General features: G+C 41.8%; 4 protein-coding genes and 1 long non-coding RNA gene across 5 annotated transcripts; 1 reads left to right on the top strand and 4 right to left on the bottom strand.

Moving 5' to 3' along the window:
- Nucleotides 1-288: 288 nt before the first annotated feature.
- LOC118936485 (ferritin, middle subunit-like) lies at nt 289-4,314 on the bottom strand. Its single transcript, XM_036938021.1, has 4 exons — nt 3,976-4,314; nt 3,456-3,602; nt 3,100-3,225; nt 289-2,629 (listed from the first exon to the last, which is right to left on the bottom strand). The coding sequence occupies exons 1-4, from the start codon at nt 4,075-4,077 to the stop codon at nt 2,474-2,476; spliced, it is 531 nt and encodes a 176-aa protein (XP_036793916.1). The 5' UTR covers nt 4,078-4,314; the 3' UTR covers nt 289-2,473.
- Nucleotides 4,315-27,274: 22,960 nt separating this feature from the next.
- Nucleotides 27,275-29,129, bottom strand: LOC100136293 (ferritin H-1). Its single transcript, NM_001124547.1, is given in 4 exon segments — nt 27,275-27,640; nt 27,971-28,096; nt 28,334-28,480; nt 28,862-29,129. Coding segments are annotated over 4 exon segments (531 nt in total). The 5' UTR covers nt 28,964-29,129; the 3' UTR covers nt 27,275-27,484.
- Nucleotides 29,130-29,315: 186 nt separating this feature from the next.
- LOC118937704 lies at nt 29,316-34,840 on the top strand. Its single transcript, XR_005035069.1, has 2 exons — nt 29,316-29,427; nt 33,701-34,840. It is a non-coding gene; the product is annotated as an uncharacterized LOC118937704 (long non-coding RNA).
- A 1,458-nt stretch (nt 34,841-36,298) lies between these two features.
- Nucleotides 36,299-38,380, bottom strand: LOC110537947 (ferritin, middle subunit-like). Its single transcript, XM_021624426.2, has 4 exons — nt 38,044-38,380; nt 37,523-37,669; nt 37,167-37,292; nt 36,299-36,658 (listed from the first exon to the last, which is right to left on the bottom strand). The coding sequence occupies exons 1-4, from the start codon at nt 38,143-38,145 to the stop codon at nt 36,503-36,505; spliced, it is 531 nt and encodes a 176-aa protein (XP_021480101.2). The 5' UTR covers nt 38,146-38,380; the 3' UTR covers nt 36,299-36,502.
- An 8,347-nt stretch (nt 38,381-46,727) lies between these two features.
- LOC118936428 (ferritin, middle subunit-like) lies at nt 46,728-48,813 on the bottom strand. Its single transcript, XM_021624432.2, has 4 exons — nt 48,473-48,813; nt 47,952-48,098; nt 47,596-47,721; nt 46,728-47,087 (listed from the first exon to the last, which is right to left on the bottom strand). The coding sequence occupies exons 1-4, from the start codon at nt 48,572-48,574 to the stop codon at nt 46,932-46,934; spliced, it is 531 nt and encodes a 176-aa protein (XP_021480107.2). The 5' UTR covers nt 48,575-48,813; the 3' UTR covers nt 46,728-46,931.
- Nucleotides 48,814-60,948: the final 12,135 nt, after the last annotated feature.

Here is a 60,948-nt window from a genome sequence, read left to right as displayed (position 1 = left end):
TGTTCCCTTCACCATGTTTGGGTAGTACATGGTCTGGAGATTACTAATTTCTTTATATATATTAGTATTTTCTCTCTCTTTATTGAGATATCAAGTTATGAATGAGAGGGGGGGACAGAAAGTTAGAGTAATACAGATATGAAGCGTAGGCAGGGTTTGAATCCATGCCACCAAGGGTCATGTGTGGTCCAGAGTCAGGAGCATTACCACTAGACCAGAATATGTCACAAAATGTCTGATACTCAATTAACTTAATAGGAGTCGAGGCACTCAATGTCAAGAAGCTGCTGACTTGATGACACTTTAATTGCACTATCAATTAATATAACAAGTATACATGTATACGTACATACATACATGGTTGTAAAGGAAATCATGTTCTAATAAGGTGAAGATTCTATAATGAATCAAATTAAACAAGTATTGTGTTAGTCTAACTGAAAACAGAGAGGCTGATTACTTTGTTGTAGTGAAAGTGAACTGGGATAGAAATACCTTATCAATCCAATTAAAGTGATGATGATGCCAACTTTGGACAACTAAATTATGTGTAAAAGCTTGGATAGGCCTATGGCTCAAAATATGGAATTGAATGTGAATGCTGGGCTACTCAATTATTAATTGAAAAATGCAATACATTTCGTGTTGTAGAAGAGTAGTGGCCTGAGGGCAAACCCTTAATGTGTTGTGAAATCTAATGTAATGTTAGTGTTATTGTATAGAACTGCCTTTATTTTGCTAGACCCCATAAAGAGTAACTGCTACCTTTCTTAAAATTTGATTTTACCCCTTTTTCTCCCCAATTTCATGGTATCCAATTGTTGTAGTAGCTACTATCTTGTCTCATTGCTACAACTCCCGTATGGGCTCGGGAGAAACGAAGGCTGAATGTCATGCGTCCTCCGATACACAACCCAACCAGCCGTACTGCTTCTTAACACAGCGCGCATCCAACCCGGAGCCAGCCGCACCAATGTGTCGGAGGCTACACCGTGCACCTGGCAACCTTGGCTAGCGCGCACTGCGCCCGGCCCGCCACAGGAGTCGCTGGTGCGCGATGAGACAAGGAGATCCCTACCGACCAATCCCTCCCTAACCCGGACGACGCTAGGCCAATTGTGCGTCGCCCCACGGACCTCCCGGTCGCGTCCGGTTACGACAGAGCCTGGGTGCGAACCCAGTACAGCGCCCTTAACCACTGCGCCACCCGGGAGGCCCCAGTAACTGATACCTTGACAGCAGCTAATAGGGATCCATAAATTCAAATGTTGGAAAATGCAAATGAACCAGATGCCATCTAGTAGCCTTCTTGGGTACGTCTGATTATCACAAATATCTGGCGTGTGTGGATTTCACATGTAAAATATATTTTCAAATAGAATGACAAAGCTGCAAAACATTACCCTAAATATAAATCAACTCTGTGAACACCATTATCTTTTAATTAAATGTACTCCATTTTACCATGTCAATACTTCTAGGTTGTTAATGTTGGCGGCAGTTGTGAAAAGGAAATAGTTTAGTTATTGAAAATGCCATTGCTGATTAGACACTTCTCATTAGGCCATTTTCCCCTTTAACGAAATGGTCTACCCGCTAGAAACTCATTTACTATATGGACACCTTAAAATTGTCTAGCAATATTTTCAGTTAAAAGTATTAAGGTGAAGCTTGGCTGTCAATTACCAAAATGAACGACTTCAGTAAATTACCAGTAGCTTTGCAACCATATGACAGCTCCGATAAGCCCCTTATGGTGAACAAGAGGCTTGTAGATTTACTATTTTGAGTACTCAGTTCATAGTTTGCTGTAGGGGAACTTTTGGGTATTACCTGAAGTAGACATATTTTGTGTCAGTAAGAGATGAAATTCATCACTAGAGAAATATACCATAACTTGCTAACTGAATTACCGAGCAGGACGCAAGGGTTTGATTGACCTCTAGGCTGTATAATAATAAACTTGTGATGCTCAGATTAAAAGGTCTATATCAACTGTAGTTACCCATTTCACTCCTATGGACCTAGAGTTGACAGCTGGGCCCTTAATTGATATGGCACTATTACAAGATACGGTAAAGGACACCCTCTGTGGTGAGAGGTAACATCCTTTATAAAACCTCATGTTAAACTTCTATTGTTATGACCCTCAGTCAGTCAATTGTCAGTATTCACCACTGGTATGAAGATGCTCAGTAAAAGAGCAAAGAACCTCAATAGACTGATACAACATCCATTACTACAGGTCAACACTTAGAAAACAGCAACAAACTTAACTGATATTTTTAATTGTTTTATAAGAAGCCTTGCCTCCAATACAGTAGTGTTGTCAACAGAAACACTAATGTTACAGCTGTGTTGCACTGCACCAGTTTAACACTCTCCCCTATAAATGTAAAGCCAGTAGGATCCATCAGAGAAGCCAGGAGTCCTGGTCTGAGGCTGGAGGCCGTAGCCTGGGGATGGAAGTGGTTTAGCTCTGGCCTCCCAGGGTGTGCTTGTCAAACAGGTACTCTGCCATCTTGTTTTTGACAGCATCCATCTTGGTGAGGTTGGTGATGTGGTCTCCCAGCTTCTTAATGGCCTCCACCTGCTCATTCAGGTAATGGGTCTCCAGGAAGTCACACAGCTAAAGAGGGAAAACACAGGTCAGAAAAGATAATGACTACAGACTATTGTAGATAGAGTAACACACAAGAGCCTGGTGGTAATGGCATAAGGGCAGATAATGAGGTGTCTGCAGTTTATTTTTTAACTAGACAAGGCAGATAACAAATTCCTATTTACAATGACATCCTAACGTGGCACAGTGGGTTAATCAGGGGCAGAAGAGATTTTTACCTTGGCAGCTCAGGGATTCGAGCCAGCAACCTTCTGGTTACTGGCCCAAAGCTCTAACCACTAGATGACCTGCCACCCCTTATGCATTAGCTGCATTGTGTGTGTAGTGTGCATCTGGACTATTGTGTGCGTGTTAAGAAACAGGTCACCCAATCCTGTCATTAGTTATCAGAGCTACAACAACCTGATCATCTCTTGAGACAGTACCTGTATTCTATGTGATACATACATGTGATGTGTGGTTTCACCATAACTTACATGGGGGTCAACCTTTCCAGAGGCAATCTTGTGCAGGTCCAGAAGGGCCTGGTTCACATTCTTCTCCAGCTGCAGAGCACACTGCATGGCCTCCAGCCCATTGCCCCACTCATCACGTTCTGGCTTCTACACAGGCCAGAGTGAACACAGGAGGGTTAGGGACTACTAGCAGACGTTAAGGTCAGGATAAAGTGAACAGAGTTACATCCCTCACATCATTTCAGTTCAGTGGTTAAAGGCAGTATGTTTAGGACTACAGGTTCTCTATATCAACTTAACGCTGGACACTCCATGGAGTAAAGACATTTTCTATCAGTCTACAATCTAAATGTGTTCCTCGATGCTCAGGCGCTCACCTTGATGTCCTGGAGTAAAATGCGTCCACCTCTCTTGTTCTGGAAGGAGAGTAGCTTGTCGGCGTGCTCCCGCTCCTCGTCGCTGTTCTCCTTGAAGAAATGCGCGAAGCCAGACAGAGCCACATCGTCACGGGAGAAATAGAAAGCCTGGGTGGACAAACAAAAGTGTGGTTAGAAGAAAAAAAAGTGCCGAACGTGACTGGGCATTATGTTCTTGTTGTGGCAACTAAGCTTGATGATATAGGCATGAATCAGTCTAGTCTGTAGTCTACTTGGTAACCTGACAATTAACCTGTCAAGGAGTTGTTACGCGCTCTGACCAAGGTAGGATAGATTCCCGGCTTCACTTGAATGCTATACCAACCTGGAGGATCTTAATAGCCTTGCCAAGTAAAACTCAAATATGTACGTAACGGAGTCGAGGTGATTGGCTACAGAAAAGTCAGGTGAAAAGTGGAATTTAGGCCCAGGCATAACAACAGGTAGCTCAACAAAACGGTCATCTTGGTAGACTCCTTACCATTGAAGTGTAGGTGTAGGAGGCAAACATCTCCAAGTTGATCATCCGGTTGATGGCAGCTTCGCAATCGTGGTGATAGTTCTGGCGGATCTGAGACTCCATTTTGGCAGATTTTCTTTAATATCTAAAGTAACGGTACAAAAATAGGGTTTATTCGACTATTTTGCTATTATAGTTCAGGTAAGTGTTATGTTATCAATCCAAAATGCGGGACGAAGGCAGAGGAGTTCCGTTCAATCACTGTTGAAGCAAGAACTTCTTCATGCGTCTTCTCAGACTTGTGAACTGGAAGGAGCCTTGTTCGCTCTATTTATTGTTCCAAACGGAATGCGTCAGTGAAATCCACCCTCACAAAGCGTAGCCAATCACCTTTAGAAATTCAACAGGAACTATGCGGATCATTTGATGACGATCCCATTCCTCAGGAGTGAATGTAACATTGGGTGTTCTCATGAATTCTTGATAATTGTTCAATAATTGTTTAATCCAAATAATGTTGTTGTCAAACAAGTTTTGGAAAAATAAATACTTGTTTTTGTGTTTTAAGTCTTTCTTATTCCATATTGTATACTTATGTTCTTTTGTCAGAAGATTTTGGAGTGAGTTAGAAGATTTTATCTTAAAGAGAAAACTGTTAATGTTAATCTGAGAGACTATGATATTATGTTTTTTGACATGGACCCTGATTTAACTTTCATTGTTCATTTGTTTATCTTTAATGGAAGATTCTTTATCCATGAAATGAAGTGGGCAGAGAACAAACCCCTCTTCACATTATTTAAGATGTAATGCGATGTAATGACTTTTCAAATAAGTTCCGTTACACGTTATGTCTGATGTTGGCTGACAATGTTTTAGCTACGCTATCCTTACATAGCATAGCATATCATTACAGCAGTATGTACCAGTATGTTAGCTAGCTACCTAACGTAAAGTTAGTTGGCTATTAATACATCAGGATTAGCTAAGTGGTATAGTCATTGTGCGTTCTCAATGGACACTGGAAGTAGCTAGCCAAAGTTAGCCAGTTAGCTTGGGTGCTTGACAGCCGTTGTGAGGTCAAAATGCTCGGATCAACCCTACTCCTCGGCCAGAGCGGCCAGTGTGGGATCTGAGCGCTCCGAGGGCGAAACGCTTTACATTTACGAACGGACAATCTGACAACGCTCTGAATTTACGAACGCCGAGAGCATACTCTGGCATTCCAGATTTAATTTACAAACACACCCGAAATCGTATGATGTCTAGCTAGTAATTAGTTATGCTATAACGTGTAACGTTGCATAGCAACACCATCAGCTTCCGGTAGACTGGCGAAGCGAAAGTAAGCTCAACTAGAAGTTTAACGTTCTTTTACAGTATACTCAAATGTAACCTTTATTTAACTAGGCAAGTCAGTTAAGAACAAATTCGGCCTACTCCAGCCAAACCTGGACGACGCTGGGCCAATCACATACAGATGTGATACAGCCTGGATTCAAAACGGGTACTAAAGTGATGCCGCTTGCACTGGGATGCGGTGCCTCAGACCGCTGCGCCACTCGGGAGCCCTATGAACTAATAGTATGCAGCATGTATGTAGTATACAGTATGTTAGAATGGGTAATCGAACACTACTTAGGTCTTTTGGGGCAGTATGCATCAAGCCTCTCAAAGTAAGAGTGCCGATTTAGGCTCAGTTTAGCCTTTTAGATCACATTGAATAACATTACTTGATGGGGAAGCTCCGCCCCCCAGCTGCCACTGATTTTACAGCCCCTGATCTTTACTGGCCTAGTATGTAAGGTAGTGCCTCTACTCCAATTGTTTGAGGACAGGACCCCTTTCACCTAAAATGTAAGCCAAAACAGGCTCTATCTATCAGTTTGTTTAATCTGGTGTTACAAAAAGGGCTGTGACATACTTGGCATTCTTCACCTGTTGACTAAATGATGTGTCATGCTTAAAGGATAATTTAGGGTGAGCATATAACGCGAACGTCTAGCATCACAAAGGTTGCCCTTTAATCTAACTCCTAACCTTAACCTTAGACCTAACCTTAACCCCTAGCCTAGCTAATTTCAGCCACCTAGCTAACGCTAGCACCTAGCCACCGAGCTAACGTTAGCCACAACAAATTGGAATTCGTAAGATATCATATGTTTAGCAAATCGTAAGATATTGTACAAATTGCAATTAGTAAAATATAATACGATATTGATGATGGACATCCACAAATTAATACATACCATACAAAACATATCATACTAATGGGAGTATCCTGAATTTACTTTTACTATGTTACGTCTACCCCTGAGTCCAGATCGTTCTAAGTGACCATATTTTAGCAGAAGGGCAAACGTAGCATTAAAAATGAAATTGACATAGAATTGTCTTCATTTTTTAATGCAATTCTTTTCTGTAATGTTCAAAACCGAGAACGTGTGTTAAGTTGTTAAAGTCATGACAGGGTCCATCATGTGACCAGCTGCACAAAGTTATAAACACTAAGTAATACAGTAAATGATTAACCATTACATAACTCTTTCTATTTAAGTTCTGAAGGGTGACACAGTGTTTTTAGTCTGTACTCTTTCCCCCTTCCCCTCTCTCCCAATTGCTCCCTCCCACTATTTTTACCAGGGGAGCAACATTGGTTTTAGATGTGGAGGGGACATATATATTTATATATTTTTGGGGTCGAATAAACACAGCAAACAGCCTACCCGACTGCTCGGAGGCATCTGCATGGTTCAAAAGCACACCGTTGCCTCGTTTTGTATCACATTCCAATGATAAAACTGGGGAGAGGACAAAAATGCATGTCACCAGTGAAATTAGCACCCCTGCTTATTCCTGTCATAACCTCCTGTTGGTTCTACTATAGTATGGAATGACTCAGGCTCTGCCCTGGCTGTATTTCTGCCTTATCATTGTGACTCAGCATTCTGGAGTCTCAAGCAGAGATGGAAGAGGAAGCGAGACAGCCCACTCCTACATTCCTCTCCCCCCTAATAGGAAGTCATCGCACTATCACATTGATGTCTGCTTAAGGAGCCACCTCCTAAAGCAGACAGTGGTAAACATCCTGAGTTAACTATCTTCATTTATCAACCATCGTTGGTCTCGAGGTAGTTCTGTTCTGTTATCACAGTGACAATGTGGAAGGAGGCAGAGTTTTGTGACTGCAGAAACAGACATGAGGGGTGATGAATGGGCGAAGACCGGCTGATACCAGATTTGAAGGAGAGAACAGCAGGAACATATACTATACTATGCAATTTACATATACTGTGTAACTTACTAAGGCATTTTAAAACAAATAGCCGTGAATGGTTGTTTCTGGTGAATTGACGGGAAAATACAACAAATTTCCAGAAAATGTTGTCAATTTAGTCAATCAGAACTCAAATACCAATATTTTTCTGTATTACTTTAAACTGTTGGTCTAACTATAACAGTTCAGAAAGTCACCACCAATGTCAAAACCCATTATTCTATATACACTGCTCAAAAAAATTAAGGGAACACTTAAACAACACAATGTAACTCCAAGTCAATCACACTTCTGTGAAATCAAACTATCCAATTAGGAAGCAACACTGATTGACAATACATTTCACATGCTGTTGTGCAAATTGAATATAGGCAATTAGCAAGACACCCCCAATGAAGGAGTGGTTCTGCATGTGGTGACCACAGACCACTTCTCAGTTCCTATGCTTCCTGGCTGATGTTTTGGTCACTTTTGAATGCTGGCGGTGCTTTCACTCTAGTGGTAGCATGAGACGGAGTCTACAACCCACACAAGTGGCTCAGGTAGTGCAGCTCATCCAGGATGGCACATCAATGCGAACTGTGGCAAGAAGGTTTACTGTGTCTGTCAGCGTAGTGTCCAGAGCATGGAGGCGCTACCAGGAGACAGGCCAGTATATCAGGAGACGTGGAGGAGGCCGTAGGAGGGAAACAACCCAGCAGCAGGACTGCTACCTCCGCCTTTGTGCAAGGAGGAGCAGGAGGAGCACTCCCAGAGCCCTGCAAAATGACCTCCAACAGGCCACAAATGTGCATGTGTCTGCTCAAACGGTCAGAAACAGACTCCACGAGGGTGGTATGAGGGCCCGATATCCACAGGTGGGGGTTGTGCTTACAGCCCAACACCGTGCAGGACGTTTGGCAGAGAATTTGCCATAGAACACCAAGATTGGCAAATTCGCCACTGGCGCCCTGTGCCCTTCACAGATGAAAGCAGGTTCACACTGAGCACATGTGACAGTCTGGAGACGCTGTGGAGAATGTTCTGCTGCCTGCAACATCCTCCAGCATGACCGGTTTGGTGGTGGGTCAGTCATGGTGTGGGGTGGCATTTCTTTGGGGGGCCGCACAGCCCTCCATGTGCTCACCAGAGGTAGCCTGACTGCAATTAGGTACCGAGATGAGATCCTCAGACCCCTTGTGAGACCATATGCTGGTGCGGTTGGCCCTGGGTTCCTTCTAATGCAAGACAATGCTAGACGTCATGTGGCTGGAGTGTGTCAGCAGTTCCTGCAAGAGGAAGGCATTGATGCTATGGACTGGCCCGCCCGTTCCCCAGACCTGAATCCAATTGAGCACATCTGGGACATCATGTCTCGCTCCATCCACCAACGCCACGTTGCACCACAGACTGTCCAGGAGTTGGCGGATGCTTTAGTCCAGGTCTGGGAAGAGATCCCTCAGGAGACCATCCACCACCTCATCAGGAGCATGCCCAGGCATTGTAGGGAGGTCATACAGGTACGTGGAGGCCACACACACTACTGAGCCTCATTTTGACTTGTTTTAAGGACATTGCATAAAAGTTGGATCAGCCTGTAGTGTGGTTTTCCACTTCTGGGTGTGACTCCAAATCCAGACTTCCATGGGTTGATAAATTTGATTTCCATTGATCATTTTTGTGTGATTTTGTTGTCGTCACATTCAACTATGTAAAGAAAAAAGTATTTAATAAGAATATTTCCTTCATTCAGATCTAGGATGTGTTCCCTTCACCATGTTTGGTTAGTACATGGTCTGGAGATTACTAATTTCTTTATATATATTAGTATTTTCTCTCTCTTTATTGAGATCAGGATGAATACAGATCTGAAGGCGTAGGCAGGGTTTGAATCCATGCCGCAAAGGGTCATGTGTGGTCCAGAGTCAGCAGCATTACCACTAGACCAGAATATGGCACAAAACATCAAATGTCTAATACTCAATTAACTTAATAGGAGTCGAGGCACTCAATGTCAGGAAGCTTCTGACTCGATTACACACTTTAATTGCACTATCAATTAATTTAAAAGTATACAAACATACGTACATACATACATGGTTGTAAAGGAAATCATGTTCTAATAAGGTGAAGATTCTATATTTAATAAAATTAAACAAGTATTGTGTTAGTCTAACTTAAAACAGAGAGGCTGATTACTTTGTTGTAGTGAAAGTGAACTGGGATAGAAATACATTATCAATCCAATTAAAGTGAGTGTCGAGATGCCACCTTTGGACCAACTACATTAAGTGTAAAGGCCTGGATAGGCCTATGGCTCAGAATATGGAATAGAATGTGAATGGTGGGCTACTCTCTCAAGTATTCATTCAAAAATGCAAATATGCAACTATAGGTTGTGGGCGGAAGCCGGAAAAACGTGAAGTTAATCGATCCCCATCGAGGGGGGAGCAGATTTTTTGTAGATGACAGTAAAACATTCTTATAATAACTATAAAATGTGATGGCACCTTCAATTCTTGCACATTTTCTCATAAAAGGTGTAGTTTAACACTGCTTCTATCTAGATTGTAAACACAGCCTCAAACGAGGTTTGAAAACTCAAATTGCTTGCTGTACGTGTTTGATGAACTCCCAAAGACTGAAATAAGAAAATGTGACATTTAAAAAAAATCATGTTTTGGCTAGAAAGTCAGATAAAAGCGTGTAGATTGAAAGATGTGTGTGTCATGTATGCTAGAATGGAGGTTAAAAAACTAAGCTGCATATGCAAATTAGCCAATACAGCATATCCTACACATATACTGTAGCATACCTTGCATTACAATGTCTTCTATAATACAATTAGGAAAAATGTAAACAATTTGATCTGCAATAAGAGAACCAGAGTTTGATTTCTAAACCAGAGAACAACAGAATTCTATTCACTGCATGTTGCAATAGTAAAAAATCTCTTTGTCACCTCATCACACTGATTCTATATTGAATTTAGACTTCGAGATGGTCTAGTGAGCATGTGTATCTGTGGTTGGTGCTCTTCAACTTTAAAATGCACTATACCCCTCAAACTCAACTCTGGACCTAGAAGCCAGTTCCATTGTTCCCCTCTAATCAGGGACTGATTTAGACCTGGGACACCAGGTGTGTGCAATTAATTATCAGGTAGAACAGAAAACCAGCAGACTCTAGTTCTTGTAGGGTAAATTTAATACTCCTGCATTAGATTGTGTAAGGCAAAACCTGCAAAGAAAAGGCAACAGGCAAATGCACAAACACCAGAGAAAACTAAGAAATATATTTTTATTTTCTATCTACCTGCATTTTCTCTGGTATTTGTAGAACCACCTGCAACTGGACATGTTTAAGGTAACTGGTTTCCAGAATTGGGAACGAAGAGAGTACAGCCAATACCAGGTTAGTTGTAGAATTTATTGCAGTGTTTTGATTAGGCAAAGCCTGTAATATCGAGAAATGCTGGATAACAACATTCTTTGGTTATATCATATCTAAATCTATGGATTTTTTTCCAATGAGGCAGAGAGAAAAATGTTGCTGTTTTAGAGCTCAGGGATTCTTAAAAGATGGGACAATCAACTTTTTTTCTACAAATACTTGTCATAATATTAACAAAATGTGAAGTTTATATTTTGACGGAGCAAAGTATCAGCTATCTCAGTAAAAGGCACTTGACAGCCCACTTGGAGTTTGCCAAAAGGCACCTCAAGGACTCTTAGACCATGAGGCAAGATTATCTGGTCTGATGAAACCAAGAATGAACTCAGGCCTGAATGCCAAGCGTCACATCTGGAGGAAACCTGGCACCATCCCTACGGTGAAGCATGGTGGTGGCAGCATCATGCTGTGGGGATGTTTTTCAGTGGCAGGGATTGGGACACTAGTCAGGGTCGAGGGAAAGCTGAACAGAGCAGAATTACAGAGAGATCCTTGATGAAAACCTGCTCCAGAGAGCTCAAGACCTCAGATTGGGCGACGGTTCACCTTCCAACAGGACAATGAACTTAAGCAAACCTCCCAAATACAGGTTTGCAAAGCTTGTAGCGTTACACCCAAGGAGACTTGAGGCTGTAATCGCTGCCAAAGGTGCTTCAGCAAAGTATTGAGTAAAGGGTCTGATTATCAGTGGTTGAAAAAGTACCCAATTGTTATACTTTAGTAAAAGTAAAGATACCGTAATAGAAAATGACTCAAGTTAAAGTGAAACTCACCCAGTAAAATCCCACTTGAGTAAAAGTCAAAAAGTATTTTGTTTTAAATAAACTTAACCCTTGTGTAGTCTTAACATTCTGTATACTCCCCTAGTCCTAAGGTTAAACAATGCCCCGCCTTCACTAAACCCCTAAAATAAAGCAGGTTAATTGTATTTTAAACCCCAAATCTATTTTGCATGAAGTAGCAACCTATCATGCGTCACAAACTTTGTGAATATCTGGGGTTTCCCTCTTCACAATACAGAAAGACTGCATTTAATCAGTTGACACCACTTGTTCTTATTACACCACAACTGTCATAATTGTGTTCTTTAATAAAGTAGAGGATTATTATTATTATTATTATTGCTAAAGGTACTGCGTAGATGTAAAAAAAATTTGCAAGAGATTGCACTTGTATAGCCTAAGAAAGTAGCAGAAATGTGCAGAGTAGTTTTGAATGTATTCTATTGAAGGGAAATAATAATAGTCTTAAATGTTTTTGGAAACAGTGATATATTCTTATATACTGTATAATGAGGAATTAAACTACAAAATACTAGTCCTCTCATTTTTTAACCTTTGCCCCCACCCACAAGGTGTATCAACAACAATAAATAAGAATAAAATAAGATCATAGATACAAAACAAAAACATGAAGAATATAAATCAATCACTTGAAGGACAGTATGCAAGTGTGTGTGCATGAACTTTGTAGATGTATTTCTCTGTGCAGCACATATTATTTGTTTTACAGTCCTTCTTTGGGGGAAGAATTGGCATCTCCTCCTCTTGCTTGGCCCAGCTGCAGCCTCAGGTGGAACAGGACAAAATTCAGCCCCCTGAACAGCTTTCACAAGCACTGTAGAGGCTGTTGTGCGGGGGATTTGCTCCCTTCTTTGAATGTGTGGGTTACAAGTGCATTTCCCAGCTGCTCCAGGAACACCCTCCTCTTGTTCTGCTTATCAGGCATCTAAGTAGGGTTGATCTTGTTCCATATCACGAAGGCAAACTTTGATGAGAAGGCCTTTCTCTCCCTTGTAGCGAGGAGTGCAGGGGGGAGCTCAGGCTTGTTCTTTATAACTGTGCCAACCATGGTGCTCTTTGTCTTCAGGAGCTGCTGGCAGAGTTCATAAGAGGTGAAGAAATTGTCACACGTGACATTGTGCCCCCTCAGTCCATCTGTCACATCAAGCACAACCCCCACAGGTCTTGAGAAGGGACCAAGGGATCAGTGGGGTGGGTATCCCGGGGAGTGGGGGGATGACCGCCAAGTGCGTCTTTTACATGGACGACGTCAACATTTTATGTACCGACCTTTTATCCGTCGACAGGACTCTGGACAGGACTGACTGGTACGGACGAGCCTCTGGGGCGAGACTGAACAGAGACAAGACAGAGGCCCAATTCTTCGGACCGTGGGCAGACCCAGACTTGACCAGACTACCTCTGACAGTTAAACTGACGGACATAAGGGTACTGGGGGTAAAGTTTGACCGGGGGGGAGGAGGGAGCGGTAACTGGAGCGGAATCCTGGGGACGGTAAGACAGAGACTGGGTTTTTGGGGACTACGACAGCTGACTTTTGAGGGCAAGGTTTTAATCATTAAAGCTGTGATTTTACCTGTGCTTTTATTAATCAGTTCTGTTTTTATCTCCCCTCGAAGGAGCATTTTAGACCTGGAGCGGACGCTTTTTTACTTCCTGTGGGGAGGCAAGTGGGAGAGGCTGAGGAGGGAGGTGGTCAAGAGGCCCAGGTCCAAGGGGGGGAAAGGCTTGCCTGACCTCTACTTGTTCCTGGGCAGCCGCTACACAGCGTTACATCTGACTCTTGCCACTTCCCCGGACAACAACAAGACCCAGGCCCTCGCACGGTTCTGGCTGGGATCTTACCTCAGGACTCTGAGGCTGATCCCAGTCGACCTGCGAGCCCCAGTCTCTTTCCTGCTACCCCCGCACTACGTCCAGCTCCAGAAGTTAAGACATTTTAAACTGGAAAAAGAAACAGTCACGGTTTTAACAAAACACCGCTCTCTTCTCTCTCTTGTGCAGGATCGGGAACCAGTGTGTCCAGTGCGCGGGCTCGCTATAGGTGAGCCCACAACGGTTTGGCGCAACGTGGCCCATCCTGCTCTCCTGAATCGGCATCGGGACCTGTCCTGGATGGTCGCCCACGAGATCCTCCCGGTCAGGGCCGTTATGCACTCACGGGGCATGGCGAGGACATCCGCGTGCCCCCGACCAGGCTGCGGCCAAGAAGAGTCGGTGAGGCACATGCTCTGGGAGTGCAGAGCCACCAGGGACCTGTGGAAGGAAGCAGGCCCCCTGATCACCTCGTGTCTGCCAGCAGGGGAGGACCTAACACCTCAGCTCGTGCTGTATGGGGTGGGCCGAAGGCCCATTCCATCGAAGGCCTTCACCAAGCTCTGGCCCACCCTCACGTGCCTGAAGGAAGCACTGTGGTCCTCCCGTAACCTGCTGGTAGCGAAAAACGTAGAGACCACCCCCCAGGCAGTGGCCATGGTAGCCACGGAAGCCCTGGGGTGGTACGGAAGGAAGCGGGCCTCGACCCCAGGCGAAGGGTCCCCCACAACACCCTAGGTCCCGGCGGCCACGGCCTGACAGCGCTGCGGCGCCTAGGGCGATGCGCCTAGGGGAGGGATCTCCTCTGGGCCCCGAAGGACGGGACGATGATCTATTCAGAAGAGCAGGATGAGGTGAGCTTGATAAAGACTCACCCCCCTCCTGTACAAGGGACTGAAGACAGCCTTTTAACAAAGTGACTTTTTAACATGGTTTTTTCATGTCTTAAAAATGTTTTACCTTTGTTAGATCATTAGTACACATTTTAAATGGCTTTTACAGATTTGATGTTTTTACAAGGAAAGTACTTTTATCCATGGTTGTTTTCATTGGTTTTAACAACATGTGCTTTTTAACAAATTTAAATGTAACTTTCAAATGCTGTGTTTTATGCTTTGTTGCCGTTTTTATGTGTATCAATGATGTAAAAAATGTATGAGCTGTTTTTAAAGGAAATGTGTCAATAAAACTTTTCCACAAAAAAAAAAAAATCAAGCACAACCCCCATCCCCTGGTTCTTCTCTGAGCCCCCACCGGTCGGCTTCCTGTGTAGACTTGCATCTTCCAAGCGTAGCTGGATTGTGCGTCACAGGCCACCCATATCTTGATGCCATACTTTGCTGGCTTGCTGGGAATATACTGCCGGAAAGGACAGCAACCTTTTGACAAAAGAGATTACTATCAGTAATAAGTATCAGTGTCACAGAAAACCACGACATAAATCAATGATATTACAGGTACAGTGCCTTGCGAAAGTATTCGGCCCCCTTGAACTTTGCGACCTTTTGCCACATTTCAGGCTTCAAACAAAGATATAAAACTGTATTTTTTTGTGAAGAATCAACAACAAGTGGGACACAATCATGACGTGGAACGACATTTATTGGATATTTCAAACTTTTTTAACAAATCAAAAACTGAAATTGGGCGTGCAAAATTATTCAGCCCCCTTAAGTTAATACTTTGTAGCGCCACCTTTTGCTGCGATTACAGCTGTAAGTCGCTTGGGGTATGTCTCTATCAGTTTTGCACATCGAGAGACTGAAATGTTTTCCCATTCCTCCTTGCAAAACAGCTCGAGCTCAGTGAGGTTGGATGGAGAGCATTTGTGAACAGCAGTTTTCAGTCCTTTCCACAGATTCTCGATTGGATTCAGGTCTGGACTTTGACTTGGCCATTCTAACACCTGGATATGTTTATTTTTGAACCATTCCATTGTAGATTTTGCTTTATGTTTTGGATCATTGTCTTGTTGGAAGACAAATCTCCGTCCCAGTCTCAGGTCTTTTGCAGACTCCATCAGGTTTTCTTCCAGAATGGTCCTGTATTTGGCTCCATCCATCTTCCCATCAATTTTAACCATCTTCCCTGTCCCTGCTGAAGAAAAGCAGGCCCAAACCATGATGCTGCCACCACCATGTTTGACAGTGGGGATGGTGTGTTCAGCTGTGTTGCTTTTACGCCAAACATAACGTTTTGCATTGTTGCCAAAAAGTTCAATTTTGGTTTCATCTGACCAGAGCACCTTCTTCCACATGTTTGGTGTGTCTCCCAGGTGGCTTGTGGCAAACTTTAAACAACACTTTTTATGGATATCTTTAAGAAATGGCTTTCTTCTTGCCACTCTTCCATAAAGGCCAGATTTGTGCAATATACGACTGATTGTTGTCCTATGGACAGAGTCTCCCACCTCAGCTGTAGATCTCTGCAGTTCATCCAGAGTGATCATGGGCCTCTTGGCTGCATCTCTGATCAGTATTCTCCTTGTATGAGCTGAACGTTTAGAGGGACGGCCAGGTCTTGGTAGATTTGCAGTGGTCTGATACTCCTTCCATTTCAATATTATCGCTTGCACAGTGCTCCTTGGGATGTTTAAAGCTTGGGAAATATTTTTGTATCCAAATCCGGCTTTAAAATTCTTCACAACAGTATCTCGGACCTGCCTGGTGTGTTCCTTGTTCTTCATGATGCTCTCTGCGCTTTTGACGGACCTCTGAGACTATCACAGTGCAGGTGCATTTATACGGAGACTTGATTACACACAGGTGGATTGTATTTATCATCATTAGTCATTTAGGTCAACATTGGATCATTCAGAGATCCTCACTGAACTTCTGGAGAGAGTTTGCTGCACTGAAAGTAAAGGGGCTGAATAATTTTGCACGCCCAATTTTTCAGTTTTTGATTTGTTAAAAAAGTTTGAAATATCCAATAAATGTCATTCCACTTCATGATTGTGTCCCACTTGGTGTTGATTCTTCACAAAAAAATACAGTTTTATATCTTTATGTTTGAAGCCTGAAATGTGGCAAAAGGTCGCAAAGTTCAAGGGGGCCGAATACTTTCGCAAGGCACTGTATGGAGGAAACTCCACCCACTTCTCCCAGACCTCTCTTATGGCCGCCAGTTTGTCTCCCATACGTCTTGCAGGTCTTTTCTCATGGTTATCAAATCGTAGCATTCTTGAGAAAGTGTGAAAGACTTTCAGTGGCATCGTGGCATTGAAAATCGCCCTTCCACTCTCTGCATCCCAGAGACTATATGTAGCTTCGTCTCAGTACCTATACACACCAGCTAAGATTAGCAGCCCTATTTAGGCACACAGATCAATCTCATCCATCCTTTTCCAGTTGTCTCCATATTTCTGGAAACCCTCCAAATTTGTCATCTCCAGGATGATTTTTTTCGATGGCTGGTGTGATGAACATGTAGAATGTTGAGGTGATGTCCTGGGCATGGGCAACTGAATGTCTAGTGGGCCCTGGGGTCGTCCTTATGACATTTTGTGCTGCCATCCTGCCCTGGTTGTCATATGGTGACAAAGACCATGTTATTTTGCTATTCTTTGATAAAAATGTCTCTCTTTCAGCTTGGGGGATTTCTTCATCTGAAGATGATGCATCGTGCTCTTGGTTGTATTCTTCCCCATTTCCTTCTTCAGATAAAACAAAATAAAGTTTTAATTTTGTCTGAGTTCAATAAGTAGCAGACATAATCTCAATTTCTCATTGTGTGTGTGTCTTTGTGGTTTATGTGGTGTGTAAATGATTGTAAAATTGCCGGGTCAAAAATGACCCTAAGACAATCTTTGTACCCTGGTGGTGTACAGCTTTCATGGAAATATTTTTATTTATTTACGGATGTTGCAACCCTCAGACATTCTTTACAAATGAAGCATGTATTTAGTGCGTCATCAGATCAGAGGAAGTACAGATGACAGGTGATGTTCTTTTTGATAATTGTGTGAATTAGACCATTTTCCTCTCCTGCTAAGCATTCAAAGTGTAACGAGTACTTTTGGGTTTGTATGGAGTAAAAAGTATATCATTTTGTTTAGGAATGTAGTGAAGTAAAAGTATAAAGTCGTCAAAAATATAAATAGTAAAGTACAGATAAGTCGTACTTTCAAGTATTTTTACTTAAGTACTTTACATCACTGCTGAATACTTAAGTAAATGTGATATTTCAATGTTTAATTTTTGAATACATTTGCTAACATTTCTTAACCTGTTTTTGCTTTGTCATTATGGGACATTGTGTGTAGATTGATGGGGGAAAAAAACTATAATACATGTTAGAATACGGCTGTAACGTAACAAAATGTGGAAAAAGTCAAGGGGTCTGAATACTTTCCGAATACACTATATGATACCTAAAAGCTTTTGGACATCAAAGCAATGTTGAGGGAATCCTATTTGAGTTAGAAAAAGATACGCATGTGATAAGTAAGATTTACAAAACCTTGCAGAGAGCCTATCCGACTCACAATCTATGGAGAGAAAAAAATATGAACTATTGGAACCAAGACTTAAAAATAACTGATATTGGAACAAGATGGAGAGTGTGTTGACTATAGACAGAAACAACATAACACAATTTGAAGTCATATGGGGTAGAGTTTCATAAGAATTAGAAACAACATTTGGTGTGGATACATTGGGTCTGAGCAAGTGTGATGTCATACATTTTTGTGGAAATATATGTATGTGTCACACCTCCACATCGTTACGCACACCTGGACTTCATCATCAACTTGATCATCTTCCCTTTTATTTAGCCATCAGTAGCCTCTCATCAAGCATTATTGGTTTGTTTTCCTGTTTCGGTACATATTTGCCTTGCACTCTCTTTTTGCACATGCTTCCTGACTCACTGCGTATACACGGCAGAATACTTCCTCTCAATATGGAAGCAGTAGAGAAAGAAAACCATCATCCAGAAGGTCTGGGAACAGGGTCATCTACTCCACCGGAACACCACGACCAGTTGGCGCAACTGGGTACGGCCATGGAGGAGGTCCTCCGCATTCTCCACCACCTCGATACCACTAGCATGGCTCTCCATACCTGACTGTGGCCACCAATTCATGTAGCGGTTATGGAGAGCCTTCATGGAGAAGCTGGGGGCCACAGCCAATCTCACATCCGGATACCGGCCTCAGTCCAACGGGCAGGTAGACAGGACCAACCAGGATCTGGGGAGGTTCCGAGGGAGTCACTGCCATGACTGACAGTTGGAGTGGGCCCGGTTCTTTCCCTAGGTGGAGTACGTGGACTCCGAGCCAGACCGATGCCCCTGCAGTCGATGAGTGGTTCCGGCACGCAGTCCACCGTCAGAAGGATCAGGCAGACCGGCTCCTGTGTCCCTTCCTGGTGATTGCATCTGGCGCTCCACAAGGAACTTCCAGCTCCGCCTGCCCTGCCGGAAGCTGAGCCCCTCCAGTTTGTGGGGCCCTTCACGGTCCTCCGAAGGGTCAATGAGGTAACTTACCATTTTCAACTCCCCACCAACTACCAGATCTTAACCTTTTGTCATGTTACCCACCTCAGGTCGGTGGTTCCCGGTCCACTGGCTGATGCGTCCCCCATGACACCACTCCGCCTCAACTGAATATTGATGGGACCCCTACCTATGCCGTCAGGTCCCTATTGGACTCCCGACGTCAGCTTCAGTACCTGGTGGACTGGGAGGGGTGCGGCCCAGAGGAAAGCTGTTGGGTTTCGGACGACGACATCCTAGACCCCAACATTGTCCAGGATTTCCATCTCCGCCATCCGGACCGGCCTTCTCTTTGCCCTAGAGCCGTCCTCCTGGTCGGCATCGTCGGGAGGGGGTACTGTCACACCTACTCCCGCTCCCTCTCTCCAGCGCTCAACTTTGCCGATCTACTAACCACATGCCCTGGCAACCATTTTACGCACACCTATTTCCCATCATTACGCACACCTGCTCCCCATTATTACGCACACCTGGACTTCATCATCACCTTGATTACCTTCCCTTTATTTAGCCCTCAGTAGCCTCAGTCATTAGGCAGTATTGTTCTGTTTTCATGTTCAGTACGCATCCCCTGTTTTGTTAATTTGCCTTGCAACATTGTTATTAAACTCTTCTTCTGCACCTGCTTCCTGACTCTGCGTATACATTACAGTATGTAAATGTTAAGTTGTAAATTGTTTTTGGCCATGTTTTTTTGTAAAGAAATGTATACATATATACGATTACATGGACATGGAGGGCCGGATCCTATATCAGCACTCTTATTCTGACAACAGACTTGAAACATTTAAACGATCCCTAGTCTGTCATGGCCTAGTATGCCAATCCAGATGTTTGAGAACACAATCCCCTTTTTTCAAGTATGTAACCCAAAACCGGCTCTATAAGTCATAGCTACTATCTAGGTTTATTATTATACATTTTTTAATTATAACCAGTGTTGCAAAAGGCCTGTGAGATACCTTGCGTTCTTTTTCTTTGCGAAAATTGTTAGTTTTTGACTAAAGAATGCGTCATGCTTAGGAGAGATAGTAATCCATGATTCAGATCAGGTGGATTGAGATTTTGAGTCATTTTCACAGTCTCACAAAAGGACAAATGTTCCTGTATTTGCTGTCACCTCAACTGTTGCTCGTCAGCAGCAACCTTATGAAGTGTTGTTAGTCAGCTGAAACCCTCACTCATTCAAAGTGACCTTGTTTTAGCAGAAGGGTCAACTTCAGGAGTGAACGTTATTTATAATAAGGGTTACACAGAGATAATCGGACATCTCTGAAATTAAAATGGATGTCTCTGCCTTCAGCAAATTATATTTGACCTAAACCTTCCCTGAACGCTTGAGAAAAAAACAAGTGACACTCCTCATGCCCCAACAATTTTTAAAACAAAGTGGATAACAGATTAACCTCACCTCTTGGAGACACCAGAGCCTTAGATAAGCCGTTTTAGAAACTGTTCTTCGTCCTGTCAGCATTACATGGCAATGCAGGAATTTTGATAGTGCACAGGTCTGCAGGGCAGAAGGTTGTGTGTTCACAGACCCCTATGGACAAGAGTACGGGTGGAAAGATCTAATTCATAGTAAAAGCATTGCATGAGTCTATCATCGTATTTGCAGAAAAATGTGCCATTATAAACAATTAATGCAACTCTACGGAATTTTACATATTAGCAGAATATTTTTTAATACTACACAAATTACTCAAATTAGAGGCTAAGAATGGACATGGAGATAGCCCTATGTGTTCACCTTATCCAGTGAGGACCTGTCATTCAGGGCAGCTTTGTTTTTCATGTTTAGCTTTGTTTAAGCCTCACCTGTTTTGCATGTTATTGTGGCAATACGTGTCACATATCAGTTTGCAAACAATGTACAAAAAATAAAATACAAATAATTAAGTTAATAAAACCACATACAAACATTGTCTCTTCTTTTGCTTTCTTGAGTAAGGCACCTCCAAAATGCAGGTGTTTCCACCTAGCTCAGTGCTTTCTGTGGTGGTGGTGGGGCAGCAAGAATATACAGAGCGTAGGGATTGGTAATGTTCTCTACTTGCGCCATGATTGGCTCAGTGTTCTGACACTCATGGGGACACTACGTCAAAGAAAAATGTATGGGGAAAGCTCGGAAATTCAACCCCCTTGGGTGCTGCCATGTAGTTACATAAGAAGTGCCCATCTAAGATAAAAATGATGTCAAATCACGTTATATCTACCGTAGCTTTGATTGGACTGATCATGTCAACATCAAACTTTCAAAATCTTAGTTAGCAAGCTAGCGGTCATCATCATGATTTAAGTTGACAATCTACTGGCAAATCCTTTTCATTCCTTGTCAAATGAAGGGAATTCTGAAGAGAAATTATAGATAAAACGTATCGGTGCTAATCGGCCATTGGACATAAACCTTGCACATCAAATTGGTAATCATAAATTCAACAATGAGTGGTTTGGAAGGAATCAGTGGCTGACTGCAAGCATTGCAAAGCAATCACTAGACTACTGTTCAGTGGAGTTGGTTTGTGGTCCAAGTCTGGGGTTAAGGTTCACTTTTCTAAGCTTAAAAGGATAAACATTCAACATTGGCCATGCCAATGGCTGAGTTCAAAACAACTAGAAACTTTGAACTGGGAGATCTCAGACTTCAGTGAGTTCAAGACAACTGGGAACTCAGAAAGCTCAGACTGGGAAAAAACGTTTTGAATGGTCATCCAACTTGGAATTCCATGTCGGGAACTCAGGCATCTTTCTAGAGCTCCGACCTGAAGATCACCGACTTCATGATTCAACCTTGTTTATTTTGTAGAGTTTCCAGTTGTATTGAAAGCACCATAAATCCAGAGGATGCCAGACTTTGATGACAGAATTTGCCCACGAAGGACTGCCGCGCAACCTTCCTGTTCATGTGAACACAGCACAAACAGGTGAGTCCAGAAAGGCGTTGTATGCTGCTGCATAAATTATGTAATATGCCAGGGAGATATACATACTGTAGCTAATAAAGTAATACCAAGTGTATGCTGTGTAGTAAACTGTTAGTAGCCCATGTCCCTTACTCAAATAATTGGGTCCTTTTCCCCCTCATAACTTAGCCTACTGTTCTCACTTGGTGGTGCACATGTAGCCTAAAGCCAGTTTTAGAGAAATGTCATAAACAAATATTGTAAGAGCTTTCATTGTCTGCTTATATGCTCCCTTTGTTTATCCTACGGTTCTGACTTGGTGCACAGGGAGAATACTGTAAGAACGGCCCATGTTCTTAATTCTATCGCTGTACGTTTCAAAAGTGCTGAACAAATAGTTATATTGACTACATTCATCCTACTTCACACATTAATGTCTTTATCGAAAAAGGGGGGGGGGGGGGGAGTTTAACCCACCAGTGATCTTATCATATTTCTCCAATGCCAAATCAGTGTGTCTTGTTTCCAACGAATCTGTCCCTGTTAGGAATCTGACTATGGTACTTTCTTTCAAAAGTTAGGCCTACCTTTCCACCCCAGACAGTAGGCCTACCGACGCAGAAAAAATGTTAGATTTAACAGATGGCTACTCTTCTTTAACAACAGAAGGTCACAAGGGTTTCCCTAAAAGCTGTCTGGGTTTAAACATCTGTTGTACAGAAAGTAAATAGCTTAATCAATGGAAAGTGACAGAATTAGATTACTTCTCAAGCCAATTATATTGTTTGCCTCCTCCACTATAGGAGATTGTAGCTCAGACTCTGAATGTCAAAGAAACTAAACAATGACATTCCCATATGGATCGAAGTCATGTCTTTCCAGGGTATTTTCAAGTTGTTTTTTGCATAAAGCATAACGGACCAAAGTGCTGTTATAGATCACTGTATGTAATCGGATCTGTTTTATGGTAGCCATTTTCTTTTTGACATTTTCTTCAATAAAAGGTAGGCCTATGTCATACCATCTCATACCCCCTCAATTCCAGTACTGGTTTTAACTTAACAGTCCTTCACTGACTTGGAGGGAGGCTATTTAAAGAGTGCATGGTGGGTGGAGGAATTGAACGACAAATCTATGGATATAGCAGCCTATAACCCAATTCTGTCTGTCAAACAAGTAGAGCTACCTCTTATTTCTTAAACAGAAAGGAAGAAATAGGCTCCAACACAAAGCCCTCTTGCTGTTAGTAAGTCTAATTAAATGAAGACGGTTTAAATGAATTATTCCTACTCTTTTATGCCTATTTTCAGCACTATCAGCTGTCCATCTCCAATTGATTGTGCCGCGACTGCTGCTTCAAGTTTCAGCACCACAATGTAAGTAACTAAAATCTGGATATTGTGATGTCAATAACTTGGATAAATACAGCATGGGCAAGAAACATATTGTTTTTCTTCAAATCAATTATAGTAGTAGCAAGCTATCAAAGTTGACCTCTGGTCCTCAAATGCTCTCCTTCTCAAACTGAACAGAACATAGGCTACAGGCTAGTCTACGCGCAAGATATTGCATTTTTTGGACGAGGCCTAATTAAAAATAATTTTCTGAGGAATTCTTTGACTCTCCTCTTGAACTGCCACTGTAGACCTACACAGCACAGCATTGGTTAGGCAGCAAAAAATAAGGTTTTGATCAGCAAGGGCATAGAAAGGCCTCAGGGTTGGAAAATCCGTTGCAGTGTGTAATGCAGTCTAGTTTTATTTACGCTATCCCAGCAGCTATCTTAGAAATATAACCTTACTTTGTGCATCTCCGAGGATGCACTTCGTAGCCTGTAGCCTATAGGCTATGAATCATTTGATTGAGACCACGCTAAATAACCTATAGGCACACTTCATATTTCACGCCCAACAGAGAATTTCCAATTACATGACCGTCCCCTGGACTAGATTTAAAAAATAGTAAACTCTCCCCTTGACTGAAATAGAAAAAGCATGACCCTCCCCTTCTTTCCTCCAGGTACCCACCCTGTACATTTTTATGCATCTCTTAGCATTACAAATGAATCGTACTAACTAAGAATGTTCTTAAGTTAAAGTTATAAACAGAAGTGATAGTAATACTATAAATGATTAACCGTTACAGAACACTTCTGAAGGGTGACAAGGCGTTTTTAGTCTGTACCCTTTCCCCATCCCCCTCTATTCCTATTTCTCTCCCTCCTCCCCACTCTTCCTCCTGTCATAACCTCCCGTTGGTTGTACTACAGTATGGACTGACTCAGGCTCTGCCCTGGTTGTATTTCTGCCTTGTCATTGTGACTCAGCATTCTGGACACCCAAACAGAGAAGGAAGAGGACGCAAGATGTTCACTCCCTCAATGGTTCTGTTTCAATGGATGTCAAGGACAAAGCAGACCGCTATCGCATTGGTGTCTATGGAGTACCCCACTATCACCATGACAATGGTGGAAGGAGACTAGGTCTCATGACTATTGAAACAGACTTGAGCGGTGATGAGTGTGCGAAAACGTCCTGAGACCAGGAAAAAAAGGGAAGAAGGAGAGAACAGCAGTAACAAACTATGTAACTTACTAAAAGCATTTTAAACAAATAGCTGTAATATGGTTGTTTCTTATGAATTTTGGAGGGAAAATACACCAAAAACTTTCCTGATCATTTGGCCAATATACCCCAATCACAACTCAAGTAACAATATTTGTCAATATTACTTTAAACTGTTGGTCTACCTAACAGTTTAGAATATCACCACCAAACCCCTTGGTTTTTCACACTCAATAGTTTCCCGTGTGTTTCAAGAATGATCCAACTCACATAGGGACATACAGCCAATTTAACACAACTGTGGGAAGCATTGTAGTCAACATGAACCAGCATCCCTTGCAAATGCTTTCGACACCCTGTAGATCGAGTCCTTGCCCCAACACATTGAGGTTGTTCTGAGGGAAAAAGGGGAGTTTGCAACTCAGTATTAGGAAGTTCTTCTTGATGTTTTATACACTCAATGTATATATACAGTGCCATACAAAAGTATTTCCCCCTTTCTGATGTTCTCTATTTTTGCATATTGTTGATACTGAATGTTATCAGATCTTCAACCAAAACCTAATATTCGATAAAGGGAACATGAGTTTACAAATAACAAAAAAAATGATACTTATTTTATTTATTTAATTAACCAAGTTACGCAACACCTAATTCCCCTGTGTGACAAAGTAATTTCCCCCTTACACTCAATAACTGGTATTGCCACCTTAAGCTGCAATTACTAAAAACAAATGCCAAATACCATATCGGTCCAAATTATCAAGCAGGTGTGTTATTTAGCAATAAGCATGATAACCTGTATTATGGGGTTGCATGGGGTTGCCCATCTACATTTACCCCAGTGTGCTAATCATTAGCTAGATCAGTGGTTCTCAATCCTGGTCTGGGGACCCAAAGGGGTACACATTTTCGTTTTTTTGCCAAGCACTACACAGCTGATTCAAATCATCAAAGCCTTTTGATGAGTTGATAATTTGAATCAGCTGTGTAGTGCTAGGGTAAAAACAAAAATGTGCACTTGTTTGGATCCCCAGGACTAGGTTTGAGAACCAGTGAGCAAGATCATAAACTCAAAACATGATCTTGTTGCTATCAACATAGACTATTCCTAAACTTTCCACTGGTACTCAGCCAAGGATGTATATACACTGAATAATGCAGGCCTATCTGTTACAACGGACTCCTGTTACTGCTTACCATGCTATGTTGTTGTCTTTGGTCTCTTTTTATGTAGTGTTGTCTCTCTTGTCGTGAAAGGCCTTTTGCCTTTTGTTAGGCCGTCATTGTAAATAAGAGTTTGTTCTTAACCGACTTAGTTAGCCTAGTTAAATAAACAAAGATTAAAAATACATTTCAAAAACTAAAGGCATTGTATTTGGGACATAAAATAACACTAAACCCTGAACCTCAACTAAATCTTGTAATGGATAATGTGGAAATGTAACAAGTTGAGAATAAACTTCTGTCATGGTAAAAACATATTGATACAACACTAGCTAAGATGGGGATAGATCTGTCCATAATAAAGCACTGCTCTGCCTTCTTAACAACGCTATCAACAAGGTAGGTTCTGCAGGCCCTTTTGTTGCACCTGGACTACTGTCCAGTCATGTGGTCAGGTGCCACAAAAAAGGACTTAGGAAAATTACAATTGGCCCAGAACTGGCCTGCACAGCTCACCCTTAAATGTACACAGAGAGCTACAAGACATACCACCAGGTCTCTTCACAGTTCCCAAGTCCAGGACATACTATGGGAGGTGCACAGTACTACAGAGAGCCATGACATGGCTTCTTTTCCACATCAAGTAACTCATGCAAGCAGTGAAGTCATATTTAAAACCATAAACACAATTACATATTCACTATAGATGCACACACATGGATTTTTTGTTGTAGATATGTGGTGGTAGAGTAGTGGCCTGAGTAGGAACCGTTAATGTTTTGTGAAATCTGTTTAATGTAAGGTTAGTTTTATTGTATAGAACTGCCTTTATTTTGCTGGACCCCATGAGTAACTGCTGCCTTGACAGCAGCTAATAGGGATCCATAATTACAAATGTTGGAAAATTAAGGAATATGCAATTTAATCAGATGCCATCTAGTGGCCTTTTTGGGTACATCAGATTACAAATCTCTGGCCCTCTGTGGCTTTGTGTAAAATATGTTTTCAAATAGAATGACAAAGCTGCAAAACTTTACCCTAAATATAAACCAAGACAGTCAATACCATACAAATGTACTCAATTTTACCATGTCAATACTTGGTTGTATAAAGAATAAAGTTGAAGAGTAATTGAAAATGCCATTGCTGATTAGACCGTTTTCATTAGGCCATCTTCCCCTTTAACCAAGTGGTCTAGCCATCCGAAACTCCTTTACTATATCTTGAAAACAATATTTTTCAGTTCAAGAATTAAAGTTTGGCTTGCCTGTTAATTACCAAAACGACAGCGTTCACCATCTTATGTAAAGTAACAGTAGCGTTGCAACCATATGACCGCTCCAATAAGCCCCTTAAGAACAAGAGGCTTGTAGAACCATGCCATTGAGTATTCAGTTCATAATTTGCGGTAGGGGAACTATTGAGCATTACCAACTGAAATAAACACAATGAGTGAAGATTTGTCAGTCAGAGCCGAACTTCCCATCACTAGAGAAATGTGCCATAACAGCTGGCTAACGGTTGATTGACCTCTAGGCTGTCTAATAAACTGGTGATGCAGAGTAAAGGTCTGCATAATTTGTAGGTAACAATTGCACTCCTACGGCACTGGAGTTGACAGCTGGGTCCTTAATTGACATGGCACTATTACAAGGTACGGTAAAGGACAACCTCTGGTGAGAGGTAACATCCTTTATAAAACTCAGGTTAAACTTCTATTGTTATGACCCTCAGCCACTAGTAGGTCTACAATTGTCAGTATTTATCACTGGTATGAAGATGCTCAGTAAAAGAGCAAAGCACCTGAATAGACTGATACAACATCCATTACTACAGGTCAACACTTGGAAAACAGCAACTAACTTCAGTGGTATTTTTTTTATTGTTTTACAAGAAGCCTTGCCTCAAATACAGTAGTGTTGTCAACAGAAAGCTCAATGTCACAGAAGTGTTGCAATTCACCAGTTTCACACTCTCCCATCCCTATAAAAGCAAAGCCAGTAGGATCCATCAGAGAAGCCAGGAGTCCTGGTCTGAGGCTGGAGGCCGTAGCCTGGGGATGGAAGTGGTTTAGCTCTGGCCTCCCAGGGTGTGCTTGTCAAACAGGTACTCTGCCATTTTGTTTTTGACAGCATCCATCTTGGTGAGGTTGGTGATGTGGTCTCCCAGCTTCTTAATGGCCTCCACCTGCTCATTCAGGTAATGGGTCTCCAGAAAGTCACACAGCTAAAGAGGGAAAACACAGGTCAGACAAGAGAATGACTACAGACTATTGTAACAGTAACACACAAGAGCCTGGTGGTAATGGCATAAGTGTAGATAATGAGGTGTCTATTTTTTAACGAGACAAATCCGTTATCAAACACTTATTTACAATGGCATCCTAATGTGGAACAATAGGTTAACTGCCTTGTTCTGGGGCAGAACACATTTTTACCTTGTTGCTGGATTGAATCACAGAGCTGACCTTTGATCATCTCCTGGGACAGTACCTGTATTCTATGTGATACATACATGTGATACATACATGTGATGTGTGGGTTCACCATAACTTACATGGGGGTCAACCTTTCCAGAGGCAATCTTGTGCAGGTCCAGCAGGGCCTGGTTCACATTCTTCTCCAGCTGCAGAGCACACTGCATGGCCTCCAGCCCATTGCCCCACTCATCACGTTCTGGCTTCTATACAGGACAGAGTGAACACAGAAGTGTTAATGACTACTAGCAGATGTTAAGGTTAAGATAAAGTGAACAGTGTTACACCCCTCTCACAGTTTCAGTTCAGTGGTTAGAGGCAGTATGTTTAGGACTACTCCAGGTTCTCTCGAGCAACTAAACTCCGTAGACACTTTCCTCCATGGAGGAAAAATATTCTCTATCAGTCTACAATCTAAATGTGTGTGATGCTCAGGCGCTCACCTTGATGTCCTGGAGTAAAATGCGTCCACCTCTCTTGTTCTGGAAGGAGAGAAGCTTCTCGGCGTGCTCCCGCTCCTCGTCGCTGTTCTCCTTGAAGAAATGCGCGAAGCCACGCAGAGCCACATCGTCACGGGAGAAATAGAAAGCCTGGGTGGATAAACAAAACATTGTAGTTAGAAGAAAAAAAAACATGACGGCATTCTGTTCTTGATGTGGCAACTAAGCTTAATGATAGGGATGAATCAGTCTAGTCCATTGTCTACTTGGTAACCTGACATTTAACCTGTCAATGAGTTGTTACGCGCTCTGACAGAGGTAGGATAGATTCCCAACTACATTTGTATGCTATATCTAACTGGAGGGTCTTAATAGCCTTGCCAAGTAAAACTCAAATGTACTTCACGGAGTTGCGATTCTTGGCTATTAATTGTCTAGGACAACAGACAAATCAAGTGGAAAAAAGCCATTTAGGACCAGGCATAATACACAGGTAGATCAACAACACGGTCATCTTGGTAAACTCCTTACCATTGAAGTGTAGGTGTAGGAGGCAAACATCTCAAAGTTGATCATCCGGTTGATGGCAGCTTCGCAATCGTGGTGATAGTTCTGGCGGATCTGAGACTCCATCTTGGCAGATTCTTTTATATCAAAATAAAAAGTACAAAAATAGAGTTTCTTAAACTATTTTGCTATTATAGTTCAAGTAAGTGCTATGTCATTAACCCTTAATGTTCTATAATGCGGGACGAAGGCAGAGGAGTTCCGTTCAATCACTGTTGAAGCAAGAACTTCTTCATGCGTCTTCTCAGACTTGTGAACTGTAAGGAACCTTGTTCGCTCTATTTATTGTTCCAAACGGAATGCGTCAGTGAAATCAGCCCTCACTAAGCGTAGCCAATCACCTTTAGAATTTCAAAAGGAACTAGGCGGGTCATTTAAAGACAAGCCCACTCATACACATGACCTAAAGCAAAGATGATTTATTATATTGACAAGAGAGCCGAGTGACCACTCTATCAAAGGAAATACATGTGTTCAACGAATGAAGACAGGTAGATCAGGTGGGACCATTCCAGCCAATGAGAGGGCAGGTACGTGTGTGAACACCACGCACAAATATACTTCATTTTTCTCAAAGTTTCCGGAATACCACATGCATCCACATATATCAGTACATTTGTAAAAGCTTAAATATTACGAAACTTCTATTCGATCATAATCCTCAAGTAATTTGAAAGAAAACGGGCTTATCTCACGCGGAAAGATTTTGGGCAGAGTAAATGCTCTCGCCTTGACCTCTTCATCTCGGACTGTTATTTTTTTTTCAACTTTGTTTATTACAAAGTAACATTCTATTGGAAACAACTAAAGCAGTAGTATCAGCTAAAAGCTTAAGCAATGCTACAGTGCAGGTCTAACTACAGAAGTTATTGTTGAAAAATGTGTGTGTGTTAAATCCTTAGAAGAAAATAGAAAGAATTTGAACACTCATTCTAATATTAGACTAATTTAGAAATAGTCCACGTCTACGTTTGATTTAGGATATAAAAGGAATTGAACTTTGAGATGCAGTTCTGTAAACTTCTGTTTCATTCTCTAAGAGCACATGTTTCAATAACATATGTAGCTTAATTGTTTACCTTTTCCAGAATGCAGCCAAAAGAAGAACTGGTTTATCACACTTTTTTAAATATCAGCTCAATTTTCAGTATGAGGTATGGGAATACAGTAGTGGACAGAGAAAGAAAGGCTGGCTTTTATAGAAATGGTATTTGAAGATACACCTTTCGGTTTCAAATTACATATTGAGGTTGACAAATGGTATGTCAGTTGATTACATTAGCCTAGAAATAACTACACAAAATCAGTAGCTACATACATCTAACCACACATATGTTATTAAGCTAAAACTGTGAAGTGGAAAACTTTTTTACAGATAATGAAAATCAAAGACTACAGTAATAAAGTAACCTTCCTAACAACTTCAGTTCAAATGACCTGATCTTCCACAACTGTTGACATGGTGCTTTCAGGGTGCCGGGTTATTGCTCAATACAGCCATGTAGTTGAAACGTCATTGGTATTCATAAGAACTAGATCTGTGTTCGAATACTCATACTAACCGCACTAACCATACTACTTGTGATGTAAGTGGAGTATGTAGTATGGTTATTGGTCCTAGTATATATATAGTTAGCACGCCAAAAGTTCCCAGATGTCATACTAAATTAGCCAAAATACGAAGTATATAAGCAGTGGACATTATTTCCGTGCTTTCAGGGCCCATAATGCAATTCTTCAGAAAACGGGCATGGCAACACAAGTTTTCAGATTTTAAGAAAAGGGCGGAAAATATGCAGCCGAAGTCAGATGAGAGCAGATACAATTTCATTGCTTTAACTAATTATGACAAATGTTAAGAAAATGTTCAGCGATGTAATGAATTTTCAAATAAGTTGCATTACAATTCTTTAGCTACGCTATCCTTATGAACCGCATAGCATATCATTGCAGTAGTATGTACCTTTATGTTAGCTAAATACCTAACATACATTTAGTTGGCTATTAAGACATCAGGCTTAGCTAAGTGGTATAGTTATTGTGCGTTCTCAATGGACATTGTTAATTCACTCTGGCTCTCTACTTCGATTTCAGAGCACTCTCATCTGAGGGTAATTCAATTAAAAGAGTAATTCAATTGTTGCCAGCACCACAGTTACAGTCAACAATGCTCTGGATAACATGAAAACAGCCTAACCAGCTCTGCCAGGGCGAGTAAAATGGTCAGAGTGAGGTGTTCTCTCATTTGTGTCTGGAAATAACTAGCAAGCTAGCCAAAGTCAACCAGTTAGCTTGGGTGCTTGAATGCCGTTGTGAGGTCAGAACGCTCGAGTCAACCCAACTCCTCGTCCAGAGAGCAAAAAGCTTTCGATTTGCGAACGGACAATCTGACAACGCTCTGAATTTAAGAAGTCCCAGAGCGTACTCTGGCACTCTGACACTCCAGATTAAATTTACAGACACATCCGAAATCATATGATGTCTAGCTAGTAATTAGTTATGCTAACAAGCTAACAAGAGGTTGCATAGCAACAGCATCAGCTTCCGGTAGACAGTCGAAGCGCTAGTACGCTCAACTAAAAGTTTACAGTTCTTTTACAGTATATTAAAATGTAACCTTTATTTAACTAGGCAAGTAATTTAAGAACAAATTCTTATTTTCAATGACGGCCTACTCCAGCCAAACCCGGACGACACTGGGCCCAATCATACCTCAATTACAGCAGTACTATAGTGACGCCGCTTGCACTGAGATGCAGTGCCTTAGACCGCTGCGCCATTCGGGAGCCCTGTGAACTAATAGTATATAGTATGCAGTATGTGCTCCTTAAGTATGTAGTATACAGCATGTTAGTATGGGTATTCGAACACAGCTGAGGTCTTCTGGGGCAGTTTGCATCAAGCCTCTCAGAGCAAGAATGCCGGTTTAGGAACAGTTTTGCCTTTTAGATCACATTGAATAACATTACATGGATGGGGAAGCTCCTCCCCCCAGCTTCCACTGATTTATACAGACCCTGGTCTTTCCTGGCCTAGTATGTAAGGTATTGCCTCTACTCCAATTGTTTTAGAACAGGGCCCCCTTTTTCCTCAAATGTAAGCCAAAACAGACTCTATCTATCAGTTTGTCATAGCTACTATCTAGGTTCATTGTTTGTTGAAAAATTATGAAGCTGCTTCAAATGTGGGTAAGGGTCTTCAACATAGATAATCCTTGAAGTATGTGCCCTGCTTTCTGTTACTTTGATCAACTGTTCTAGGCTGAACCTCACTTTATAGCGTAATGCTTTCATTACGAGTGGAAACAAAGTTTTGGAGACAATGAGACGAAGCCTCTTCAGACTGTTGGAAGTGGCAGTAGACTCATGCTTAAACCGGTGTTACAACAAGGGCTGTGACATACTTGACATTCCTTCTTTTTTTTGCGAAAAGGGACATCAGTTTTTGACTAAATTATGTGTCATGCCTAAAGTATAAGTTTGGGTGAGCATATAACGCAAACGTCTAGCATCCCAAAAGTTGCTTGTAACTCATCACGGACAACTTCAGCTTTTTTGCTAATTATCAACTTTGCAACTATTTACTACTTTTTAGCTACTTTGCAACTACTTAGCATGTTAGCTAACCCTAACCCTTTAACGTAACTCCTAACCTTATCTTAGCCCTAAAGTAACCTTAACCCTTAACCCCTAGCCTAACTAATTTTAGCCACCTAGGTAACGTTAGCACCTAGCCACCGAGCTAAAGTTAGCCACAACAAATTGGAATTCGTAACATATCATATGTTTAGCAAATCGTAACATATTATAAAAATTGCAATTCGTAACATATTGTATGAATTACCATTAGTTTATTATAATACCAATTTGATGATGGACATCCACAAATTAATACATACCATACAAAATATATCATACTAATTGGAGTATTCCCGAATATACTTTTACTATGTTACGTCTACTCTTCCAGTTTGTTCTAAGTGACCATATTTTAGCAGAAGAGCAAACAGGATTAAAATTGAAATAGTCAAATAATTGTCTTAATTTCTCTATGCAAATCTCTTCTGTAATGTTCAACCCCGAGAACCTGTGTTAAGTTGTTAAAGTCATGACCGGGTCCATCATGTGACCAGCCGCACAAAGTTATAAACCGTAAGTAATACTGTAAATGATTAACCATTACATAACTATTTCTATTGAAGTTCTGAAGGGTGACACAGTGTTTTTAGTCTGTAATCTTTCCCCCTCATCCTCACTCCCTATTGCTCCCTCCCACTATTTTTTACCAGGGGCGCAACATTGGTTTTAGTTGTGGGGGGGACATATATATATTTATATTTTGGATGGGTTGAACAGCCTTCCCGACAGCTCGGAGAGATCCGCATGGTCCAAAAGCACACCGTTGCCTCGTTTTGTATCACATTCCAATGATAAAACTGGGGAAGGGACAAAAATGCATGTCCCCCCTGTCCCCAGGGACATTTGTGCCACTTCTTATTCCTGTCATAAACTCCTGTTGGTTCTACTACAGTATGGACTGACTCAGGCTCTGCCCTGAATGTATTTCTGCCTTGTCATTGTGACTCAGCATTCTGGAGTCTCAAGCAGAGATGGAAGAGGAAGCAAGACAGCCCACTCCTTCTTTTCCCCCAATGAAAGTTAATTAACTAAGCAGACCACTATCGCATTGTTGTCTGCTTAAGGAGCCCCTTCCTAAAGCAGACAGTGGTAAACGACCTGAGTTTAACTATCTTCATTTATCAACCATCATTGGTCTTGAGGTAGTTCTGTTCTGTTATCACAGTGACAATGGTGGAAGAAGGCGGAGTTTTGTGACTGCAGAAACAGACATGAGGGGTGATGAATGGGTGAAGACCGGCTGATACCAGATTTGAAGAAAAGGAAGAAGGGAAGAAGGAGAGAACAGCAGGAACATATACTATACTATGCAACTTACATATACTGTGTAACTTACTAAGGCATTTTTAAACAAATAGCCGTGAATGGTTGTTTCTGGTGAATTGAAGGGAAAATACAACAAATTTCCAGAAAATGTTGTCAATTTAGTCAATTAGAACTCAAATAGCCATATATTTCTGTATTACTTTAAACTGTTGGTCTAACTATAACAGTTCAGAAAGTCACCACCAATGTCAAAACCCATTATTCTATTTATGTTCCCTTCACCATGTTTGGGTTGTACATGGTCTGGAGATTACTAATTTCTTTATATATATTAGTATTTTCTCTCTCTTTATTGAGATATCAAGTTATGAATGAGAGAGGGGGACAGAAAGTTAGAGGAATACAGATATGAAGCGTAGGCAGGGTTTGAATCCATGCCACCAAGGGTCATGTGTGGTCCAGAGTCAGGAGCATTACCACTAGACCAGAATATGTCACAAAATGTCTGATACTCAATTAACTTAATAGGAGTCGAGGCACTCAATGTCAAGAAGCTGCTGACTTGATGACACTTTAATTGCACTATCAATTAATTAACAAGTATACATGTATACGTACATACATACATGGTTGTAAAGGAAATCATGTTCTAATAAGGTGAAGATTCTATAATGAATCAAATTAAACAAGTATTGTGTTAGTCTAACTGAAAACAGAGAGGCTGATTACTTTGTTGTAGTGAAAGTGAACTGGGATAGAAATACATTATCAATCCAATTAAAGTGATGATGATGCCAACTTTGGACCAACTACATTATGTGTAAAGGCTTGGATAGGCCTATGGCTCAAAATATGGAATAGAATGTGAATGCTGGGCTACTCAATTATTAATTCAAAAATGCAATACATTTTGTGTTGTAGAAGAGTAGTGGCCTGAGGGCAAACCCTTAATGTGTTGTGAAATCTAATGTAATGTTAGTGTTATTGTATAGAACTGCCTTTATTTTGCTAGACCCCATAAAGAGTAACTGCTACATTTTTTAAAATTTTATTTTACCCCTTTTTCTCCCCAATTTCGTGGTATCCAATTGTTGTAATAGCTACTATCTTGTCTCATTGCTACAACTCCCGTATGGGCTCGGGAGAGACGAAGGCTGAATGTCATGCGTCCTCCGATACACAACCCAACCAACCCGGAAGCCAGCCGCACCAATGTGTCGGAGGCTATACCGTGCACCTGGCAACCTTGGCTAGCGCGCACTGCGCCCGGCCCGCCACAGGAGTCGCTGGTGCGCGATGAGACAAGGAGATCCCTACCGACCAATCCCTCCCTAAACCGGACGACGCTAGGCCAATTGTGCGTCGCCCCACGGACCTCCCGGTCGCGGCCGGTTACGACAGAGCCTGGGCGCGAACCCAGTACAGCGCCCTTAACCACTGCGCCACCCAGTAACTGATACCTTGACAGCAGCTAATAGGGATCCATAAATTCAAATGTTGGAAAATGCAAATGAATCAGATGCCATCTAGTAGCCTTCTTGGGTACGTCAGATTATCACAAATATCTGGCCCTGTGTGGATTTCACATGTAAAATATATTTTCAAATAGAATGACAAAGCTGCAAAACATTACCCTAAATATAAATCAACTCAGTGAACACCATTATCTTTTAATTAAATGTACTCCATTTTACCATGTCAATACTTCTAGGTTGTTAATGTTGGCGGCAGTTGTGAAAAGGAAATAGTTTAGTTATTGAAAATGCCATTGCTGATTAGACACTTCTCATTAGGCCATTTTCCCCTTTAACGAAATGGTCTACCCGCTAGAAACTCATTTACTATATGGACACCTTAAAATTGTCTAGCAATATTTTCAGTTAAAAGTATTAAGGTGAAGCTTGGCTGTCAATTACCAAAATGAATGACTTCAGTAAATTACCAGTAGCTTTGCAACCATATGACAGCTCCAATAAGCCCCTTATGGTGAACAAGAGGCTTGTAGATTTATTTTGAGTATTCAGTTCATAGTTTGCTGCAGGGGAACTTTTGGGTATTACCTGAATTAGAGACGTATTTTGTGTCAGTAAGAGACGAAATTCATCACTAGAGAAATATACCATAACTTGCTAACTGAATTACCGAGCAGGACGCAAGGGTTTGATTGACCTCTAGGCTGTATAATAATAAACTTGTGATGCTCAGATTAAAGGTCTATATCAACTGTAGTTACCCATTTCACTCCTATGGACCTAGAGTTGACAGCTGGGCCCTTAATTGATATGGCACTATTACAAGATACGGTAAAGGACACCCTCTGTGGTGAGAGGTAACATCCTTTATAAAACCTCATGTTAAACTTCTATTGTTATGACCCTCAGTCAGGTAATTGTCAGTATTCACCACTGGTATGAGGATGCTCAGTAAAAGAGCAAAGAACCTCAATAGACTGATACAACATCCATTACTACAGGTCAACACTTAGAAAACAGCAACAAACTTAACTGATATTTTTAATTGTTTTACAAGAAGCCTTGCCTCCAATACAGTAGTGTTGTCAACAGATACACCAATGTTACAGCTGTGTTGCACTGCACCAGTTTAACACTCTCCCCTATAAATGTAAAGCCAGTAGGATCCATCAGAGAAGCCAGGAGTCCTGGTCTGAGGCTGGAGGCCGTAGCCTGGGGATGGAAGTGGTTTAGCTCTGGCCTCCCAGGGTGTGCTTGTCAAACAGGTACTCTGCCATCTTGTTTTTGACAGCATCCATCTTGGTGAGGTTGGTGATGTGGTCTCCCAGCTTCTTAATGGCCTCCACCTGCTCATTCAGGTAATGGGTCTCCAGGAAGTCACACAGCTAAAGAGGGATAACACAGGTCAGAAAAGATAATGACTACAGACTATTGTAGATAGAGTAACACACAAGAGCCTGGTGGTAATGGCATAAGGGCAGATAATGAGGTGTCTGCAGTTTATTTTTTACCTAGACAAGTCAGATAACAAATTCCTATTTACAATGACATCCTAACGTGGCACAGTGGGTTAATCAGGGGCAGAAGAGATTTTTACCTTGGTGGGTTAATCAGGGGCAGAAGAGATTTTTACCTTGGCAGCTCAGGGATTCGAGCCAGCAACCTTCTGGTTACTGGCCCAAAGCTCTAACCACTAGATGACCTGCCACCCCTTATGCATTAGCTGCATTGTGTGTGTAGTGTGCATCTGTGGACTATTGTGTGCGTGTTAAGAAACAGGTCACCCAATCCTGTCATTAGTTATCAGAGCTACAACAACCTGATCATCTCTTGAGACAGTACCTGTATTCTATGTGATACATACATGTGATGTGTGGTTTCACCATAACTTACATGGGGGTCAACCTTTCCAGAGGCAATCTTGTGCAGGTCCAGCAGGGCCTGGTTCACATTCTTCTCCAGCTGCAGAGCACACTGCATGGCCTCCAGCCCATTGCCCCACTCATCACGTTCTGGCTTCTACACAGGCCAGAGTGAACACAGGAGGGTTAGGGACTACTAGCAGACGTTAAGGTCAGGATAAAGTGAACAGAGTTACATCCCTCACATCGTTTCAGTTCAGTGGTTAAAGGCAGTATGTTTAGGACTACAGGTTCTCTATATCAACTTAACGCTGGACACTCCATGGAGTCAAGACATTTCCTATCAGTCTACAATCTAAATGTGTTCCTCGATGCTCAGGCGCTCACCTTGATGTCCTGGAGTAAAATGCGTCCACCTCTCTTGTTCTGGAAGGAGAGTAGCTTGTCGGCGTGCTCTCGCTCCTCGTCGCTGTTCTCCTTGAAGAAATGCGCGAAGCCAGACAGAGCCACATCGTCACGGGAGAAATAGAAAGCCTGGGTGGACAAACAAAAGTGTGGTTAGAAGAAAAAAAAAGTGCCGAACGTGACTGGGCGTTATGTTCTTGTTGTGGCAACTAAGCTTGATGATATATGCATGAATCAGTCTAGTCTGTAGTCTACTTGGTAACCTGACAATTAACCTGTCAAGGAGTTGTTACGCGCTCTGACCAAGGTAGGATAGATTCCCGGATTCACTTGAATGCTATACCAACCTGGAGGATCTTAACAGCCTTGCCAAGTAAAACTCAAATATGTACTTAACGGAGTCGAGGTGATTGGCTACAGAAAAGTCAGGTGAAAAGTGGAATTTAGGCCCAGGCATAATAACAGGTAGCTCAACAAAACGGTCATCTTGGTAGACTCCTTACCATTGAAGTGTAGGTGTAGGAGGCAAACATCTCCAAGTTGATCATCCGGTTGATGGCAGCTTCGCAATCGTGGTGATAGTTCTGGCGGATCTGAGACTCCATTTTGGCAGATTTTCTTTAATATCTAAAGTAACGGTACAAAAATAGGGTTTATTCGACTATTTTACTATTATAGTTCAGGTAAGTGTTATGTTATCAATCCAAAATGTTCTATAATGCGGGACGAAGGCAGAGGAGTTCCGTTCAATCACTGTTGAAGCAAGAACTTCTTCATGCGTCTTCTCAGACTTGTGAACTGGAAGGAGCCTTGTTCGCTCTATTTATTGTTCCAAACGGAATGCGTCAGTGAAATCCACCCTCACAAAGCGTAGCCAATCACCTTTAGAAATTCAACAGGAACTATGCGGATCATTTGATGACGATCCCATTCCTCAGGAGTGAATGTAACATTGTGTGTTCTCATGAATTCTTGATAACCGTATAGTTGGCCATCATTGTTCAATAATTGTTTAATCCAAATAATGTTGTTGTCAAACCAGTCTTTTTGATATGGACCCTGATTTAACTTTCATTGTTCATTTGTTTATCTTTAATGGAAGATTCTTTATCCATGAAATGAAGTGGGCAGAGAACAAACCCCTCTTCACATTATTTAAGATAGAATTTAAATATTATTTTGAAATTATCAGTAAATGTAAAAACAAAAAAGCAATATTCACCATAAAGAGACTCATATCTCCCTCACTAACTTTAAACATCAGCTGTCAGAGCAGGTCACATATCATTGCACCTGTATAGCCAAATCAAAATCAAAATCAAATCAAAGCCCATCTGTAAGTAGCCCATCCAACTACCTCATCCCCATATTGTTACTTATTTTTTTGCTCCTTTGCACCCCAGTATCTCTACTTGCAGATTCATCTTCTGCACATCTATCACTCCAGTGTATAATTGCTAAATTGTAATCACTTCGCCACTACGGCCAATTTATTGCCCTACCTCCCTAATCTTGCCTCATTTGCACAAACTGTATATAGATTTTTTTTTAATTGTGTTATTGACTGTACGTTTGTTTATTCCATGTGTAACTCTGTGTTATTGTTTGTGTCGCACTGCTTTGCTTTATCTTGGCCAGGTTGCAGTTGTAAATGAGAACTTGTTCTCAACTGGCCTACCTGGTTAAATAAAGGTGAAGTAAAAAAATAAAATAAAAATATTTTAACAAATTGAAAAGGAATCTTGATATGTTAGGTTTATGTACTCTTCTTTGTATATATTTTGTATTGTTGTGTTCATAATAAAAAAATAAAAATATATATAAAAAATATAAATAAATGATGATCCCACTCATTCACATCAACCTAAAGCAAAGATATGTATTATATTGACAAGAGAGCCGAGTGACCCATCTAACAATGGAAATACATGTGCTCAACAATTGGAGACAGGCAAGATCAGGTGGAACCATTCTAGCCAATGAGAGGGAAGGCACGAACAACACGCAGAACTAGACGTAATTTTTCTCAAAGTTGCCGGAATGCCACGTGCATCCGAAAATATTAGTACATTTGTTAAAGCTTAAACATTACGAAACTTCTATATGATCAAAATCCGCTAGTAATTTGACACTGTTATATACCTCTACACAAAAACGGGCTTATCTCACGCGGACAGATTGTGGGTGGAGTAAATGCACTTGCCTCGACCTCATCTTAATCTGTTTAAAAATTGTTACTTTGTTTATTACGAGAGTGGATAAATTTACTTGTTTTGACTAATTATGACAAGAGTTAAGAAAATGTTGAGAGGTGTAATGACTTTTCAAATAAGTTACGTTACACGTTATGTTTGATGTTGGCTGACAATTTTTTAGCTACGCTATCCTTACGAACCGCATAGCATATCATTACAGCAGTATGGACCAGTATGTTAGCTAGCTACCTAACGTTAGTTGGCTATTAATACATCAGGATTAGCTAAGTGGTATAGTCATTGTGCGTTCTCAATGGACACTGGAAGTAGCTAGCAAGCTAGCCAAAGTTAGCAAGATAGCTTGGGTGCTTGACTGCCGTTGTGAGGTCAAAATGCTCGGATCAACCCTACTCCTCGGCCAGAGCGGCCAGTGTGGGATCTGAACGCTCCGAGGGCGAAACGCTTTAAATTTACGAACGGACAATCTGACAACGCTCTGAATTTACGAACGCCGAGAGCATACTCTGGCATTCCAGATTTAATTTACAAACACACCCGAAATCGTATGATGTCTAGCTAGTAATTAGTTATGCTAACAAGCTAGCAAGACGTTGCATAGCAACACCATCAGCTTCCGGTAGACAGGCGAAGCGCTAGTAAGCTCATCTAGAAGTTTACCGTTCTTTTACAGTATACTCAAATGTAACCTTTATTTAACTAGGCAAGTCAGTTAAGAACAAATTCGGCCTACTCCAGCCAAACCCGGACGACGCTGGGCCAATCACAGCCAGATGTGATACAGCCTGGATTCAAACCAGGTTCTAAAGTGATGCCGCTTGCACTGGGATGCGGTGACTTAGACTGCTGCGCCACTCGGGAGCCCTATGAACTAATAGTATGCAGTATGTATGTAGTATACAGTATGTTAGAATGGGTAATCGGACACTACTTAGGTCTTCTGGGGCAGTATGCATCAAGCCTCTCAAAGTAAGAGTGCCGATTTAGGATCAGTTTAGCCTTTTAGATCACATTGAATAACATTACATGGATGGGGAAGCTCCTCCCCCCAGCCGCCACTGATTTTACAGCCCCTGATCTTTCCTGGCCTAGTATGTAAGGTAGTGCCTCTACTCCAATTGTTTGAGGACAGGACCCTCTTTCTCCTAAAATGTAAGCCAAAACAGGCTCTATCTATCAGTTTGTCATAGCTACTATCTAGGTTCAGTGTTTGATGAAAAATTATGAAGCTGCTTCAAATGTGGGTAAGGGTCTTCAACATAGATAATCCTTGAAGTATGTGCCCTGCTTTCAGTTACTTTGATCAACTGTTTTAGACTGAACATCAGTTTATAGTGTAATGTTTTCATTATGAGCGCAAACAAAGTTTTGGAGACAATGAGACAAAGATTCTTCAGACTGTTGGGAGTGACAGTAGATTTATGCTTAATCTGGTGTTACAAAAAGGGCTGTGACATACTTGGCATTCCTTTTTTTTGCGAAAAGGGACATCGCCTGTTGACTAAATGATGTGTCATGCTTAAAGGATGATTTAGGGTGAGCATATAACGCGAACGTCTAGCATCACAAAGGTTGCCCTTTAACCTAACTCCTAACCTTAACCTTAGACCTAACCTTAGCCCTTAACCCCTAGCCTAGATAATTTCAGCCACCTAGCTAATGCTAGCACCTAGCCACCGAGCTAACGTTAGCCACAACAAATTGGACTTCGTAAGATATATGTTTAGCAAATCGTAACATATTGTAAAAATTGCAATTAGTAAAATATAATACGAAATGGATGATGGACATCCACAAATTAATACATACCATACAAAACATATCATACTAATGGGAGTATCCTGAATGTACTTTTACTATGTTACGTCTACCCCTGAGTCCAAATTGTTCTAAGTGACCATATTTTAGCAGAAGGGCAAACATAGCGTTAAAAATGAAATTGACATAGAATTGTCTTCATTTTTGAATTGCAATTCTTTTCTGTAATGTTCAACCCCGAGAACCTGTGTTAAGTTGTTAAAGTCATGACAGGGTCCATCATGTGACCAGCTGCACAAAGTTATAAACCGTAAGTAATACTGTAAATGATTAACCATTACATAACTCTTTCTATTTAAGTTCTGAAGGGTGACACAGTGTTTTTAGTCTGTACTCTTTCCCCCTTCCCTCTCTCCCAATTGCTCCCTCCCACTTATTTTACCTGGGGCGCAATATTGGTTTTAGATGTGGCGGGGACATATATATTTATATACAGTGCCTTGCGAAAGTATTCGGCCCCCTTGAACTTTGCGACCTTTTGCCACATTTCAGGCTTCAAACATAAAGATATAAAACTGTATTTTTTTGTGAAGAATCAACAACAAGTGGGACACAATCATGAAGTGGAACGACATTTATTGGATATTTCAAACTTTTTTAACAAATCAATAACTGAAAAATTGGGCGTGCAAAATTATTCAGCCCCCTTAAGTTAATACTTTGTAGCGTCACCTTTTGCTGCGATTACAGCTGTAAGTCGCTTGGGGTATGTCTATCAGTTTTGCACATCGAGAGACTGAAATGTTTTCCCATTCCTCCTTGCAAAACAGCTCGAGCTCAGTGAGGTTGGATGGAGAGCATTTGTGAACAGCAGTTTTCAGTTCTTTCCACAGATTCTCGATTGGATTCAGGTCTGGACTTTGACTTGGCCATTCTAACACCTGGATATGTTTATTTTTGAACCATTCCATTGTAGATTTTGCTTTATGTTTTGGATCATTGTCTTGTTGGAAGACAAATCTCCGTCCCAGTCTCAGGTCTTTTGCAGACTCCAGGTTTTCTTCCAGAATGGTCCTGTATTTGGCTCCATCCATCTTCCCATCAATTTTAACCATCTTCCCTGTCCCTGCTGAAGAAAAGCAGGCCCAAACCATGACGCTGCCACCGCCATGTTTGACAGTGGGGATGGTATGTTCAGCTGTGTTGCTTTTACGCCAAACATAACGTTTTGCATTGTTGCCAAAAAGTTCAATTTTGGTTTCATCTGACCAGAGCACCTTCTTCCACATGTTTGGTGTGTCTCCCAGGTGGCTTGTGGCAAACTTTAAACAACACTTTTTATGGATATCTTTAAGAAATGGCTTTCTTCTTGCCACTCTTCCATAAAGGCCAGATTTGTGCAATATACGACTGATTGTTGTCCTATGGACAGAGTCTCCCACCTCAGCTGTAGATCTCTGCAGTTCATCCAGAGTGATCATGGGCCTCTTGGCTGCATCTCTGATCAGTCTTCTCCTTGTATGAGCTGAAAGTTTAGAGGGACGGCCAGGTCTTGGTAGATTTGCAGTGGTCTGATACTCCTTCCATTTCAATATTATCGCTTGCACAGTGCTCCTTGGGATGTTTAAAGCTTGGGAAATCTTTTTGTATCCAAATCCGGCTTTAAACTTCTTCACAACAGTATCTCGGACCTGCCTGATGTGTTCCTTGTTCTTCATGATGCTCTCTGCGCTTTTAACGGACCTCTGAGACTATCACAGTGCAGGTGCATTTATACGGAGGCTTGATTACACACAGGTGGATTGTATTTATCATCATTAGTCATTTAGGTCAACATTGGATCATTCAGAGATCCTCACTGAACTTCTGGAGAGAGTTTGCTGCACTGAAAGTAAAGGGGCTGAATAATTGTGCACGCCCAATTTTTTAGTTTTTGATTTGTTAAAAAAGTTTGAAATATCCAATAAATGTCGTTCCACTTCATGATTGTGTCCCACTTGTTGTTGATTCTACACAAAAAAATACAGTTTTATATCTTTATGTTTGAAGCCTGAAATGTGGCAAAAGGTCGCAAAGTTCAAGGGGGCCGAATACTTTTGCAAGGCACTGTATATTTTTGGTCGAATAAACACAGCAAACAGCCTACCCGACTGCTCGGAGGCATCCGCATGGTCCTAAAGCACATCGTTGCCTCGTTTTGTATCACATTCCAATGATAAAACTGGGGAGGGGACAAAATTGCATGTCCCCCCTGTCCCCAGTGAAATTAGCACCCCTGCTTATTCCTGTCATAACCTCCTGTTGGTTCTACTACAGTATGGAATGACTCAGGCTCTGCCCTGGCTGTATTTCTGCCTTGTCATTGTGACTCAGCATTCTGGAGTCTCAAGCAGAGATGGAAGAGGAAGCGAGACAGCCCACTCCTTCATCCCCCCCATAGGAAGTCATCGCACTATCGCATTGTTGTCTGCTTAAGGAGCCACCTCCTAAAGCCGACAGTGGTAAACGGCCTGAGTTAACTATCTTCATTTATCCACCATTGTTTGTCTCGAGGTAGTTCTGTTCTGTTATCACAGTGACAATGGTGGAAGGAGGCGGAGTTTTGTGACTGCAGAAACAGACATGAGGGGTGATGAATGGGTGAAGACCGGCTGATACCAGATTTGAAGAAAAGGAAGAAGGGAAGAAGGAGAGAACAGCAGGAACATATACTATACTATGCAACTTACATATACTGTGTAACTTACTAAGGCATTTTTTAAAAATAGCTGTGAATGGTTGTTTCGGGTGAATTGAAGGGAAAATACAACAAATTTCCAGAAAATGTTGTCAATTTAGTCAATCAGAACTCAAATACCAATATATTTCTGTATTACTTTAAACTGTTGGTCTAACTATAACAGTTCAGAAAGTCACCACCAATGTCAAAACCCATTATTCTATTTATGTTCCCTTCACCATGTTTGGGTAGTACATGGTCTGGAGATTACTAATTTCTTTATATATATTAGTATTTTCTCTCTCTTTATTGAGATATCAAGTTATGAATGAGAGGGGGGGACAGAAAGTTAGAGTAATACAGATATGAAGCGTAGGCAGGGTTTGAATCCATGCCACCAAGGGTCATGTGTGGTCCAGAGTCAGGAGCATTACCACTAGACCAGAATATGTCACAAAATGTCTGATACTCAATTAACTTAATAGGAGTCGAGGCACTCAATGTCAAGAAGCTGCTGACTTGATGACACTTTAATTGCACTATCAATTAATATAACAAGTATACATGTATACGTACATACATACATGGTTGTAAAGGAAATCATGTTCTAATAAGGTGAAGATTCTATAATTAATCAAATTAAACAAGTATTGTGTTAGTCTAACTGAAAACAGAGAGGCTGATTACTTTGTTGTAGTGAAAGTGAACTGGGATAGAAATACATTATCAATCCAATTAAAGTGATGATGATGCCAACTTTGGACCAACTACATTATGTGTAAAGGCTTGGATAGGCCTATGGCTCAAAATATGGAATAGAATGTGAATGCTGGGCTACTCAATTATTAATTCAAAAATGCAATACATTTTGTGTTGTAGAAGAGTAGTGGCCTGAGGGCAAACCCTTAATGTGTTGTGAAATCTAATGTAATGTTAGTGTTATTGTATAGAACTGCCTTTATTTTGCTAGACCCCATAAAGAGTAACTGCTACATTTAAAAAATATATATTTTACCCCTTTTTCTCCCCAATTTCGTGGTATCCAATTGTTGTAATAGCTACTATCTTGTCTCATTGCTACAACTCCCGTATGGGCTCGGGAGAGACGAAGGCTGAATGTCATGCGTCCTCCGATACACAACCCAACCAGCCGTACTGCTTCTTAACACAGCTCGCATCCAACCCGGAAGCCAGCCGCACCAATGTGTCGGAGGCTACACCGTGCACCTGGCAACCTTGGCTAGCGCGCACTGCGCCCGGCCCGCCACAGGAGTCGCTGGTGCGCGATGAGACAAAGAGATCCCTACCGACCAATCCCTCCCTAAACCGGACGACGCTAGGCCAATTGTGCGTCGCCCCACGGACCTCCCGGTCGCGGCCGGTTACGACAGAGCCTGGGCGCGAACCCAGTACAGCGCCCTTAACCACTGCGCCACCCGGGAGGCCCCAGTAACTGATACCTTGACAGCAGCTAATAGGGATCCATAAATTCAAATGTTGGAAAATGCAAATGAATCAGATGCCATCTAGTAGCCTTCTTGGGTACGTCAGATTATCACAAATATCTGGCCCTGTGTGGATTTCACATGTAAAATATATTTTCAAATAGAATGACAAAGCTGCAAAACATTACCCTAAATATAAATCAACTCAGTGAACACCATTATCTTTTAATTAAATGTACTCCATTTTACCATGTCAATACTTCTAGGTTGTTAATGTTGGCGGCAGTTGTGAAAAGGAAATAGTTTAGTTATTGAAAATGCCATTGCTGATTAGACACTTCTCATTAGGCCATTTTCCCCTTTAACGAAATGGTCTACCCGCTAGAAACTCATTTACTATATGGACACCTTAAAATTGTCTAGCAATATTTTCAGTTAAAAGTATTAAGGTGAAGCTTGGCTGTCAATTACCAAAATGAACGACTTCAGTAAATTACCAGTAGCTTTGCAACCATATGACAGCTCCAATAAGCCCCTTATGGTGAACAAGAGGCTTGTAGATTTATTTTGAGTATTCAGTTCATAGTTTGCTGCAGGGGAACTTTTGGGTATTACCTGAATTAGAGACGTATTTTGTGTCAGTAAGAGACGAAATTCATCACTAGAGAAATATACCATAACTTGCTAACTGAATTACCGAGCAGGACGCAAGGGTTTGATTGACCTCTAGGCTGTATAATAATAAACTTGTGATGCTCAGATTAAAGGTCTATATCAACTGTAGTTACCCATTTCACTCCTATGGACCTAGAGTTGACAGCTGGGCCCTTAATTGATATGGCACTATTACAAGATACGGTAAAGGACACCCTCTGTGGTGAGAGGTAACATCCTTTATAAAACCTCATGTTAAACTTCTATTGTTATGACCCTCAGTCAGGTAATTGTCAGTATTCACCACTGGTATGAAGATGCTCAGTAAAAGAGCAAAGAACCTCAATAGACTGATACAACATCCATTACTACAGGTCAACACTTAGAAAACAGCAACAAACTTAACTGATATTTTTAATTGTTTTACAAGAAGCCTTGCCTCCAATACAGTAGTGTTGTCAACAGATACACCAATGTTACAGCTGTGTTGCACTGCACCAGTTTAACACTCTCCCCTATAAATGTAAAGCCAGTAGGATCCATCAGAGAAGCCAGGAGTCCTGGTCTGAGGCTGGAGGCCGTAGCCTGGGGATGGAAGTGGTTTAGCTCTGGCCTCCCAGGGTGTGCTTGTCAAACAGGTACTCTGCCATCTTGTTTTTGACAGCATCCATCTTGGTGAGGTTGGTGATGTGGTCTCCCAGCTTCTTAATGGCCTCCACCTGCTCATTCAGGTAATGGGTCTCCAGGAAGTCACACAGCTAAAGAGGGATAACACAGGTCAGAAAAGATAATGACTACAGACTATTGTAGATAGAGTAACACACAAGAGCCTGGTGGTAATGGCATAAGGGCAGATAATGAGGTGTCTGCAGTTTATTTTTTACCTAGACAAGTCAGATAACAAATTCCTATTTACAATGACATCCTAACGTGGCACAGTGGGTTAATCAGGGGCAGAAGAGATTTTTACCTTGGTGGGTTAATCAGGGGCAGAAGAGATTTTTACCTTGGCAGCTCAGGGATTCGAGCCAGCAACCTTCTGGTTACTGGCCCAAAGCTCTAACCACTAGATGACCTGCCACCCCTTATGCATTAGCTGCATTGTGTGTGTAGTGTGCATCTGTGGACTATTGTGTGCGTGTTAAGAAACAGGTCACCCAATCCTGTCATTAGTTATCAGAGCTACAACAACCTGATCATCTCTTGAGACAGTACCTGTATTCTATGTGATACATACATGTGATGTGTGGTTTCACCATAACTTACATGGGGGTCAACCTTTCCAGAGGCAATCTTGTGCAGGTCCAGCAGGGCCTGGTTCACATTCTTCTCCAGCTGCAGAGCACACTGCATGGCCTCCAGCCCATTGCCCCACTCATCACGTTCTGGCTTCTACACAGGCCAGAGTGAACACAGGAGGGTTAGGGACTACTAGCAGACGTTAAGGTCAGGATAAAGTGAACAGAGTTACATCCCTCACATCGTTTCAGTTCAGTGGTTAAAGGCAGTATGTTTAGGACTACAGGTTCTCTATATCAACTTAACGCTGGACACTCCATGGAGTCAAGACATTTCCTATCAGTCTACAATCTAAATGTGTTCCTCGATGCTCAGGCGCTCACCTTGATGTCCTGGAGTAAAATGCGTCCACCTCTCTTGTTCTGGAAGGAGAGTAGCTTGTCGGCGTGCTCTCGCTCCTCGTCGCTGTTCTCCTTGAAGAAATGCGCGAAGCCAGACAGAGCCACATCGTCACGGGAGAAATAGAAAGCCTGGGTGGATAAACAAAAGTGTGGTTAGAAGAAAAAAAAAGTGCCGAACGTGACTGGGCGTTATGTTCTTGTTGTGGCAACTAAGCTTGATGATATATGCATGAATCAGTCTAGTCTGTAGTCTACTTGGTAACCTGACAATTAACCTGTCAAGGAGTTGTTACGCGCTCTGACCAAGGTAGGATAGATTCCCGGCTTCACTTGAATGCTATACCAACCTGGAGGATCTTAATAGCCTTGCCAAGTAAAACTCAAATATGTACGTAACGGAGTCGAGGTGATTGGCTACAGAAAAGTCAGGTGAAAAGTGGAATTTAGGCCCAGGCATAATAACAGGTAGCTCAACAAAACGGTCATCTTGGTAGACTCCTTACCATTGAAGTGTAGGTGTAGGAGGCAAACATCTCCAAGTTGATCATCCGGTTGATGGCAGCTTCGCAATCGTGGTGATAGTTCTGGCGGATCTGAGACTCCATTTTGGCAGATTTTCTTTAATATCTAAAGTAACGGTACAAAAATAGGGTTTATTCGACTATTTTGCTATTATAGTTCAGGTAAGTGTTATGTTATCAATCCAAAATGCGGGACGAAGGCAGAGGAGTTCCGTTCAATCACTGTTGAAGCAAGAACTTCTTCATGCGTCTTCTCAGACTTGTGAACTGGAAGGAGCCTTGTTCGCTCTATTTATTGTTCCAAACGGAATGCGTCAGTGAAATCCACCCTCACAAAGCATAGCCAATCACCTTTAGAAATTCAACAGGAACTATGCGGATCATTTGATGACGATCCCATTCCTCAGGAGTGAATGTAACATTGGGTGTTCTCATGAATTCTTGATAATTGTTCAATAATTGTTTAATCCAAATAATGTTGTTGTCAAACCAGTTTTGGAAAAATAAATACTTGTTTTTGTGTTTTAAGTCTTTCTTATTCCATATTGTATACTTATGTTCTTTTGTCAGAAGATTTTGGAGTGAGTTAGAAGATTTTATCTTAAAGAGAAAACTGTTAATGTTAATCTGAGAGACTATGATATTATGTTTTTTGATATGGACCCTGATTTAACTTTCATTGTTCATTTGTTTATCTTTAATGGAAGATTCTTTATCCATGAAATGAAGTGGGCAGAGAACAAACCCCCTCTTCACATTATTTAAGATGTAATGCGATGTAATGACTTTTCAAATAAGTTCCGTTACACGTTATGTCTGATGTTGGCTGACAATGTTTTAGCTACGCTATCCTTACGAACCGCATAGCATATCATTACAGCAGTATGTACCAACCAGTATGTTAGCTAGCTACCTAACGTTAGTTGGCTATTAATACATGAGAATTAGCTAAGTGGTATAGTCATTGTGCGTTCTCAATGGACACTGGAAGTAGCTAGCCAAAGTTAGCCAGTTAGCTTGGGTTCTTGACTGCCGTTGAGGTCAAAATGCTCGGATCAACCCTACTCCTCGGCCAGAGCGGCCAGTGTGGGATCTGAACGCTCCGAGGGCGAAACGCTTTACATTTACGAACGGACAATCTGACAACGCTCTGAATTTACGAACGCCGAGAGCATACTCTGGCATTCCAGATTTAATTTACAAACACACCCGAAATCGTATGATGTCTAGCTAGTAATTAGTTATGCTATAACGTGTAACGTTGCATAGCAACACCATCAGCTTCCGGTAGACTGGCGAAGCGAAAGTAAGCTCATCTAGAAGTTTACCGTTCTTTTACAGTATACTCAAATGTAACCTTTATTTAACTAGGCAAGTCAGTTAACCTGTTAGAGCTCTAGGGGCGCTATTTCATTTTTGGATAAAAAACGTTCCCGTTTTAAGCGCGATATTTTGTCACGACTATGCATATTCTTGACAGTTTTGGAAAGAAAACACTCTGAAGTTTCAGAATCTGCAAAGATTTTGTCTGTAAATGCCCCAGAACTCATTCTACAGGCGAAACCAAGATGATGCATCACCCAGGAATTAGCAGAATTTCTGAAGCTCTGTTTTCCATTCTCTCCTTATATGGCTGTGATTGCGCAACGAATGAGCCTACACTTTCTGTCGTTCGCCCAAGGTCTTAGCAGCATTGTGACGTATTTGTAGGCATATCATTGGAAGATTGACCATAAGAGACTACATTTTCCAAGTGTCCGCCTGGTGTCCTGCGTCGAATTCGGTGCGCAATTGCCAGCTGCTTCTACTTTACCATTTGATTCAGGGGAGAAAGCATGTGTCCAAGAACGATGTATCAATGAAGAGATATGTGAAAAACACCTTGATGATTGATTCTAAACAACGTTTGCCATGTTTTCAGTCGATATTATGGAGTTAATTTGGAAAAAAGTTCGTGTTTTGAGGACTGAATTTTCGGATTTTTTTTGGTAGCCAAATGTGATGTATAAAACGGAGCTATTTCTAATACACAAGGAATCTTTTTGGAAAAACTGAGCATCTGCTATCTAACTGAGAGTATCCTCATTGAAAACATCAGAAGTTCTTCAAAGGTAAATGATTTTATTTGAAGGCTTTTATGTTTTTGTTAATGTTGCGTGCTGGATGCTAACGCTAATGCTAACGCTAAATGCTAACGCGAAATGCTAACGCTAGCTAGCTACTTTTACACAAATGATTGTTTTCCTATGGTTGAGAAGCATATTTTGAAAATCTGAGATGACAGTGTTGTTTACAAAAGGCTAAGCTTGAGAGATGGCATATTTATTTCATTTCATTTGCGATTTTCATAAATAGTTAACGTTGTGTTATGCTAATGAGCTTACTGATAGATTTACACAATCCTGGATACAGGGGTTTTTTCATAGCTAAACGTGACGCAGAAAACGGAGCGATTTGTCCTAAACAAATAATCTTTCAGGAAAAACTGAACATTTGCTATCAGAGTCTCCTCATTGAAAACATCTGAAGTTCTTCAAAGGTAAATGATTTTATTTGAATGCTTTTCTGTTTTTTTGTGTAAATGTTGCCAGCTGAATGCTAATGCTAAATGCTACGTTAGCCATCAATACTGTTACACAAATGCTTGTTTTGCAATGGTTGAGAAGCATATTTTGAAAATCTGAGATGACAGTGTTGTTAACAAAAGGCTAAGCTTGAGAGCTAGCATATTTATTTCATTTCATTTGCGATTTTCATGAATAGTTAACGTTGCGTTATGGTAATGAGCTTGAGTCTGTATTCACGATCCCGGATCCGGGATGGGGAGATCAGAAAGGTTAAGAACAAATTCGGCCTACTCCAGCCAAACCCGGACGACGCTGGGCCAATCACAGCCAGATGTGATACAGCCTGGATTCAAACCAGGTTCTAAAGTGATGCCGCTTGCACTGGGATGCGGTGACTTAGACTGCTGCGTCACTCGGGAGCCCTATGAACTAATAGTATGCAGTATGTATGTAGTATACAGTATGTTAGAATGGGTAATCGGACACTACTTAGGTCTTCTGGGGCAGTATGCATCAAGCCTCTCAAAGTAAGAGTGCCGATTTAGGATCAGTTTAGCCTTTTAGATCACATTGAATAACATTACATGGATGGGGAAGCTCCTCCCCCCAGCCGCCACTGATTTTACAGCCCCTGATCTTTCCTGGCCTAGTATGTAAGGTAGTGCCTCTACTCCAACTGTTTGAGGACAGGACCCCTTTCACCTAAAATGTAAGCCAAAACAGGCTCTATCTATCAGTTTGTTTAATCTGGTGTTACAAAAAGGGCTGTGACATACTTGGCATTCTTCACCTGTTGACTAAATGATGTGTCATGCTTAAAGGATAATTTAGGGTGAGCATATAACGCGAACGTCTAGCATCACAAAGGTTGCCCTTTAACCTAACTCCTAACCTTAACCTTAGACCTAACCTTAACCCCTAGCCTAGCTAATTTCAGCCACCTAGCTAACGCTAGCGCCTAGCCACCGAGCTAACGTTAGCCACAACAAATTGGAATTCGTAAGATATATGTTTAGCAAATCGTAACATATTGTAAAAATTGCAATTAGTAAAATATAATACGATGTTGATGATGTACATCCACAAATTAATAAATACCATACAAAACATATCATACTAATGGGAGTATCCTGAATTTACTTTTACTATGTTACGTCTACCCCTGAGTCCAGATTGTTCTAAGTGACCATATTTTAGCAGAAGGGCAAACGTAGCATTAAAAATGAAATTGACATAGAATTGTCTTCATTTTTTAATGCAATTATTTTCTGTAATGTTCAAAACCGAGAACGTGTGTTAAGTTGTTAAAGTCATGACAGGGTCCATCATGTGACCAGCTGCACAAAGTTATAAACACTAAGTAATACTGTAAATGATTAACCATTACATAACTCTTTCTATTTAAGTTCTGAAGGGTGACACAGTGTTTTTAGTCTGTACTCTTTCCCCCTTCCCCTCTCTCCCAATTGCTCCCTCCCACTATTTTTACCAGGGGAGCAACATTGGTTTTAGATGTGGAGGGGACATATATATTTATATATTTTTGGGGTCGAATAAACACAGCAAACAGCCTACCCGACTGCTCGGAGGCATCTGCATGGTTCAAAAGCACATCGTTGCCTCGTTTTGTATCACATTCCAATGATAAAACTGGGGAGAGGACAAAAATTTATGTCACCAGTGAAATTAGCACCCCTGCTTATTCCTGTCATAACCTCCTGTTGGTTCTACTATAGTATGGAATGACTCAGGCTCTGCCCTGGCTGTATTTCTGCCTTATCATTGTGACTCTCAAGCAGAGATGGAAGAGGAAGCGAGACAGCCCACTCCTACATTCCTCTCCCCCCCAATAGGAAGTCATCGCACTATCACATTGATGTCTGCTTAAGGAGCCACCTCCTAAAGCCGACAGTGGTAAACGTCCTGAGTTAACTATCTTCATTTATCAACCATCGTTGGTCTCGAGGTAGTTCTGTTCTGTTATCACAGTGACAATGTGGAAGGAGGCGGAGTTTTGTGACTGCAGAAACAGACATGAGGGGTGATGAATGGGCGAAGACCGGCTGATACCAGATTTGAAGGAGAGAACAGCAGGAACATATACTATACTATGCAATTTACATATACTGTGTAACTTACTAAGGCATTTTAAAACAAATAGCCGTGAATGGTTGTTTTTGGTGAATTGACGGGAAAATACAACAAATTTCCAGAAAATGTTGTCAATTTAGTCAATCAGAACTCAAATACCAATATTTTTCTGTATTACTTTAAACTGTTGGTCTAACTATAACAGTTCAGAAAGTCACCACCAATGTCAAAACCCATTATTCTATATACACTGCTCAAAAAAATTAAGGGAACACTTAAACAACACAATGTAACTCCAAGTCAATCACACTTCTGTGAAATCAAACTATCCAATTAGGAAGCAACACTGATTGACAATAAATTTCACATGCTGTTGTGCAAATTGAATATAGGCAATTAGCAAGACACCCCCAATGAAGGAGTGGTTCTGCATGTGGTGACCACAGACCACTTCTCAGTTCCTATGCTTCCTGGCTGATGTTTTGGTCACTTTTGAATGCTGGCGGTGCTTTCACTCTAGTGGTAGCATGAGACGGAGTCTACAACCCACACAAGTGGCTCAGGTAGTGCAGCTCATCCAGGATGGCACATCAATGCGAACTGTGGCAAGAAGGTTTGCTGTGTCTGTCAGCGTAGTGTCCAGAGCATGGAGGCGCTACCAGGAGACAGGCCAGTATATCAGGAGACGTGGAGGAGGCCGTAGGAGGGCAACAACCCAGCAGCAGGACTGCTACCTCCGCCTTTGTGCAAGGAGGAGCACTCCCAGAGCCCTGCAAAATGACCTCCAACAGGCCACAAATGTGCATGTGTCTGCTCAAACGGTCAGAAACAGACTCCATGAGGGTGGTATGAGGGCCCGACATCCACAGGTGGGGGTTGTGCTTACAGCCCAACACCGTGTAGAACGTTTGGCAGAGAATTTGCCAGAGAACACCAAGATTGGCAAATTCGCCACTGGCGCCCTGTGCCCTTCACAGATGAAAGCAGGTTCACACTGAGCACATGTGACAGACGTGACAGTCTGGAGACGCTGTGGAGAATGTTCTGCTGCCTGCAACATCCTCCAGCATGACCGGTTTGGTGATGGGTCAGTCATGGTGTGGGGTGGCATTTTCTTGGTGGCATGTGCTCACCAGAGGTAGCCTGACTGAAATTAGGTACCGAGATGAGATCCTCAGACCCCTTGTGAGACCATATGCTGGTGCGGTTGGCCCTGGGTTCCTTCTAATGCAAGACAATGCTAGACGTCATGTGGCTGGAGTGTGTCAGCAGTTCCTGCAAGAGGAAGGCATTGATGCTATGGACTGGCCCGCCCGTTCCCCAGACCTGAATCCAATTGAGCACATCTGGGACATCATGTCTCGCTCCATCCACCAACGCCACGTTGCACCACAGACTGTCCAGGAGTTGGCGGATGCTTTAGTCCAGGTCTGGGAAGAGATCCCTCAGGAGACCATCCACCACCTCATCAGGAGCATGCCCAGGCATTGTAGGGAGGTCATACAGGTACGTGGAGGCCACACACACTACTGAGCCTCATTTTGACTTGTTTTAAGGACATTGCATAAAAGTTGGATCAGCCTGTAGTGTGGTTTTCCACTTCTGAGTGTGACTCCAAATCCAGACCTCCATGGGTTGATAAATTTGATTTCCATTGATCATTTTTGTGTGATTTTGTTGTCGTCACATTCAACTATGTAAAGAAAAAAGTATTTAATAAGAATATTTCCTTCATTCAGATCTAGGATGTGTTCCCTTCACCATGTTTGGGTAGTATATGGTCTGGAGATTACTAATTTCTTTATATATATTAGTATTTTCTCTCTCTTTATTGAGATCAGGATGAATACAGATCTGAAGGCGTAGGCAGGGTTTGAATCCATGCCGCAAAGGGCCATGTGTGGTCCAGAGTCAGGAGCATTACCACTAGACCAGAATATGTCACAAAATGTCTGATACTCAATTAACTTAATAGGAGTCGAGGCACTCAATGTCAAGAAGCTGCTGACTTGATGACACTTTAATTGCACTATCAATTAATTAACAAGTATACATGTATACGTACATACATGGTTGTAAAGGAAATCATGTTCTAATAAGCTGAAGATTCTATATTTAATAAAATTAAACAAGTATTGTGTTAGTCTAGCTGAAAACAGAGAGGCTGATTACTTTGTTGTAGTGAAAGTGAACTGGGATAGAAATACATTATCAATCCAATTAAAGTGAGTGTTGAGATGCCACCTTTGGACCAACTACATTAAGTGTAAAGGCCTGGATAGGCCTATGGCTCAGAACATGGAATAGAATGTGAATGGGGGGGGCTACTCTCTCAAGTATTCATTCAAAAATGCAAATATGCAACTATAGGTTGTGGGCGGAAGCCGGCAAAACGTGAAGTTGATCGATCCCCATCGAGGGGGGAGCAGATTTTTTGTATATGACAGTAAAACATTCTTATAATAACTATAAAATGTGATGGCACTTTCAATTCTTGCACACTTTCTCATAAAAGGTGTAGTTTAACACTGCTTCTATCTAGATTGTAAGCACAGCCTCAAACGAGGTTTGAAAACTCAAATTGCTTGCGGTACGTGTTTGATGAACTCCCAAAGACTGAAATAAGAAAATGTGACATTTAAAAAAAATCATGTTTTGGCTAGAAAGTCAGATAAAAGCATGTAGATTGAAAGATGTGTGTGTCATGTATGCTAGAATGGAGGTTAAAAAACTAAGCTGCAAATTAGCCAATACAGCATATCCTACACATATACTGTAGCATACCTTGCATTACAATGTCCTCTATAATACAATTAGGAAAAATGTATACAATTTGATCTGCAATAAGAGAACCAGAGTTTGATTTCTAAACCAGAGAACAACAGAATTCTATTCACTGCATGTTGCAATAGTAAAAAATCTCTTTGTCACCTCGTCACACTGATTCTATATTGAATTTAGTCTTCGAGATGGTCTAGCAAGCATGTGTATCTGTGGTTGGTGCTCTTCAACTTTAAAATGCACTATACCCCTCAAACTCAACTCTGGACCTAGAAGCCAGTTCCATTGTTCCCCTCTAATCAGGGACTGATTTAGACCTGGGACACCAGGTGTGTGTAATTAATTATCAGGTAGAACAGAAAACCAGCAGACTCTAGTTCTTGTAGGGTAAATTGAATACTCCTGCACTAGATTGTGTAAGGCAAAACTTGCAAAGAAAAGGCAACAGGCAAATGCACAAACACTAGAGAAAACTAAGAAATATATTTTTATTTTCTATCTACCTGCATTTTCTCTGGTATTTGTAGAACCACCTGCAACTGGACATGTTTAAGGTAACTGGTTTCCAGAATTGGGAACGAAGAGAGTACAGCCAATACCAGGTTAGTTGTAGAATTTATTGCAGTGTTTTGATTAGGCAAAGCCTGTAATATCGAGAAATGCTGGATAACAACATTCTTTGGTTGTATCATATCTAAATCTATGGATTTTTTTCCAATGAGGCAGAGAGAAAAATGTTGCTGTTTTAGAGCTCAGGGATTCTTAAAAGATGGTAGAATCAACTTTTTTTCTACAAATACTTGTCTTAATATTAACAAAATGTGAAGTTTATATTTTGACGGAGCAAAGTATCAGCTATCTCAGTAAAAGGCACTTGACAGCCCACTTGGAGTTTGCCAAAAGGCACCTCAAGGACTCTTAGACCATGAGGCAAGATTATCTGGTCTGATGAAACCAAGAATGAACTCAGGCCTGAATGCCAAGCGTCACATCTGGAGGAAACCTGGCACCATCCCTACGGTGAAGCATGGTGGTGGCAGCATCATGCTGTGGGGATGTTTTTCAGTGGCAGGGATTGGGACACTAGTCAGGGTCGAGGGAAAGCTGAACAGAGCAGAATTACAGAGAGATCCTTGATGAAAACCTGCTCCAGAGAGCTCAAGACCTCAGATTGGGCGACGGTTCACCTTCCAACAGGACAACGAACTTAAGCAAACCTCCCAAATACAGGTTTGCAAAGCTTGTAGCGTTACACCCAAGAAGACTTGAGGCTGTAATCGCTGCCAAAGGTGCTTCAGCAAAGTATTGAGTAAAGGGTCTGATTATCAGTGGTTGAAAAAGTACCCAATTGTTATACTTTAGTAAAAGTAAAGATACCGTAATAGAAAATGACTCAAGTTAAAGTGAAAGTGAAGTTAAAGTGCAGCACATAGTATTTGTTTTACAGTCCTTCTTTGGGGGGCAGAATTGGCATCTCCTCCTCTTGCCAGCTGGAGCGTCAGGTGGATCAGGACAAGATTCAGCCCCCTGAACAGCTTTCACAAGCACTGTAGAGGCTGTTGTGCGGGGGAGGTGCTCCCTTCTTTGAATGTGTGGGTTACAAGTGCATTTCCCAGCTGCTCCAGGAACACCCTCCTCTTGTTCTGCTTATCAGGCATCTAAGTAGGGTTGATCATGTTCCATATCACGAAGGCAAACTTTGATGAGAAGGACTTTCTCTCCCTTGTAGCGAGGAGTGCAGGGGGGAGCTCAGGCATGTTCTTTATAACTGTGCCAACCATGGTGCTCTTCGTCTTCAGGAGCTGCTGGCGGAGTTCATAAGAGGTGAAGAAATTGTCACACGTGACATTGTGCCCCATTAGTCGATCTGTCACATCAAGCACAACCCCCATCCCCTGGTTCTTCTCTGGGCCCCCACCGGTCGGCTTCCTGTGTAAACTTGCATCTTCCAAGCGTAGCTGGATTGTGCGTCACAGGCCACCCATATCTTGATGCCATACTTTGCTGGCTTGCTGGGAATATACTGCCGGAAAGGACAGCAACCTTTTGACAAAAGAGATTACTATCAGTAATAAGTATCAGTGTCACAGAAAACCACGACATATATCAATGATATTACAGGTATGGAGGAAACTCCACCCACTTCTCCCAGACCTCTCTTATGGCCGCCAGTTTGTCTCCCATACGTCTTGCAGGTCTTTTCTCATGGTTATCAAATCGTAGCATTCTTGAGAAAGTGTGAAAGACTTTCAGTGGCATCGTGGCATTGAAAATCGCCCTTCCACTCTCTGCATCCCAGAGACTATATGTAGCTTCGTCTCAGTACCTATACACACCAGCTAAGATTAGCAGCCCTATTTAGGCACACAGATCAATCTCATCCATCCTTTTCCAGTTGTCTCCATATTTCTGGAAACCCTCCAAATTTGTCATCTCCAGGATGATTTTTTTCGATGGCTGGTGTGATGAACATGTAGAATGTTGAGGTGATGTCCTGGGCATGGGCAACTGAATGTCTAGTGGGCCCTGGGGTCGTCCTTATGACATTTTGTGCTGCCATCCTGCCCTGGTTGTCATATGGTGACAAAGACCATGTTATTTTGCTATTCTTTGATAAAAATGTCTCTCTTTCAGCTTGGGGGATTTCTTCATCTGAAGATGATGCATCGTGCTCTTGGTTGTATTCTTCCCCATTTCCTTCTTCAGATAAAACAAAATAAAGTTTTAATTTTGTCTGAGTTCAATAAGTAGCAGACATAATCTCAATTTCTCATTGTGTGTGTGTCTTTGTGGTTTATGTGGTGTGTAAATGATTGTAAAACTGCCGGGTCAAAAATGACCCTAAGACAATCTTTGTACCCTGGTGGTGTACAGCTTTCATGGAAATATTTTTATTTATTTACGGATGTTGCAACCCTCAGACATTCTTTACAAATGAAGCATGTATTTAGTGCGTCATCAGATCAGAGGAAGTACAGATGACAGGTGATGTTCTTTTTGATAATTGTGTGAATTAGACCATTTTCCTCTCCTGCTAAGCATTCAAAGTGTAACGAGTACTTTTGGGTTTGTATGGAGTAAAAAGTATATCATTTTGTTTAGGAATGTAGTGAAGTAAAAGTATAAAGTCGTCAAAAATATAAATAGTAAAGTACAGATAAGTCGTACTTTCAAGTATTTTTACTTAAGTACTTTACATCACTGCTGAATACTTAAGTAAATGTGATATTTCAATGTTTAATTTTTGAATACATTTGCTAACATTTCTTAACCTGTTTTTGCTTTGTCATTATGGGACATTGTGTGTAGATTGATGGGGGAAAAAAACTATAATACATGTTAGAATACGGCTGTAACGTAACAAAATGTGGAAAAAGTCAAGGGGTCTGAATACTTTCCGAATACACTATATGATACCTAAAAGCTTTTGGACATCAAAGCAATGTTGAGGGAATCCTATTTGAGTTAGAAAAAGATACGCATGTGATAAGTAAGATTTACAAAACCTTGCAGAGAGCCTATCCGACTCACAATCTATGGAGAGAAAAAAATATGAACTATTGGAACCAAGACTTAAAAATAACTGATATTGGAACAAGATGGAGAGTGTGACTATAGACAGAAACAACATAACACAATTTGAAGTCATATGGGGTAGAGTTTCATAAGAATTAGAAACAACATTTGGTGTGGATACATTGGGTCTGAGCAAGTGTGATGTCATACATTTTTGTGGAAATATATGTATGTGTCACACCTCCACATCGTTACGCACACCTGGACTTCATCATCAACTTGATCATCTTCCCTTTTATTTAGCCATCAGTAGCCTCTCATCAAGCATTATTGGTTTGTTTTCCTGTTTCGGTACATATTTGCCTTGCACTCTCTTTTTGCACATGCTTCCTGACTCACTGCGTATACACGGCAGAATACTTCCTCTCAATATGGAAGCAGTAGAGAAAGAAAACCATCATCCAGAAGGTCTGGGAACAGGGTCATCTACTCCACCGGAACACCACGACCAGTTGGCGCAACTGGGTACGGCCATGGAGGAGGTCCTCCGCATTCTCCACCACCTCGATACCACTAGCATGGCTCTCCATACCTGACTGTGGCCACCAATTCATGTAGCGGTTATGGAGAGCCTTCATGGAGAAGCTGGGGGCCACAGCCAATCTCACATCCGGATACCGGCCTCAGTCCAACGGGCAGGTAGACAGGACCAACCAGGATCTGGGGAGGTTCCGAGGGAGTCACTGCCATGACTGACAGTTGGAGTGGGCCCGGTTCTTTCCCTAGGTGGAGTACGTGGACTCCGAGCCAGACCGATGCCCCTGCAGTCGATGAGTGGTTCCGGCACGCAGTCCACCGTCAGAAGGATCAGGCAGACCGGCTCCTGTGTCCCTTCCTGGTGATTGCATCTGGCGCTCCACAAGGAACTTCCAGCTCCGCCTGCCCTGCCGGAAGCTGAGCCCCTCCAGTTTGTGGGGCCCTTCACGGTCCTCCGAAGGGTCAATGAGGTAACTTACCATTTTCAACTCCCCACCAACTACCAGATCTTAACCTTTTGTCATGTTACCCACCTCAGGTCGGTGGTTCCCGGTCCACTGGCTGATGCGTCCCCCATGACACCACTCCGCCTCAACTGAATATTGATGGGACCCCTACCTATGCCGTCAGGTCCCTATTGGACTCCCGACGTCAGCTTCAGTACCTGGTGGACTGGGAGGGGTGCGGCCCAGAGGAAAGCTGTTGGGTTTCGGACGACGACATCCTAGACCCCAACATTGTCCAGGATTTCCATCTCCGCCATCCGGACCGGCCTTCTCTTTGCCCTAGAGCCGTCCTCCTGGTCGGCATCGTCGGGAGGGGGTACTGTCACACCTACTCCCGCTCCCTCTCTCCAGCGCTCAACTTTGCCGATCTACTAACCACATGCCCTGGCAACCATTTTACGCACACCTATTTCCCATCATTACGCACACCTGCTCCCCATTATTACGCACACCTGGACTT

This window comes from Oncorhynchus mykiss, chromosome 12, assembly GCF_013265735.2.
Source record: "Oncorhynchus mykiss isolate Arlee chromosome 12, USDA_OmykA_1.1, whole genome shotgun sequence".
In the NCBI taxonomy this organism is placed as follows: domain Eukaryota; kingdom Metazoa; phylum Chordata; class Actinopteri; order Salmoniformes; family Salmonidae; genus Oncorhynchus; species Oncorhynchus mykiss.
Note: the sequence above shows the minus strand (reverse complement) of the source record. Positions and strands in the feature narration are given on the sequence as shown.

What these genes read in the sequence shown, in the direction of transcription:
- LOC110537947 (XM_021624426.2), bottom strand. Translation starts at nt 38,145, where the DNA reads ATGGAGTCTCAGATCCGCCAGAACTATCACCACGATTGCGAAGCTGCC. An exon ending in TTTTACTCCAGGACATCAAG is followed by an intron (nt 37,293 to 37,522) that starts GTGAGCGCCTGA and finishes TGGCCTGTGTAG; the next exon opens with AAGCCAGAACGTGATGAGTG. An exon ending in CTGGAAAGGTTGACCCCCAT is followed by an intron (nt 36,659 to 37,166) that starts GTAAGTTATGGT and finishes ATCCCTCTTTAG; the next exon opens with CTGTGTGACTTCCTGGAGAC.
- LOC118936485 (XM_036938021.1), bottom strand. Translation starts at nt 4,077, where the DNA reads ATGGAGTCTCAGATCCGCCAGAACTATCACCACGATTGCGAAGCTGCC. An exon ending in TTTTACTCCAGGACATCAAG is followed by an intron (nt 3,226 to 3,455) that starts GTGAGCGCCTGA and finishes TGGCCTGTGTAG; the next exon opens with AAGCCAGAACGTGATGAGTG. An exon ending in CTGGAAAGGTTGACCCCCAT is followed by an intron (nt 2,630 to 3,099) that starts GTAAGTTATGGT and finishes TTCCCTCTTTAG; the next exon opens with CTGTGTGACTTCCTGGAGAC.
- LOC118936428 (XM_021624432.2), bottom strand. Translation starts at nt 48,574, where the DNA reads ATGGAGTCTCAGATCCGCCAGAACTATCACCACGATTGCGAAGCTGCC. An exon ending in TTTTACTCCAGGACATCAAG is followed by an intron (nt 47,722 to 47,951) that starts GTGAGCGCCTGA and finishes TGGCCTGTGTAG; the next exon opens with AAGCCAGAACGTGATGAGTG. An exon ending in CTGGAAAGGTTGACCCCCAT is followed by an intron (nt 47,088 to 47,595) that starts GTAAGTTATGGT and finishes ATCCCTCTTTAG; the next exon opens with CTGTGTGACTTCCTGGAGAC.